Source organism: Mustela erminea, chromosome 5, assembly GCF_009829155.1.
Source record: "Mustela erminea isolate mMusErm1 chromosome 5, mMusErm1.Pri, whole genome shotgun sequence".
NCBI classification, from domain to species: Eukaryota; Metazoa; Chordata; class Mammalia; order Carnivora; family Mustelidae; genus Mustela; species Mustela erminea.
The window spans coordinates 24,267,218-24,323,336 of record NC_045618.1 but is presented as its reverse complement, the minus strand read 5'-3'; the positions used below and the strand labels follow the sequence as shown (position 1 = coordinate 24,323,336).

General features: G+C 34.7%; 1 long non-coding RNA gene and 2 other non-coding genes across 4 annotated transcripts; all 3 read right to left on the bottom strand.

Annotated features, from left to right (window-relative positions):
* Positions 1-11,266: 11,266 nt before the first annotated feature.
* On the bottom strand, positions 11,267-54,946 carry LOC116590486. 2 transcript variants are annotated; one of them, XR_004285628.1, is made up of 10 exons: positions 54,482-54,946; positions 51,808-52,452; positions 51,067-51,218; positions 34,925-35,054; positions 33,477-33,588; positions 32,174-32,321; positions 29,947-31,048; positions 13,943-14,071; positions 13,046-13,083; positions 11,267-12,329 (listed from the first exon to the last, which is right to left on the bottom strand). It is a non-coding gene; the product is annotated as an uncharacterized LOC116590486 (long non-coding RNA). The 2 variants fall into 2 exon arrangements; XR_004285627.1 differs by lacking the exon at positions 54,482-54,946 and having other exon boundaries at positions 51,808-52,901.
* Positions 49,111-49,177, bottom strand: LOC116592259. The gene has a single exon (XR_004286422.1). It is a non-coding gene; the product is annotated as a small nucleolar RNA SNORD64 (small nucleolar RNA).
* Positions 52,196-52,268, bottom strand: LOC116592264. Its single transcript, XR_004286427.1, has one exon. It is a non-coding gene; the product is annotated as a small nucleolar RNA SNORD107 (small nucleolar RNA).
* Positions 54,947-56,119: the final 1,173 nt, after the last annotated feature.

Here is a 56,119-nt window from a genome sequence, read left to right as displayed (position 1 = left end):
TATTCCCTAAAAAATATTCTCAAGGAGCTGCCTCATACTGGGTCTTGATAAATTTAACTTTCCTAGCCCTTTAAGTGAATAATTCATCAAAATCTCATTCATCCACACACTAAATAAGAAGTTAGTCAACACAATTACAAAATTACATTATCTGCTACATACTAGGCTCTGTAAGGTAACAGAAGGTTAAAAATGAATAGGAAAACATCCCTGTCAAGAGGAGCTCATTATTTCTAGTCTGCTAAGACACATAAACAAACCCAAATCTGGCAACTGAAATGTTAGAGGCATGATATAAATTAAATGGTGGTAATTCAGACCAGTCAGATAAAAATTTCCAAGGTCATTCCTGAAACATTAGGGAATGACAATGTATAGTAAATTTCTGAAAAGTATTACAGATTCAATTAAGAAAGATCACTTTCCATATTCTTATCTTCTCCTTGACCTTAGAGGTGTCATTTATATTTACTACCCTACAGAACTAGTATTTAAAATGTACTTTCAGCACACTTTAACCTTGTCCTTATAAATCTTTCTGTCAAAATTCTTCCTTCTATACATTTTGTCTTGCTTCACTCACTTGATTCCTAGCATCATCCTTTCTTCATGACTTTTTCATTTGTACATGATTAGGCTGTTGGTTTTTCTTTTCCTTGTCTCCTCACCTGCTCCTTTCCTCAAAAGCCTTTGCTCAACGTATCACAAAAAACAGATCTCCGGAACTACAAAGCAGTTTTGCCATAATGAAATATTCTACTGTGTTCAATAGATGTAAAATCAGATCAATACAATACAAGTGGGAACTCAATGGATAAAGTTGCACAAAGATTGTTATTTTTTATTTTTAAATTTTATTTTATTTTTTGGTGTTCCAAAATTCATTATTAATGCACAATGTTTATTACTGGAAGACTGAGTAGTTGTAATGAAGACAACCAATTATATCCTGTATGCATATGATGTGTAATACTGAAGGGGATCTCAAATTGTACAACTGAGATTATCTTCATTTTATTATGATTCATGCAAGAAACTCAGAAGACATCAGCATGTTTCTATGCCAGGTTGACACTGCTAACAATATTACAAAGCGAATTGTGGACTCCGATGGCTCCTTTGATTAAAAGCAGTACCTATCCTCCCCTACCACACAGGACTTTAACTTAAAGTCAATGACATTCTCTTTATTTGAAAATTAAATATGCCTTTCAATGCCATATGAAGGCCAACTGCTATCTCATTTTTTTTAATGCATTCATTTCCCTTCAGGCACAATGAAATCCTTTGAATTTCACACAGTGACTCAAGCCATACTTGACAAACTCTTTTAATAAATTCTCATTTACTCAATACATATCGAATTCTAGTGGTGGCACAGTCTTAGGGTGAATATATTCCTACTCCTACCTATACACCATCTATACGTGTCAGCCTTTCAAATTGCCATAAATAAGAGCCTGTACTGATTCATTCAATGTAGTAACTTAGTCCCCAGCCTATACCCTGTGCCCTGGCCTGAGCCCTATTTCTACATTAAAAGTCAAAATCTTAACCCATGGGTATCATATGAATATAAAACTGGCAAAACAGATCTCTTTCTTACCATGCATTTTGAGAAAATCAACTCTGCCTAGCATAGTAAATGGTATTCCCATTTACACATTTAGTGAGGCGTGATCACAACTATCTTATTTAAATCCCATTCTTGTTTCACCCAAGACCATTCAATACTTTATCAAGTAGGACTGACAATACTTTCAAAATGCATAAAAAATCACATTATTTCTAAATATTTCCATATCATCAACCTAGTACAACACCTTTCATATGACTTCTGAAATAACCATGTGCCTTGCCTTCTTATTTCAAGTTTTGATATATTGTTATTATTTTATTCACAGTAATCTTTATCTTACATAACTTGTTTATATAAAACAGAAAACTTAAGGATGGTAGAAGTCAAAATTTGGAAATTTAAAACAAATGAAGTAGTTGGCATGGAAATTGTGAATAAAATACAGCCATTGAACAGAACAGTAATTCATGCCCCAACACTCTATGAAAACATGCTACCTTAGGAAATGTTGAATGTATCCAGCAAGGCTGACATTCAGAATGGAAAAGAGATAAAGAGCTTCCAAGACCAGCAAAGTTTAAAAGATTATGTGACCACCAAGCCAGCACTACAAGAAATATTAAGGGGGATTCAAAAAAATAAGAAAGAACCCAAGAGTCACACAGAACAGAAATTTACAGAGACAGTCTACAGAAACAAGGACTTCACAAGAAACATGATGACAATAAAGACTTTTCTTTAATAATCACTCTCAGTGTGAACAGCCTAAATGCTCCCATAAAAATGCTGAGATGTTGCAGACTGGACAAAATGACAGGACCCATCCATATGCTGTCTACAAGACACATATGGAACCTAAAGATACATCCAGACTTAAAGTGAAGGGATGGAGAACTATCTTTTATGCCAAACAGCCTCAAGAGAAAGCTGCAGTAGCGATTCTCATATCAGATAAATTAGATTTAAAGCTAAAGACTGTAGTCAGAGATATAGAAGGACATTACATTATTCTTATAGGGTCTATCCACAAAGATCTAACAAGTAATTATTTATACCCCCAACATGGGAGCAGCCAACTGCTAATACATAACACAACTACATAACCCAACTGCTAATCAAAATAAAGAGTCATATTGATATGAATACATTAACTCTAGGGAATCTTAACGAGCCACTCTCAGCGGTAGACAGGTCATCAAAGCAGAAAATCAACAAAGGAAAAATAGCTTTGAATGACCCACTGGACCAGACGGACCTCATAGATATTTACAGAACAACTAAAACAACCAAATATTCATTCTTCTCAAGCACACATGGAACGTTCTCCAGAATAGACCACATACTGGGTCATGAATCGGGACTCAACTTATACCAAAAGACTGAGATTATTCCCTGCATATTCTCAGACCACAACACTTTGAAACTAGAACTCAACCACAAGAAAATGTTTGGGAGGAATTCAAACACCTGGAAGCTAAAGACCACCCTGCTTAAGAATGTTCACATCAACCAGGAAATCAAAGAAGAACTTAAATAATTCATGGAAACCAATGAGAATGAAGACACATTGGTCCAAAACCTATGGGTATGGTAAAGGCGGTCCTAAGCGGGAAATACATAGCCATCCAAGTCTCACTCAAAAAAACTGAAAAATCCCAAATACACAAACTCTCTTTACACCTCAAAGAACTGGAAAATCAACAACAAACTAAACCAATCCCATGCACAAAAAGGGACATAATTAAGATTAGAGCAGAGATCAAGGAGTTAGAAACCAGAGATAAAGTGAACACATCAATAAAACTACAGGCTTTTTCTCTGAAAGAATTAATAAGGCCAATAAACCACTGGCCAAACTAATCCAAAAGAAAAGAAAGAGGACCCAAATTAATAAAATTATGAATGAGAAGAGAGAGATGAAAACTAATACCCAGGAAATAGAAACAATTGTCAGAAATTATTATCAACCATTATATGCCAATAAGTTAAGGAACCTAGAAGAAATGGATGCATTCCTGGAAACATATAAACTTTCAAGTCTGAAACTGGAAGAAATGATATGAATAGACCAATATCTAGTAATGAGATTGAAGCGTTGATCAAAAAACTCCCCCAAAACAAGTGTCTAGAACCTGATGGACAACCTGGGGAATTCTACCAAACATTCAAAGAAGAAATAATGCCTATTCTACCGAAGATGTTTCAAAAAAAACAGAAGGAAAACTTCCAGACTCTTTCTATGAAGCCAGCAATACCATGATCCCAAAACCAGGCAAAGAACCTGTCAAAAAGGAGAATTTCAGACCAATATCCCTGATGAATATGAATGCCAGGATTCTCAACAAGATCCTAGCTAACATGATTTAACAGTACATTGAAAAGATTATACACCATGACCAAGTGGATTTATCCCTGGGTTGCAAGGGTGGTTCAACATTTGCAAATCAATCAATGTGACAGAACAAATAAATAAGAGAAGAGAGAAGAAACACATGGTCCTCTCAATTGATGTAGAAAAAGCATTTGACAAAATATAGTTATCCTTTCCTGATTAAAACTCTTCAGAGTATAGGTATAAAGGGAACAATCCTCAGCTTCATAAAATCATCTATGAAAAACCCACAGCAAGTATCACTCTCAATGAGGAAAAGCTGAGAGCCTTACCATTGAGAGCAGGAACACAGCAAGGATGCCCATTCTCATCACTGTTGTTCAACATAAGAAGTCCAAGCAACAGCAATCAGACAACAAGAAGAAATAAAAGTTTTCAAATTGTCAAAGAAGTCAACCTTCTCTCTTTGCAGATGAAATGATACCTTATGTGGAAAGCCAAAAGACTCCACCCCCAAATTACTAGAACTCATAGAGCAATTCTTTAATGTGGCAGGACAGAAAATCAGGGCACAGAAATCATTTATTTTCTTATACACTAACAATGAAAATATAGAAAGGGAAATTAAAGAATCAATTCCATTTACTATAGCACAAAGAACCATAATACAACTTGGACTAAACTTAACCAAAGAGGTAAAGGATGAGTACTCAAGGAACTGAAGAACACTCATGAAAGAAATTGAAGAAGACACAAAAACATGGAAAAACATTCCATGCTCAGGAATCGGAAGAATAAACATTGTTAAAATGTCTATACTAGAGATTATGCGGAGTGAAATAAGTCAAGCAGAGAGAGTCAAGTATCATATGGTTTCACTTATTTGTGGAGCATAACAAATAGCATGGAGGACATGGGGAGTTAGAGAGGAGAAGGGAGTTGGGGGAAATTGGAAGGGGGAGGTGAATCACGAGAGACTATGGACTCTGAAAAATAATCTGAGGGGTTTGAAGTGGTGGAGGGTGGGAGGTTGAGGGAACCAGCTGGGTATTAGAGAGGGCACGGATTGCATGGAACATTGGGTGTGGTGCAAAAATAATGAATACTGATAGGCTGAAAATTTTTAAAAAATGTCTGTACTACCCAGAGCAATCTATACTTTCAATGCCATCCTGATCCAAATTCCACCGGCATTTTTCAAAGTGCTGGAACAAACTATCCTAAAATTTGTATGGAACCAGAAGACTCCAAATCTCTACAGAAATGTTGAAAAAGAAAAACAAAGCTGGGGGTATCATGCTGCCTAAATACAAACTTTATTACAAAGCTATAATTATCAAGACAGCATGGTACTGACACAAAAACAGACAAATAGACCAGCAGAACAGAGTAGAGAGTCCAGATATGGACCCTCAAATCTATAGTCAAATATGTCTTAAACAAAGCAGGGGGAAAATATCCAGTGGAAACAAAGACAGTCTCTTCAATAAATGGCGCTGGGAAAATTGGACAGCTATGTACAGAAGAATGAAACTTGACCATACTCTTAGACCATACACAAAGATAAACTTGAAATGGATGAAAGACTTCAACATGAAACAGGAATCCATCAAAATCCTAGAGAACATAGGCAGTAGCCTCTTGGACATTGACCTCACCAACTTCTTTCAAGACATCTCCAAAGGCAAAAGAAACAAAAGCAAAAATCAAGATAAAAAGCTTCTGCACAGCAAAGGAAACAGTCAACAAAACCAAGAAGCAACCCATGGAATGGGAGAAGATATTCACAGGTAACACTACAAAGGGCTGATATCCAAGATCTATAAAGAACTCCTCAAACTCAACACCCAAAAACCAGATAATCACGCCGAAAAACAGGAAGAAGACATGAACAGACATTCTCCAATGAAGACATACAAATGGCTATCAAACACAGGAAAAAATGTTCATCATCATTAGCCATCAGGGAAATTCAAATCAAAACCATATGAGATACCACCTTACACCAGTTACAATGACCAAAATTAACAGGACAGGACACAACAAATGTTGGAGAGGATGTGAAGAAAGGGGAGCACTCTTACACTATTTGTGCGAATGCAAGCTGGTGCAACCACTTTGGAAAACAGTGTGGAAATCCCTTAAGAAATTAAAAACAGAACTACCCTATGACCCTGCAATTGCACTACTGGGTATTTACCGCAAAGTTACAGATGTAGTGAAAAGAAGGGCCATCTGTACCTCAATGTTCATAGCAGCAATGGCCACAATAGCCAAACTGTGGAAAGAACCAAGATGCCCTTCACCAGATGAATGGAAACAGAAGAAGTCGTCCATATATACAATGAAATACTACTCAGCTATCAGAAATGATGAATTTCCAACACTTGCATCAACATGGATGGGACTAGATGAGATTGTGCTGAGTGACATAAGTCAAGCAGAGGAAGTCAATTATCATAGGGTTTCACTTACTTGTGAAACATGAGGAATAACATGGAGCACATTAGGAGAAGGAAAGGAAAAGTGAGTTGGGGGAAATCGGGAGTTGGGAGAGGAACCATGAAAGACTGTGGACTCTGAGAAACAAACAGAGGGTTTTGGAGAGGAGGTAAGTGGGGGGTTTGGGTGAGTTTATTGGTGGGCATTAAAGAAGGTACATATTGCATGGGGCACTGGGTATTGTACATAAACAGTTAATCTTGGAACACTGAAAAATTAATCAATTAATTAAGAAAATGCTAAATGAGAAATTATGGGATGGAAGATTTCTTTGGTCTATAATTTTTGAAGATAAATGATGTATCATATTTAGAATTTACTTTGCGTAAATTTAAATCAAGAGTATATGTGACCATTACATAATCTCATATGATGAACTATGTAGAAAAATATAAAGCAAATTATTATTTCACACTGTCAAAACTGTAGTATTTTTAACCAATTGCACAGTTTTTCCTTGGAACTAACTGCACTTTCTATCCTATTAAACTAATTACCAGAAAAGCCACAGGCCTGGACTTTTGTGCAAACAATTTATCAAAGTAACAAAAATCAAGAGACATAAGGAGAGAAGAGTAGCTACTGCTTCTTTCCAGTCACTTCACATTGCTCCCTCTGGGTGGAAAAGGCTTCACCCTGTTTGGAGACTTTATAGTAATCACTAGGCCTCTCTTTAAGGGGAATTCAGTGTTCTGAGGCCAACCATGTGTTTACTCTCATTTGCATTCTTATTTCAAATTCATAGGCTGCTACCTTGAAAATGCCTTGTTAGATGAAAAGACCCAGCTACATTGCCCCCTTGCACTCTACTCCAGGGTAAGGACATATGGATTCCATTTAGGACTGAAATTTGAGAGGCTGAGTTTTCTTTGGTACTACTCTACTACTACTCTACTCTTCCTGTATTAAAAAGTTTTTGGCAGCACAGTTTCTTTCTTTTTTTTTTTTAAGATTTTATTTTTTATTTATGACAGAGAGATCACAAGTAGGCAGAGAGGCAGGAAGAGACAGAGGTGGAAGCAGGCTCCCTGCTGAGCAGAGAGCCCGATTCAGGGCTAGATCCCAGGACTCTGGGATCATGACTGAGCTGAAGGCAGAGGCTTTAACCCACTGAGCCACCCAGGTGCCCCCACAGCACAGTTTCTATTATCATCTCAGAGAATAATTAAATAGTAACATGCTCTCCTGTTGTGATCGATTTATTTTTTAAAACTCACTACACATCATGGAAATTATAAGGGTTTGCTAGATTGAGGTTCAATTTATGACTCTGGTACTAAAACTGCTCTTACTCACAGCAATACCAAAACAATAATCTGATACACTGGCCTTATAAAAGAGAGGAGAATATGTTTTAGCCAGGCAGATTTCAAATTTTCTAAGATATACTTATTATGCTATATATGAAAGTAGCAATATTTATATTAATACAGTAACAATACTCTTGGGACACTGGTTGCCTCCTTATACTGTTTTGCCCGTTACATGAGAAATTTCTTCACTGGTTATTTATTTAAAAATTTGCATATTCATTTAGTTGATATTTCACACGTTTTCAATCATAAATTTTGGCCTTAGTTCTGTTTTCTCCTTTATGTATTTTATGAGACCATTTGCTGAGCCTCTGCTAACAAGCTTTTCACTAAAGACAGTACACAGTTTGATATGGGATGTGGGGAGTATTCAGATTCCATTTTGATCCAAAGCCTTGGGCCATATCCATGCCTCTATAAATATATTGCATTTAGTTTACAATTTATAACTTGGTATGATGTTTCTACTCATATCAGAGGACCTGCACTTCAGCAACACCAACCCTGCCTTTGAAAATCATATTCATATGACTAAAAACATTTCATTAAATCAACCAAGTCATTTTTGAAAACTTAAAACATCTTTATTCTGGAAACCTTCTTTTAAATAGCATGAAATTTATGATTGTGAGTAGACTTCTTAAAATTCCCCTGTCACAGACAGCACAGAACAGAATTTAGGGATATACAGGTTTTAGCAAACATAACCACAGCATTGTCTGTATCATCTGCACAGGCAGCACTACAGAAGGATGGGGAAATAATGAGTTATAGCATGAATAAAAGCTCAGAAAGCTGAGGGTACATCTTCAAATAGAACCTCAAATAAAGTTCATTCACCATCAATCTCAGACTCCGTAAAAGGTTATGGCAACTTAAAAAAAAAATGACAACAAAGGAGAAAAACTATTGATTTACATCTACACATAATATCAGATGCATCTGAACCAACTCCACTGCCCTGCCTCACAGTCAGTTCAAATTAAAAAAAAAAAAAACAAAAAAACAAAAAACACTGTTGAACACCCTGCCGATAATGATACTACCATCACATTTCCTTGCTGGAACTTATTGCTAAAAACCATGCTCTTCTCAGGCACCTGGGTGGTGCAACTGGTGAAGTGTCTGCATTCAGCTCAGGTCATGATCCTCAGGTCCAGGGATGGAGCCAGCATCAGGTTCCCCCTACTCTGCAGGAAGCCTGCTTATCCTTCTCCCTCTGCCTGCCACTCCCCCTGCTCATTATCTCTCTGTCAAATAAATAAAAACTTTCAACAACAAAACAGTAATATACTCTTCTCTGTGATGTGAATGCATTTCATTAACCATGCCTAAAAAAGTTCTACCTACCACCTGCATTTCAGACCATAGTTTAGAGATGAGCTTCACCAAATCCTTTAATTAACTCATTCCCTTCTTTGTCCTGTGGATCACAATCTCATTTTTTCACTACATATTTTCAATAAACATTTTGTTGAAAATTTTCCAAAAGCCATTACACACAAATTCCTCCTGTGAGAATAAGATACACAACCAATAAAAGATTTTGAAAAATCACCAATGATTCTACCTAAGAATCACCTGTAACTGTTAAAACTACTAGCATAAAAGTTTGATGATAAATAGGAAATTTACATAGATTCCCTACAGAATATTTACTAATTACAAAGGAATGTTAACTGTAAAGTGGATAAATCTAGTGGACATCAACTGAAACAAATGATCAAAATTAATGTCATTAATAACAGGAAAAGAGGTATAATTTTCCACCTATTGTGAATCACTGAATTGGACAGACAGAAGTATGAAATATGCTTGACAAAATTGTAGAACCTAAACCTATTCAGGAGGAAACAAAAAAATTCAAATTTGAGGGACCTATTAAAAAACCATTAGCCAATACTTTTTAAAGAATATTGATGTCATCAAAACACAAAAATGAATGAGAAACTGCTCTAGATTAAGTGAGACTAAAGAAACATGACACTTGATTGAACACAATATAGAATCTTTTTTCCAGGTCCTGAAGGATGAAAGAAATTGCCATAAAGAACAGTATTAGAACTGGTGAAATCTAATAGCAGACTATATATTAATGTAATATGTTGGTACTATTAATAAATTTCCTGATTTAAAAAACTGTACCAGAGTTAAGAGGATTTGCAGGCTCTCAGAAAGTCGATTCTGAGACATTTTAGGATATAATGACATAAAATCTCTACCTTACTTACGAATACTTAATAAAGTAAGAATAACATAAGGTGGGGGAGAGAGAGAAGAGACAGAAAAAATGAGGGAAGGAGGAAGAGCAGGGAAGTAAGAAAATAAAGAACAAACAATGTAGAAAGAAAGTTTGGGTAAGAGCATCTGAAAGGGATCTCTATGATTCTTGCAACTCTAAATCTAAAATTATTTCAAACTTAAAAAGTATAAAAAAAATACTACTGGTATAAGGTATGCTTAAGACAGTATGCTTATGTAATGGGGATCCTGGGTGGCCAGTTGTTTAAATGTCTGCCTTCAGCTCAGGTCATGATCCCAGCATCCTGGGATCTAGCCCTGTGTCAAGCTCCCTGTATAGTTGGGTGCATGCTTTTCCCTAGGCCTGTCACTTCCCCTTCTTGTGCACTCTCTCTCTCTGACAAATAAATAAAATCTTGAAAAAAAAGAAGCTTATATACCTCCAAGAACCCCTCCACCAAGAAAAGGTCAATGGTTTCTACCTCTAAACAAACAGGATGACTCTTGTGATTGGAGGAAATATTTTTATTTCTTTCTTAAATAAAAACCATAACATTTATGGTCTTTATTTTAATCCATGGCCAACCGGTTACTGTTTAAGAATTAAGTTAAAAATATGATTTTCACCTATTAGATTGGTTGAAAACTTAATAGATTGATAATATATATCCTATATAAGTTTTTATGAAAATTAGCACAGCCACTACACCATAGCTATGTGCTGGCAATTTCACAGTATCTACTTAAATTAAAAGTGAGCAGAGCTGATGATTCCACAATGCCACAATTAGAAATATATCTTACAGAAATGGAAGCCCAAGTGTTTTAATATTATAGATATATACATATATATGTACATATATATATATAAAATTATATACATTAAAACATTTTATGTAGCAGCAAAAATAAATTAATCTGCATTTCCCAAGATAGAAAAATGGATAAACCCGTTATATCTACTTTATAACCAATGAAATGTTTGTAGGTATACTTCATTTACTGGTTTAGAAATATGTACACAATATATTAAAAAAAATATATAATTGCAAAACCATAATGACATCATATTTATAAAATATGTTCCAGATAAACTTCTATATAAGCTTAGAAATGTTATACACCACTAGCACAACTGATTAACTCTTGACACACTTAAGTAATAGGAATCATGAGAGACTGTGGACTCTGAAAAACAATCTGAGGGGTTTGAAGTGGTGGGGGGGTGGGAGGTTGGGGTACCAGGTGGGGGGTATTATAGAGGGCACGGACTGCATGGAGCACTGGGTGTGGTGAAAAAATAATGAATACTGTTATGCTGAAAATAAATAAATTAATAAAAAAAACTCCAAAAAAAAGAAGAAGTAGGAATGAAAGAGGATGAATGACCACATTTTGTTCTAAATTGTTTAATAACCAATTCATCCCTTATGGCCCTGATTCAATGTACTAGGGGTCAAACTTGTCTATTGAGACAGGCTGGGCAATGCACTTAGTAGTTCTCTGATGACAGTGTAGTTTATGCTCCAGAAAACTCAGTTAAAACTTCCAAAAAACACAGCCATTTATATTAAGCCCATTTTGGTTAAACAGAAAACAAATGAAAATCAGAATAATGTGAATGAAAGTAAAATATCTTCATGGCTTGGGTTTTTTGGTCCAGTTCCAGTGATGGCAATAAAATGATAGAACTGTGTGTTCTACAGTCTGGATCTTCCTTACATAGCTGGAATTGTGATAGCATCTGAGTCTTAAATTAGGGTGCTAAGGAAAACATCAACTATAATCAGGCTCAGATCCTGTTCTAGAGGGAGACCTAGTAGGTGCCATAAGAAGTCAAACTATAAATGGTCTATTTGCATGTAACACAAATGTTTTAAAAGGATCTATTTTGGGGACCTCTCTAAAAACTGTGGGCTCATGATTCAAATGAGAAATAAAGTATTTTACAAATAGTATCCAAACTGGCCTATGGCAGGCTTGTGACAAAGCCTGATTAGAATGCTTTAGTGTGACCAAGATGTCCATAGGATTGCATTAATTATATATACCACACATAAATCTTATTCCCGCTTCTAATGGAAAAACATAGAGGGGGAAAAAAAATCAATGAGGTAAACAACAATAGAGGAAAGCATAAGATATATTCAGAGAACAAAAAAGTACTTAACATTCTGGGCAATTACTTGCCAAAAAGAAGATCACTTCTATTCCTGGTGGTACATATATAAAACTTGTGCCTTTTGAGATATAAAGATGCAATGAGCTTCCAAAAGTGGAAATAATGACAGGAAATAGGTGATGCTGTGCATGGTACCACTGCAGAAGGTATTGATGGTCCTCTTGTACATATGTTCAACACCTGGGATAGTGCAGAGGGTTGATTACAAATGGAAAAAAACAAGTTATCACAAAGCCATGCATCAGGACAGATGGATATCACCCTTCCAGTCAAGTATTCTACTGTATCCATGAAAAACAATTCCTATGAGCCAGATACTAAGTATCTTCCAACTACAAAAACCAGATATATTTACAGTAGGAAAATGACAAAAACATAGTTTTACTTCCTCAGCCCATTTACTGTGATTTAAGTACCAATATTGTATTCCAAATTATTTTCATGTCATTTACACACCCATACATCCATTCTTTGAACAACCATTTCTAGTGTTATCTTCACAGTGTTAATTCATATACCAGTCAAAGGTTAAAAAATAAAAGATAATGGTACAAGAAAATACTAATAATCTGCCCTGTAAATTTCATAGGAATCTTTCCAAAAACCAAACCCCATTATCACAGTACCCACATTATCTATTCTTCCTGCTTTCCCAGAAGTTTATTGTGCTGCTTTGATAGCTCTAACTAGAAGAAAACTTCTACATCCTTAAGTGTTGCTTACATACAATTGAGAATACTAAAACTTTAAGTTAAACTATAACCTCAAAATAATCATGTAGGTCCTATGAGGTTTGATGAAAAAGAAATTTACTGTCAAATAACTCAAAAACTTAACTATCAATATAGCCAAAAAAGATCTCTTAAAGATCAGAATATACACCTCAGTGTCCTTACCTGTAGACAGTTTCTTTGATCCTTGCTTATGAAACATGCTAGAAAAGGAAAGGAAATGAAAAAGGAAAAAGGAAAAAGGGAAGGGGAAGGGAAAGGGGAAAGAAAGGAAAAGAAAAGAAGGGAAAGGGAAGGGAAGAAAAGGAAAGGAAAGGAAAGGAGAGGAGGAAGGAAGGAAGAAAGGGAAGGAAGGAAGGCGGGCAGGCAAGGAATGAAGAAAGAACAGAGAAAGGGAGGAAGGAGGGGAAAGAGAGAAGCTTGAAAATAATTGAAAAATATCTTCATTCATCAAATGAAAGGGTGCTAAGGATCTAACTTCTTAACATTAATAATAGAATAGAATGTTCCTCAACTCCTGTCTATCTACCTTACCTAAACACTGATAATATTACCAATACACTAAATTATTCATCTGGAAAAGTATTTTAGCTTTCTGCTATCATTAAGACCCACATTATTTGCAGCAAATTGTACTTCCTAATGGCTTTTCTTTCTAGTGCCTTTTTATCCTCTTTTCACTTTATTCCTCACCTGCCTGACTTCCTTGTCTCCATTTATCCATCCATCACTAATGCATGTACTTCAAAACATTTAATATTTAAATGAATTTAACATTTACTGAGTGTACCGACAGAGATTATAGTCTCTGCACAACATCACATTTTATGATGAGTATATTAAAAGTAGTAAATCAAAATCTACACAATCTATGTATCAACACTGCATCAAAATTTAATGCCTTTTTAAATCTATTCCATTCCATCTAATTGGCAATCACTCCACAATTTGATAAACCTATGATTTTCTGGAATTCATATATGGTTTGGAACCTTAAAATATTACCAATTTATTCCACATCAAAAAACAAACAAATAATACACCAGTGTTAGTGATTCTTACCAGTACTTTTGAAGAACGAAGTCCACAGAAATGAGAAATAAGTACAAGAATTTGGATTGATATAGAAATGTCAGATATTGAAGCATCTAAAATGTCTCAGTTCTTAAGCTGGTAACACCTCAGTTAAAACTGTGGAAAATATGGGAAAATTGTCATATACCATGATTAACATAAAATACTGATGGTAAAGTTGACTCTTGGATCAATCTCTTAAGAGTCCCCCAATTATTAAAATATAAAATGGAATCATAGAAAACAACTCTCATATTTTCACTATAGTTGGTTTTTGGTTTCTTTTTGTTTTGTTTGGTACTTTAAAAATACGACTATCACAATACATTGAGAGCGCAATCACTAAATTTTTGTAAAAAATTGTAAAAAAACAAATTAGCCTATATCCCTCAACAGTTGCTCCATTTTTTAATTCAAATTTAGATACGTCATTTTATGATATTAGTCTATTCTTCCAGTAACAAAATTCCTATAACATCCCTTCTTGAATTAAACCATCTATGCATCCATATATCTATTAATCCACCCTGAAAGAATCAATGATATTATCACACTCACACAAACCATTTACGTATGCATTGATCCTTACATTCATCATTACTATAGCCAGCCATATGTGCACCTATGAATCTAAACACCCATTTATTTGCAGATGATGCCTGCATCCAACAATCCATTCTGGAAACCACTTAGATTCTAACATCTATCTATCTAAACAACTATACCTTCACTGAACATTAAGTCCACCAATCCATATATACCTCCGTCTTTCTGAAACATTAATTCTTTATTCTTGCATTAACAATCCACTTAATATTCTAGTTTTAATTCATTCTTTCAGTCATTCAATTCTGCACTGATTCATCCATTGTTGTACCCTCAGTTACTTAAAGCAATAGTTCATTATATCTACTTTCACAGCTGACTTTTAAAGTATCCCATCTTACATTCCTTCATCCACTAATTTTTATTTTATTTGTGTATTTATTTGATAGAGACACAGTGAGAGAGAGGGAACACAAGCAGGGGGAGTAGGAGAGGGAGAAGCGGGCTTCCTGCTGAGCAGGGAGACTGATGCAAGGCTCAATCCCAGGACCCTAAAGATCATGACCTAAGCTTAGGGCAGAGCCTTTAACCCACTGAGCCACCTAGGCGCCCCTAGATATTATTTATTTGACAGAGAGAGATCACAAATAGGCAGAGAGGAGGAGGCATGTTCCCTGACAAGCAGAGAGCCTGATGCGGAACTCAATCCAAGGACAATGAGATCATGACCTGAGCCAAAGGCAGAGGCTTAACCCACTGAGCCACCCAGGCACCCGCCATGACATAATCTGACTAAGTTTTACTACCCAAGGAACTAAAAAATGCATGAGTGTTTAAGACTTAAAATGAATTTTAGGCACAACTCTCTATAAATTGAAAAGTTCTGTACCTCCCTTGGAGGATATTTCCTACATTGCTTTCTTAAAGGCTCTTTCTCTCTGACAAATAAAATCTTTAAAAAAATGAATACTTTAAAAAAAAAAGGAAGTTCCTATGTCTGTTTATCAAGAGTAGGCAAAGTGAGATCTAACACGCACATCAGTGGAAATCACCTCCTGATAAGAGCACACAACTGAGAAATACTGGACTTTGAGCTAGATGAATCTTTTTTTGTTTGTTCCCAATGAGAAGGACACACAATTTTATGTGTAAATACAAAGTAAACTCATTATCTGAAGTCTGAGAGGTGTCCTATGTTAGATATTACTATTGATTCATGTTCTTTCTACTCTCCCTTTGAAGACATGGGAGAAATAGTTTGTAAATCCTCTAAGTTTACAGACGTGTATATGATTCATTTTACCCAAAACAAAATCTAAAATATTATTTCTCAAGTTATGTAATTTTCCAAACATCTCCAAGTGACAATAAACTCTTATGTTGTGATCACCGTGACATGAGAGAATCATGGTCTTTCTGGTATTTGGCCTATCAGTGACTGTCATTGAACCCAGGACAAATAACAAATTCTTGTTGCAACAGTCTTTAAGAATACATCCTCGTAATTTAACATAACTGAAATTTATGAATTAACCTTTCCTGAATCAGTCTACCCATATATTCTTTCAGGGATATATCCATCAAATCATTCATCCTTATAACCATCTATTCATCTGTTCATTTCACATTATCAGTGTATATCCACATGTTTCTTATCCATACTCCCTTCCACTCTCACATCAGAGCTGAGAGTAGTAAATAGGTCCTAAATTATTTGCTTAAAATGTGCATCAAATCAGTCTGACCACAGGATTAACCTCAAATGACATCTCTACTTTATAATCTTTGCAAAGTTATGATAAGAACTGGGTGCTGTATATAAGTGTTCAATCACTATATAGTATACCTGAAATTAGTATTACACTGTATGTTAGCTGGAACTTAAATAAAAATCAAAATCAGTAAGTCAAAATAAAATAAAATGAAATTTTTCCATAGAACCTCAGGTACTTCTATTATGACTTTGCAGTATTGGCCAAACGCTTCAAGAGCTACCATAAATCATTATGAGGGATTGGGGTAAATGAGAGTGGGAGATGAAGCAAGAGAAACTGGATGCTGAGAAACAAACTGAGGGTTTTGGAGGAGAAGAGGGTGGAGGGAATGGTTGAGCCTGGTGGTGAGTATTGAGGAGGGCACATATTGAATAGAGCACTGGGTGTGAGGCATCAACAATGAATCTTAGAACACTGAAAAAAATAAGATAAAATTAAGGTGTTTAAAAAAATCATTCTGAGGGAAAACAAAAGGAGAGAAGAGCTCAGGATTTTGGAAATATTCATTATCCCCAGTACCAAAAAAAAAAAAAATGCTGTCTTTATATTTACACTTTTTTTTTTTAATCTTCAGCATAACAGTATTATTTTTGCACAACTTTTAAAGAAATACCAAATCTTTTCTTTAGAATACTAACAAAACCACCAATAGCTTGAATTCTTACCTAAATCAAAATGTATCCAATCCTTTTATTTCTAACTTATTCCATTAAAACAGCATTTATTTTGTAGGACATTGAATATAAGAATTAGCTGTTTCTAAAATTCTGTAAATAGAATTTACAAATTCTATTTAATTCTTACAAAAGACCTGAACTGTTTTCAGATACTACCCAGGCAACAGGAACAAAGAACATTCAAATAGTTGTGATGATAAAATCATTGTTTTGGACCACCTGCATGGCTTGGTTGGTTAAGTGGCTGTCTTTAGCTTGGGTCATGATCCCAGAGTCCCTGGATGGAGCTCTGAGTCAAGCTCCTGAATAAACCTTGGAGTCTCCTCCTCCCTCTGTCCTTTCCTCCCTACTCCCTCACACAAGTGCACACACTCTCTCTCAAATAAATAAGTAAAATCTTTCTTATAAGCCATCATTTTATAATCATCACTTCCTACATCCCGACACTTGTATCTTATTTATACTTATATCCCAAAAATTATTCCATAGTACCTTATATGTACTTACCAAGCAATTTTAAGATTACATATTACTACAAGATGTATAATGAATTTGCCACAAATTAAATAAATTCACTAAATACTCAATCCCTATCCATGTAAGTTTTACGTTCTACACTACCACTATCAAATGGTTTTACCAGATTCCCCTCCCTTCAGCTTGCTGAAAGAGAGTGTTGTCAAATATCTGGACTTACTGGAAATCTAATAGCTGAGACATTTATTATATCCTGTTTGTATTGTTAATTATAATTATACTTAGTATAAACAAATCCAAGGATACTTCCATATCAATTTTTACTCCTTCCATGTCTATTTAGTCATAGGTGCCTGGGCTGCTCAGTTGGTTAAGCAACTGCCTTCAGCTCAGGCCATGACCCCAGCATCACGGGATCGAGTCCCACACTGGGCTCCCAGCTCTGCAGGGAATCTGCTTCTCCTTCTGACCTTCTACCCTCTCATGCTTTCACTCTTCCCCACTCTCTCTCAAATAAATACATAAAATATTAAAAAAAAAATAAATGAGGGGGCGCCTGGGTGGCTCAGTTGGTTGGACGACTGCCTTCGGCTCAGGTCATGATCCTGGAGTCCCAGGATTGAGTCCCGCATCGGGCTCCCAGCTCTTTGGGGAGTCTGCTTCTCCCTCTGATCTTCTCCTCGCTCATGTTCTCTCTCACTGTCTCTCTCTCAAATAAATAAATAAAATCTTTTATAAATAAATAAATAAATAAATAAGTAAATGAGTAAATATGGGGTAGTTTTCTACCCCATATTAGGATCTATCTGTATTAGAAAGATTTCAGCATTCTTATATTACATATCCTTTCTTAATTATCATTTGGTGTTTGCTTTGCCTATTATTTTATTTTAACATTATGAAATTCATCACTTCTTTTAACAATTCTAGAATTTTAATAATAAGGATTTAAATATCCTTCACTCCTAGCTTAAGAAAATCAGCATGTTCTGTAATTCTGTAATTTCCTCAGTTTAATTTAAACCTCTGAGTCACGTAAAATCCATCCTGCTCTATACTGGAAGAAATGCATCAAACTTCATTTTTCTGTATGTGGCTAACAACTCCCTCCAGTGATGGCAGGTAATTCTATTGCACTTTCTATGTCCTAATGAACCTGTAAAGTTCTTGATTTTCTGTACTATTGCATTACTGTGCATTCATGTGTAATACATTTCTTCTTTTGATGTTCAATCTTAAGATAAACTTGGTGGCAGTTATCACTGCCAATTTTAAGACCTCAACTCTCAATATTCTATCATTTGCAGTAATAGATATAAGGAACAGATCTATTGAGAACAAGATTCTTCTGTGACATATTTATTGCAGATATAAATATCTGGGGGCCCCTGGGTGGCTCAAGGGGTTGAAGACTTTGCCTTCGGCTCAGGTCATGATCTCGGGGTCCTGGGATCGAGCCCGCATCTGGCTCTCTGCTTAGCAGGGAGCCTGCTTCCTCCTCTCTCTCTCTCTGCATGCCTCCCTGCCTACTTATGATCTCTGTCTCTCAAATAAATAAAATCTTTAAAAATAAATGAATAAATAAATATCCAAATCACTCTAGAGGAAACAGACAGCCTGTATTTATATATGTTCTTATAAATATAATGCTATCCTTAGCCTAGAAGAGCCTTTTATTTGAAATACAGACCTATTCCAAATTTCCTTAATACTTCTGTCTTCTGTTTCACCTTAATATCAATAAATATTGCTTAAATGATTACCAGACATGTGATTATTTAATAGAGCAGAAGATGAAAAGAAAACAATAATCGAAGAAATCATACTGTTAACTTTTCTAGAAGCTAACAAGGTCATCATTATTTTACTCATATGTGCAATTTAAGAAAAAAAAAAAAAACAAAGGAGGGGATAAACAGAAAAAAAAATGTCTTAAACCTAGAGAATCGTTGGTTACCAGAGGGATGGTGGGTAGGAGGATGGTGAAATAGCTGAAGGCAATTAAGAGGACACTTATTGGGATGAGCAATGAGTAATATATAGAATTACTGAATCACCATATTGTGCACCTGAAACTGGTATAATACTGCATGTTAACTACACTTGAATAAAAAATTACACTTAAAAGCTAACCAAAGGCAACTTATGAATACACCTGAAAATTTTTTACTTTCCCCTATTCATCACTTATCTGCATTAGAAATTGTTTCCCATGAAGAAATGACTAGGTCTTCCTGAACTTTTTCCTAATCAAAATCTTTCATGCATTTTCTGTCCATGAAGACCAGATATATGAGATGAAAAGCACATTCAGTGTAGAATATTATGTGACTTGTACTCTGAAAGAAATCTGAGAAGGTGCTATCAACCATAACTAAAAGAAATTAAACAGTCCTTTCTGGGTGCCACTTGATAAAACATATGGACCACAGAAAAACACAAAGTGACAAAATAAGATCCTCTACTATCCTTAAGAACTAGTTTTCAGAAAATAATTCAACAAATTGCCACTGCAAAAATGGTATTGGATTAACTAACAGCCAACACATTTACTTGATTCTCATACATTTTATTAATTTTTATTTGCTAATGCCCTCCCTTTTCTTAAACATATGAAAATATTCATGCAACCTACAATCTTCCAGTAACATATGATGTATTGCCCTTTATACTGAGTTTATGATGAACATTGCCTACAATCTTTAAGAACATAAAACTAGGGGTGCGTGGGTGGCTCAGTGGGTTAAAGCCTCTGCCTTCGCTCAGGTCATGATCCCAGAGTACTGGGATCGAGCCCCATATCAGGCTCTCTGCTCAGCAGGGAGCCTGCTTCCTTTCCTCTCTCTGCCTGCCTTTCTGCCTACTTGTGATCTCTGTCAAATGCATAAATAAAAAATCTTTAAAGAGTTAATATTTATTCTTCTCAAACTATTCAAAAAAAAAATAGAAAAGAAGCAAAACTGCCAAATTCCTTCTCCATGGACAGCATCATCCTGGTAACAAACTAGACAAAGACCCCACTAAAAAAGAGAACTACAGGCCAATTACCCTGATGAACATGAATGCAAAAATTCTCAATAAAACAGTAGCAAAACAAACCCAACAATAAATTAAAACAAAAAATAATTCACCACAATCACATGGGATATATCCTTGGGATGCAATGTTGGTCCAAAATTTATAAATCAATCAATCTGATAAATCTACACTGACAAAACAGAAGAACCATATGATCATTTCAATAGATGTAGAAAAATGATTTGACCAAGTAAAACATCCATTCATGCTAAAAAACAACCTTCAACAAAGTAGGTTTAGAGGAAACATACCTCAATATAATAAAAGCTATACAGGAAAAACCCAAAGCTAATACCTTCGTCAGTAAAAACAACTTTTCTTCTACAGTCAGGAACTAGAGAGGGTTACTCACTGTCACATGTTATTTACCATAGTACTAGAAGTCCTAGCAACAGCAAAAAACCAAAAGGAATCCAAAGTGGAAAGAAAGGCAAATACTTTTCACTCTTTGCAGATGACTTGATATTCTATATTGAAAACTCAATTGACACCACCAAAAACCTGCTAGAACTGATGCACAAACTCAAATAGTCGAGTCACAGTATACAAAAATCAAAGTACAGAAATCTGTTGCTTTTCTCTATGTCATTAATGAAGCAGTAGTAAGAGAAATTAAGAAATCAATCCCATTTAGAACTTCACCAAAGACCACATAACTAGAAATAAAGCTAACCAAAGAGGTGAGAGACTATTCACAGAAAACTATAATATATTGATGAAAGAAACTGATGAAAACATAAAGAAATGGAAAATCATTCAACACTCATGAATTGGAAGAACAAATATTGTTAAAATGCATACAGTATCCAAAGCCATGTACTCACTTACTGCCATCCCTATCAAAATACCACTCATATTAGAGCATGTTGGTGGCTCGATGGGGTAAGCCTCTGCCTTTGGCTCAGGTCATGATCTCAGGGTCCCGGGATTGAGTCCCGCATCAGGCTCTCTGCTCAGCACGGGAGCCTGCTTCTCCTTCTCTCTCTGCCTACTTCTGATCTCTCTCTCTCTCTCTCTATCAAATAAATAAGAAATCTTTTTTTTAAAGATTTTATTTATTTATTTGACAGAGAACACAAGTAGGCAGAGAGGCAGGCAGAGAGAGGAGGAAGCAGGCTCCCTGCTGAGCAGAGAGCCCGATGCGGGACTCGATCCCAGGACCCTGAGATCATGACCTGAGCCGAAGGCAGTGGCTTAACCCACTGAGCCACCCAGGCGCCCATAAATAAGAAATCTTAAAAAAATAATACTACCTGTATTTTTCACAGAGCTAGAATAAATATCGTATAATTTGTATCAAAGCACAAAAAGACCCTGAATTGACAAAGCAACTTTGCAAAAAGAAAGCAAAGCTGGAGGCATCACAATTCTACATCTCAGGTTACACTGCAAAGCTCTAGTAATCAAAAGGTTGTGGTGTTAGCACAAAAATGGACACATAGAAAAGTGGAACTAAAAAGAAAATAAACCCACAGCTATATGATTAATTAATCAACAAAGCAGGAAATAATATCCAATGGCAAAAAAAGTCTCTTCAATAAATATAATGGGGGAAACCGTAGACAGCAACACACAAAAGAATGAAACTGGACAACTTTCTTACATTGTACACAAAAATAAATTCAAAATGGATGAAATCCCTTAATGTGAGACCTCAAACAATAAAAATTCTAGAGAACACAGGCAATAAATCTGCTGATATCAGCTGAAGCAACTGTTTTTCTAGGAAAGTCTCCTGAGGCAAGGGAAACAAAAGAAAGAATAAACTAACATTAAAATAAACACATTAAAACACATTTAAATAAACACATTAAAATAAAACAACACATTAAAATAAAAAGCTTCTCAGGTGCCTATGGGGCTCAGTTGGTTAAGCCTCCAACTACTAATTTTGCCTTAAGTCATGGTCTCAGGGACATCAGATCTGTGCTGAGCATGGACCCTGCTTAAGATTCTCTCTCTCACCCTCTCTATTTCCCTTCCACTCACTCTAACTCTCCTGCTCTAAAAACAATAAAATATTAAAAAAAAAGAAAGCTTCCATACAGTAAAGGAAATAATCAACAAACTAATGAGCAACTTAACGAATGGAAAAAGATATTTGCAAATGACACATCTGATGAAGAATTCATTATCCTAAATATATAGTCATATAACTAAACACTCAAAAATCATAATAAATAGCAAAGATATGAACAGACATTTCTCTAAAAAAGACATACAGATGGCCAAAGAACACATGAAAAGATGCTTTTCACTCATCATCAGGATAATGCAAATCAAAATTACAATAATGCATCACCTCACACGGGTCACAATGGCTAAAATAAACAACATAAGAAGCAGCAGGGTTGGGGAAGATATGGGGAAAACAGAAAATTCTTGACCTTTTGGTGAAATGCAAAGTGGTGCAGACACTCTGGAAAACAGTATGAAGATTCCTCAAGAAGTTAAAAAATAGGGGTCCTTGGGAGGCTCAGTTGTTAAGCATCTGCCTTTGGCTCAGGTCATGATCCCAGGGTACTGAATTGGGCTTCCTGCTCAGTGGGAAGTCTGCTTCTCCCTCTCTGACTCCCCCTGCTTATGTTCCCTTTCTGGAAGGCTGTCTGTCATATAAATGAAATACAAAAAAAAATTTAAATTAAAAAAATAGAACTACCTTATGACCTATGAATCACATACTGTAAATTTACCTAAATATTACAAAAGCACTAACTAAAAGTAGTATATCCACCCCTAAGTTTATTGCAGCATTATTTACAACAGGCAGGTTATGTAAGCAGCCATGTGTCCACTGACTGATGAATGGATACTTAACTATACAGTGTGTTTGTGTTTATATCATATATATGACAGAATGTTACTAAGTTATAAAAAATAATCAAACTGTCATTTGCAACCACACAGATTGAGGTTGAGAGTACTGTATTAATTGAAATAAGTCAGTCATAAAAAGACAAATACCATATTCTTTCACTCGTAGGTGGAAGGTGGAATTTAAGAAACAAACTAGCAAACAGAAAAAAGAGAGAAACCAAAACTCTTAACTCTAGAGAAAAAAAAAACCAATGGTTATTATAAATGATGTGGGGGGGATAGGAATTGAGTGCACGTGTGATGAATGCTAGGGGATACCTGGAATTCTTGAATCACTATATGGATACTTGAAACTAATTTAACACTGTACCTTAACTATACAGGAATCCAAATTTAAAAATTCTTATGTTCAGGCCCCTGGGTAGCTCAGTGGTTAAGTGTCTGCCTTTAGCTCAGGTCATCATCCCAGAGCCCTGGAATTGAGTCCCAAATCAGGATCCCTGCTGAGTGGGAAACTTCTCCCTCTGCTTCTCCCTCTCCCACACTTCCTGTTGGTGTTTCCTCTCTCGCTATGTCCCTGTCAAGTAAATAAAATGAAATCTTTAAAAAAAATAAAAATTTGTACTGTTCTTATAGTAAATGAATTATATTGTACTACCACAGAAAATATTCCTGCAATAAATAACCAATGAGGGGCACCAGGATGACTCGATCATTAAGCATCTGCCTTCAGCTCAGGTCCTAATCTCAGTCTCCTTCTCAGCAAAAAGCTTGCTTTTCCCTCTCCCACTCCCCCTGATTGTGTTTTTTCTCCCTCTCTCCCCCCCTCTCTCAAATAAATTAATATATAAATAAAATGTTTTCAAAAAACGTTGTCAAAAAATGACAAAAGAATTAATAAATCCAATATGGTATGTCATTTACACCTAGCTATCATAACAAATGGAGGACATTATAGCCTATGACAAGGATGTCATATACTAGTTGAATAATCTAGGAATATAATAGTTTCAAAAGGCAAGTATCCTGATATTTTCCAAATATAAATAGAACAGATTATTTTTATAAGGAATTACACATTAACAAGCCACGTGGAATGGAATGCATCATTATTCAAGTGCTGATTTGAATGTAACTATTTTAAAAACACATTACATATGAATAGTATTTTTTTAAATATTTTATTTTATTTGACAGAGATCAAGTAGGCAGAGAGAGAGTGGGAAGCAGCCTCCCTGCCAATGCAGAGATTCAGGGCTCAATACCAGAAGGCAGAGGCTTTAACATACTGAGCCACCCGGACATCCCTGAATAGTATTTTTTTATCTAGAAATACCTCAAAGTACTTTATATCCCCCTGTGATACACTATAATGATTTTACTATATATTCTTCACCAGGTAGCATAATGATCATCCTTTAGAAGTAATGGGACCCCCAAATGAGGAAATCCAACAAAATACATTGACAAGACATTATAAAAGCGATGTAAGCCTTAATTATTATTTCTAGGATAAGACATGAGAAAATCTAAGTACATATTCACCTTCTATTTTCGACATAGTTAAGAAATGATCATGAAACATTGACAGAATGGTCAAATATTCAACATGAAAAGAAACAAGAAGAAAATTGAGGTTAGGACACCAATAGCAAGTCATATTAATAAGACTAAGATGGTCCCTATTAGAGATAGAGATACAAACCTATAACAATAGTGAACCTGTCACAATTACTTATAGTGCTTTGTACATAGGAGACTCCTCTTTCCATGTACCCGTCATGTATTTAAAAGTCTGAGCTATACTTTTGCTATGGTCTAACACAGATATATATATCTAAGGTATACTATATATACATATACATATATATACATATATATATTCTATATATAGATGTCTATATTCTATATACAATATAACAATGTATATAATATTCTATATATAGTCTATATAATTCTGTAATGTTTATAGATAGTTACATAGGTATGTGCCAGAGAATACAGGAAAGAGACAGAGAATACCTCAAGGTAGAAATAACATGTGTATTAGTCATAACAATGAAATTAATACACTAGAAATAGTGGATAAAATCAATAGGAATATAAAAGAAACAGAAATATTAAGTTCCTGTCTTAAGTCTTCACTTCCGAATGAAATGAATTACAAAATATCAAGTATCTTTAACATATTTAACACATGAAACAAAAAAGCAAGAGAAAATGTCCTATATTAAAAGAGAGAAAAAGATTTAATATAAAGACTAGATTACTATAAATAACCAAATATAAGATAAAAATGGCCTAGATAAAAATGCACGGTCCCAGCTTGGATCCAGATTTTCCAATTCTTATGGTATCTTGGGACCCACTCACACATTTACATGAGAATTTATTTTTAAACTCATTAAGGGATTCTACTTAATAACACAATAATAGACATATTATATTATAGTTATTTAAAATTCTCTTCTAATTGCATGCAGAAAATTCAACATTGAAATTTCTTGGAATTTGTAACTTTCAAAATATGGCAAAATATTGAAAATTATTCATTTTAGTTGCTCAGTATGTTTAAGTTCATTATTATGATTTTATATATATATATATATATGTATGTAATTTTTTCTTCCAAGATCGTATCTATTTTATGAACAGAGAGAGAGAGAACAGGAGCAGATGCAATAGCAGGCAGAGGTAGAAGGAGACACAAAGAGAGCACAAGCAGGCAAGTGGTAGGGAGAGGGAGAGGGAGCAGCAGGCTCTCTGCTGAGCAGGAGCCAGCCCAATGGAGGACTGAATCCCAGAACCCTTGGATCATGACCTAAGCTGAAGGCAGAAGGTTAACCAACTGAGCCACCCAGCTGCCCCTGAATATGAAAAATTTTTATAATAAAAACAACCCAAACTTCAAAGAGTTCAACATGATAATACCCATGACTCCTAGCAAATTCCTTAGATATATACCCAAAGGAAATGAAAACAGGGACTCAAGACATTTTCACACTAATATTCCTATCAGCATTATTCAAAGTGGACAACCAGAAGCCGAACTATTATCTAAGTGTTAAAAAAAAAAAAAACTAGTAAAACTGGACATATATATACTTTGGAATATTACTGGGCCACAACAATAAATAAAGTTCTGAGGCATAACTTATTTCCTAACTACCATTCCCTATAAGGAACCAGGTATCCTCAGAGAAATTACTGTTCCCATACCTAGAATAAGAGAAAAAATAAACCCGGATACTGTTAGATGGCCAGAAAGTATATGGTCCCCAGAAAAGGACATATGGATCCAGAAGCCAAATTAAGACAGAGGCCAACTAAAGAGAGACCGGACTTGCCAAATGAGGGAAAATTTGATTCAAGAGTAATGAATTTAACCCGAATGACGAGTGAGAAATGTCCATGTGTCCACACTGAATTGAATAATCCAAACTTAAATGGGGGACAAGGAATAACTCTTAATTATAGTACAAAATTTCAATTCTAATTAATAAAATGTAGGACTGACAAATTTTTAAAAATCGAAATTTGCATTTTCAACATAGTATGTCATCTTAGAGGAGTGAAAGTTTGACTTTTTCTTTGCCGATTTGGATGTAACTGTTTTTGTTGTCCGATTCCTGAGGTTAGAACTTCCAATACCGTGATGAACAATAGTGGTGAATGTGGACATCCCTGTTGTGTTCCTGACCTCAGGAGAAAAACTCTGTTTTTTCCACTGAGGATGGTAATTGCATAGATCATGGAATTTAACTATATGGCTTTTGTGATAATGAGGTATGATCCCTCTATCCCTACACTATAGAGTTTTAATCAAGAGAAGATGCTGTATTGTGTCAAATGCTTTTTCTGCAACTATTAAGAGGATTATAGGGTTCTTGTTCTTTCTTTTATCAATGTGGTTTATCACATTGACTAATTTGGAGATGTTGAACCACCCTTGAAGCCCCGGAATAAAACCCACGTGGTTGTGGAGAATAATCCTTTTAAGATACTGTTAGGTCCTCTTAGCCAATTACTTATCAGATAAAGGGCTAGTATCTAAAACCTATAAAGAACTTCTCAAACTTGGGGCACATGGGTGGCTCAGTGCGGTAAAGCCTGCCTTCAGCTCAGCTCATGATCCTGGTGTATTGGGATTGAGCCCTCTATGGGGCTCTCTGCTCTGCGGTAGCCTGCTTCCTCTTCTCTGCCTGTCTCTCCGCCTACTTGTGATCTCTTTGTCTGTCAAATAAATAGATTAAAATCTTTTAAAAAAAACTTATCAGGGGCACCTGGGTGGCTCAGTGGGTTAAAGCCTCTGCTTTTGGCTCAGGTCATGATCCTAGAGTCCTGGGTTCGAGCCCTGAGTAGGGCTCTCTGCTCTGCTCAGCAGGGAGCCTGCTTCCTCCTCTCTCTCTGCCTGCTTCTCTGCCTACTTGTGATCTCCCTGTGTCAAATAAATAAAATCCTAAAAGTAAAAAACTTATCAAACTCAACACCCAAAACAAAAAAATCCAGTCAAGAAATGGGCAGAAGACATGAACAGACATTTTTCCAAAGAAGATATATAAATGGCCAACATGAAAAAAAATGCCCAGCATCCCTCTGCATCAGGGAAATACAAATCCAAACCACAAGGAGATACCACCTCCCACCACAATGGCTAAAATTAACAAGTCAGAAAGTGATAGATGTTCCCAATGATGGGGAGAAAAGGGTTCCTACTGTTGATGAGAATGCAAGATGTTGCAGCTACTCTGGAAAACAGTATGGATGTGCCTCAAAAAGTTAAAAATAGAACTATGACCCAGCAATGGGACTATTAGGACTATTAGGTATTTATCCAATTGATACAAACAGAGAGATTTGAAAGTACACCAACACTGCAATGTTTATAGTAACAATGTCCACAAAATCCAAAACATGGAAAGAGCCCAAATGTCCATCAACAAGTAAACAGATAAAGATGTGGTACATATACACAATGGAACATTATTCAGCCATAATAAAAATTAAAATTTCATGATTGGCAACAATGTGGATGTAACTAAAAAGTGCTATGCTAAGCCAAGTAAAAGTCAAAGAAACACAAATATCATGATTTCACTTGTATGTGTAACTTAAGAAATAAAACATGATCATAGAGGAAGTTAGGGAAAATTAAAATAAGATAAAATCATGGTGTGAGACAAACTCTAAGAGACTCTTAACTCTAAGAGATTAACTGAGTGTTGCTGGAGGGGAGTTGGGTAGGGGAATGGGGTACCTGGGTGATGGGCATTAAGGAGGGCACAAGATGTAATGAGCACTGGGTATTACATGTAATTGACAAACCACTAAATTCTACCTCTGAAACTAAAAGGAAAAAAAGTGTTTTGTCAAAAGAAATCACAATTTGTCAAACACCATTGTGTATTAATTATTACAAGCAATGATAGTCTAAAATTTGCAGATAAGTATAACAGTATTTATAGTACCTTCTCCAACATACTTGCTACGTAACACTGTAATCAAAGTTACATCACTAGTCACAAGGCGTATCAGCATTATGTGATCTCTAGTGATGATCTGAGAAGGGAGTAGCATTTCTGTAGTAATCTTATGCACAACCTCAATTTCAATGACAAAAATCACACAAACCCATATGGAGTTATGTTAATAAATATTCTGTAGACTCTTCAAAAACATCAACATTGTGAAAATAAAAGAAAACTGGGCATCTGCCCCAAGCAAAGTGGCATTAAGGAGACTATGACAACTATCTGCAGTGCAGGATTCCACTTTCAGTCATGGATTATAAAAATATCAGTTAACAGGACTATACCAATTTCCTAGTATAGGTAACTGTGTAACACATATGAAAGATGTTAATACAAGAGGAAGGTAGAGAACAATATACATTTTTGTAAGCTGAAAGTTATTTGAAAATAAAAATTAAAAAATTATTGCTAATACTTCTGGTTTTCAGTTGATAAAAAATAATACTACAAATATATTGATAGAACAGGTAAACCAAATACAAAAACCTGACAAAAGCAGAATATAAGCTATTTATTTAGGATATTTTCAGAAATTGCAAAGAAAAATTCTAACAATAGGGAAATATTTACGGATACATATGCACAACAAATAGACATCCACGTTCATACATACACAAAGTATAGCTCAAGAATGTTCAGTTTTAGGAAGTTACTTTTTAGCATTATCAATAATTATAATGGCATGTGTGATCACCTATAATCACCTATAATATGTGACAAATACAAAGCATTTTATTAAACTGTCAACAAATTTTGCATAAATGCCCAGGATAGGAAAGTTACCTAAAATGACCCATAAGTAAATGAACCTTAAAATAGTAAGACTAATATTCACTGTCAAATAAGCGAGAGCTGTTTCTGCTTCCATATTTCTATAAGAACCATGAATTAGGAAAGAAAGGCAAAATTCTGAAATTTTAATGAAATGTCACTAGGAGAGTAAACAAAAATGGCTCTTTATGAAAATAAACTAGTAGTACTATTCCTGTAACTACATTAACAAAACTATGAAATGACTGGGAATGAATTAAAAAAACCACACCAGCAGTTTCCCAACAATTTGATTAAAAAAAAAAAAAAGACAGACATACCTTGCAGATTGATAGGAAGACTCACTTTTAAAGACATCTATTCTCTCCTAATCTATTAAATTTGGTGCAATGAAATTAAAACTGCATTTTTTTCCAACTTGCAAAGTAATTTTAAGCATCAATTGAGAGAAAAAAATGCGACTATAGAAAGACAATATTCTGAAAAAAAAAAGAGAAATGAGATAGATCTCAATGGAATAGACAAAATCATCAGTAACTTTAAAGTATCAAAAGACAGTAAGGCAAACACATAGAGATGCAGATGATTCTATGTGGGAATTTCTAAGTAACTATGGTAGCATTTAGCTAAGTGATAATTGCTTAAATCAAGGTAAATAATTTGACTGGGTAATGGTTTAAAACCACAGTAACAATTAACAGAAAAAATGAAATGACAGAGTGACAAAAAACAGAATACAAAGAATGCATGAGAGTGATGGACACATATCTGAATAAAAACACAGAACTCAAAAGGCATAAAGCAGAGCATTATATTTGAAAACACAACTTTTGTACAACCAAAACATCACAATAAAATGGTGATGAGAACATACAGTATGAAATTTGCAATGCATGACAAATGGTTAACATACTAACATACTTAAGTCATAAATCATCTTAGAAACCATTACAAAAACACTAATATTCTGAGGGAAATGAAAAAAACAACAGAGGAAAATGAAAAAATAAGTGACTAATAAGTTTTAAGGATATATGAAGATGACTGAACTGAACAGTTTAAGAGAATAAAAGCAGTTTTTTGTAACACCACATTGTCAAAGATTAAAACTCCGAAATGTAATGTTTGTACTATTTAAGATCATACTGAACCTCTCTGGGTAATAACATCTCCACCATTCAAGCTCCTGAGATTTAGTCCAATGTCAATTATGAAAACAGTCAACATGCCTGGTTACAATTCCCTCCAATGACACTCTAGTAATTTTCAAACTTGAGTTTTCCCAGTCCATTTTTTTCTGATCTGCGAGGAGTATCCACTCCAACACATGAAACAGAAGTCTCCATACATTATTAAGACTGTTTTTTGGATTTGAAGATGGTGGCAGAAGCAATAGCATCAGTTTTTCTGTTTAGTCACCACCTGAGAGACACATTGGGGAATGGTTAAAAATCAGAAACATACTTTTATGTAATTATCACTAGGAGCTAATAAAATTATGTACAATGAAATGCAACATCCATTAAATTGTGAAGAAAAAAACAGATGGATAAAAATTACTTTTGGAATTTTCTAATAAGGCTGGAGATGGTAACTACACTCACTGTGTTGACCATTACATAATGCACAGAATTATCTATTCACTATCACTATTCACTACTGATACATGTGAAGCTGATGTTAACATTGTCAACTTAAAAAAGCCAATTACTGGTATTCTTTCTTCTCATACCTTTCTAGTTCTCATGTTATGTTTCTTTTCAGCTATGTATTTGAAGGATTGCCTATATCCCTAGATTGTTCATTCACATACATAATTATTTGACATAATCTACATGCATTTCTGTACACAGGGTAACAACGCCAAAAAATTCCCAAAAAAATAACAAATGGACCTCAATACGTTTGGTGAGAATAATGGTATCTGTAAGATATAGAGATAATGGCACTTAGATCTTAAATCCTTAGGTCTAACTTAGATCTAACTTAGAAATAAATCCTTCAATTTAGATCCTAACCCATTATTCTAGCTATCAAAAAACTGTTGAGTAGACACTTCCTCCAAGAAGTCTTAACCCTAACCCAGAATAACCTTAAAGGTGAAGACGTTAATCATAAAGTATTTTTTTCTTAGTATTAATCATTACTAAATAGAAGATAAAGGACTTCTTCGAGGAAGTACATTATGTAACCTGAATAGACCTCAGTTCCCACTAGCTATCACCATAAATTCATTAATCTTAGTAAAAGCATAATATTGGGACACGTGGGTGGCTCAGTTAGTTAAGCGGCTGCCTTTGGCTCAGGTCATGATTCCAGCATCCTGGGATTGATTCCAGCATTCTGGGATTGAGTCCCGCATCGGGCTCCTTGCTCGGCAGGGAGCCTGCTTCTCCTTCTCCCTCTGCCTACCACTCTGTCTGCCTGTGTTCGCGCTCTCTAACAAATAAATAAATTTTTAAAAAATAAAAAATAAAAGCATAATATTAGCTCCTGTCTAACCAAAGTGTCCCTTCCTGAATCAAATGAGCACTTATCTGTTCTTACAGTAATTTCTCCAAGGGGTATTTGTGGAAACAGAGATCAGAGATGAAGAAACGTTGAATGAATACTGCCAGTGAGAGGTCTGATGATACCAATTCTTGGAATTACAAACCAGGAGGGCGGAAGTGTGTTTTCATGAAACTATCACCTCCTGATAGGAAAAAAAAGAAACACAGTAAGATAAGGTATAGAACATTCTTATAGAATAGCGAAAGCAGCAGGTTAAGTGGATACTCATCTTAAACTTTTTTATAACTCCTTAAATTCTTAGAAACAATTCATCATTATGATTAATGATGATTAATCCCATAGTTGATGCAACTCTTCAGCATCGGCCATTACTTTACCCATACTTTTAAGTTTTTAAATTCCAGTTACATACACTGAATGTACTAGTTTCAGATGTACAATTTAGTGATTCAACACGTTCATACAATAACCCTTGCTCTTCACAAGTGCCATCCTTAATCCCCATCACCTATTTTCTCCATGCCTCCTACTTACTTGCCTCTGATAACCATCAGTTTGTTCTCTGTAGTTAAGAATGTTTCTTGGTTTGCCTCGGCCTTTTTCATTCCTTTGCTAGTTTGTTTCTTAAATTCCACATGCATGAAATATATGGTATTTGTCTTTCTTTACTGACAACTATATGACTGCAATCCACCTCACTGCAAATGGCAAAGTCTCATTGTTATTTTATGGCTGAATAACATTCCATTGTTTATTTATCACTTCTTTCTTATCCATTCACCAGCTGATGGACACTTAGTCTATTAACATAGTTTGGCTATTACAGACAACACTTTTATAAACACTGGGGTGTATGCATCCCTTTCAATTAGTATTTTTGTATTCTATAGGTAAATGCCTCATGATTCAATAGGTATTATTATATTTTTAACTTTCTGAGGAACTTCCACATGCTTCCACAGTGACTGAACCAGTTGGCATTCCCACCAACAGTGCAAGAGGTTTCCCCTTTATTTGGTTTCCATGAACTATACTATAAAATTTACCTGCAAAAATTCTGTCCAACTAATGAACAATTGCTCATTACCTTTATAATATTATGTCATGATATATCATTATAAATAAGGTCATTAATTGAAAGAATACACAAATAATCTCCTACATTCTACATCTAATCCACATCTCTAATTCAGCAAAAATTATCTTTGGAAAGAATTGGTTTTCTCACCAATTCTCAGACACCATTCAATATTCCAAAGTCTGCCCCAGTGATATTTTCCTGAGTCTTGCCAAAGCCTTGTAATAAAACACTACTTATTGGTCCAGAACTTCTTACCTATTGTTCCCAGTTAACACTTTTACATTAAAGAAGTCCATAGCATGAGGGATATTCCTGATGTCAGTTGTCCTCAGGTTATCTATAAATCTCTTCTTTTCATCATGTACTTCTGATAAGTAAGGATACAATATAGACAGTTACAAGTGAGACACAAGTACACACAAGTTAGGAGGACTACAAAATTATCAGGTGTAATGAAGGGAGATAAATAAGCAGTTAATAGCACAGTAACTTTTTAAAAATTTTCTCACCTTATCAGTGAAATTTTAACACAAATTTATTGAAATGTTTCTCATGTTTATTCTGAATAATATTAAAAAATGTGAAATTCTACTTGAAAACCTCTGGAAGACTGTCACTAGCACAAAAGAAAGTGATGAAACCATTCTCTAATTACTCCCATTAATTAAGAGTAACTTCCAACTTATTCCAATAACCTCTCCCTCAAACAACGTGATCTAGAGAGTAACCACAAATACAGCAGTGAATTATGAAAATTTACCCTAATGAGCAGAAACTTCTCCAATATAGACCTACAAATGGCTAGCAGACATATGAAAAAATGTTCATCATTATTAGCCATCAGGGAAATTCAAATCAAAACCACACTGAGATACCTCCTTACACCAGTTACAATGGCAAAGATTAACAAGACAGGAAATGACAAATGTTGGAGAGGATGTGGATAAAGGGGAACTCTCTTACACTGTTGATGGGAATGCAAGCTGGTGCAGCCAATTCAGACAACAGTGTGGAGATTACTCAAAAAATTAAAAATAGAGCTACTCTATGACCCTGACATTGCACTCCTGGGTATTTACCCCAAAGATACAGATGTAGTGAAAAGAAGGGCCATATATACCCCAGTGTTCACAGCAGCAATGGCCACAATAGCCAAACTGTGCCAAGAGCTAAGATGGCTTTCAACAGATGAATGGATACAGAAGATGTGGTCCATATATACAATGGAATATTACTCAGCCGTCAGAAAGGCTGAATACCGAAAATTTTATCACCACAGTTGGGACTGGAGGAGATTATGCTGACTGATATAGAAGTCAAGCAGAGAAAGTCAATTATTATAGGGTTTCACTTACTTGTGGAACTTGAGGAATAACGTGGAGAACATTAGGAGAAGGAAAGGAAAAATAAATTGTGGGAATCAGCAGGGGAGATGAACCATGAGAGACTGTGGACTCTGAGAAACAAACTGAGGTTTTCAGAGTGTAGCAGGGAGGGAAGAAGTGTGTGCCTGGTGGTGAGTATTAAGGAGAAGGAGAGCATGTATTGCATGGAGCACCGGGTGTTACAAGCTATGAACAGTGGAACACTATATAAAAACTAATGATGTAATGTTGTAGTGACTAATATAATACAATAAAAATTTCAGTTAATTTTAATCATTCATGTGTTTGTAAACCCAAATACAATTTTTTAGCACCTACCTCATATCCCATCTTCTCCCATATTCTTTTCGTGTATCCCACAATACTGTTTCAGTGTATAAAACTCTGCTGTACTAGTCTCTAAATCACACGTTCTTCATGATCACTCACAAACTATTCATAATGGCCACTGGGAATACAAAATTCGATATAACAGCCCAATACTCTCAAGATGTCAACAGGCAAGGATACAGAAAGGCACAAGTTGGTTTTATCTTTTAAATCCCCTTTTGTTGTTTAAATGTTCCTTTTGAAGTATCTTCACAATTTCAAATGCCAAAAGCAGAAGCAGCCCTTCCATTCCCAACTCTCTATACAGTAATGTAAAATTTTTGCCATATGATCTTCTAGACAACTTTCTATTCAACAATTCATATATTTCAGATTGTCAAGTAGCAATATACAGATTAACAATGTTTTACCATTTAACTTAAACATGTACAAAAATCTTATAAAAAATGCTTAAATAATCACCATTATATTAACTCTGATGATTAAGCGTTACTTAACTCTATAAATCATGGCAGAATAATTAGATCCCTTGGGAATAGTAAACATTAACACTTTTGTCAGAACAGCTAGAAGCACATGGATACACCTCTGTAAACATACTACTGATGTTTGTTTGAAAAATAACATAATTAAAAATATTCACTTAAAACACCGTTCATATCAGAGTATCCTCCAGTGTTTAAATTATATTCATATGATGAATAAGATATAACCATTATGATCTTTTAGGGATATATTATTTCAGATGGTCCAATTACTTAATACTTAATATATAACATATTTTCTTCTTTGTAAATTTGAGACTTTGGAATAGATAAAATCCCAACAACAAGTTATACCACTTCAAATGTTTACATACTTTAATTTCAACTATTATCGCCAAACTGCTGTTCAAAAAATATATTTATATTTTCATTTATATTCTTTCCTTCTTAGAAGACTACCAAGATGTAACACTTTTTACATTTGTTTGACTATGCATAACATACAAATATAACTACACACTAGATATTTTTGATAAGTTCTTCGAATAATAATAAAATATTCATAATTAAAGTAATTATTTTCATTTAGATGTATATATACATGGTAACAGAAAACATACACAAGAGCTAACCATTTTATATTAAAAATAATGTACATTTAGATATATCATGAAGTGGAATTATAGAAATGTTTAAGCTTAGATTTGAAATATTTCCATAAATTTCAAAAAAAATAAAATGCAAAGCAATATGGTAATAAATGAGAAAGAGAATAATATCAGGTTTATACTCCTAAAACTAGTTTTACTGTATACAGGTGCTTAACATTTATATTATGCATGTGTATGTATATATACATATAAATTTGCCATAATAGATCTATATAACACAGTAAAATAACAATTACTTAGCAATAAAAGTATCATTTAACTATGAACAGACCTGTGATTTTAAACAATTCCCTTTCTCATGCCTTCCTTTTTCTAAGGATAACATACATTCTGAGTATTTTTATTTTTTTTAAGATTTTACTTATTTATTTGACAGAGAGAGAAATCACAAGTAGGCAGAGAGGCAGGCAGAGAGAGTGGGGGAAGCAGCTTCCCCGCTGAGCAGAGAGCCTGATGAGATGCTGGGCTCAATCCCAGGGCCCTGAGATCGGGACATGAGCTAAAGGCAGAGGCTTAATCCACTGAGCCACCCAGGCGCCCCTTGTTTGTTTTTTAAGTATAAAAGTTAATCTTTTCTTCTATATGAGAAGCTAACAATCTGAAGAAAAAGGAAGCAGTCTGAGGATTTGATGATCTATCTATCCCTCTGCCCAAAAACCTACCTAACAATAATCAAATGTTATATAACCTTAAAAGAACAATTATTACTTATTACACTGAGAAAATATTTATAAAAAAAATTTATGGTACTTGACAATGTAATATTTATAAATGTATACATTGTGAAATTTCATGTCTGGAAAAACTAGGTATTTATAAATAATATAGTCATCTGCTATTTACAAAGTTGTCTTGAATGCTGTCATACTGTCCAGTTAAATACAAAACTGAATAGTTCTAAGACAGGGAATAAAATTTCTTATGTCGCATATTTTCTATGATTAAATACATAATGCCCTTTCAACAATATACCTATAAAATTATGACTTTGGATTCTTAATGTTTAATAAATACAAGGACTAAACAGTGATTAAAATGTAAAATTTTCTCTGAGAGAATTCGAGTGGTAGTACACCCTTCTAACTTTCTCCCTCCCCTAACAACTCCATAAACAGATACCAAAATATGTATAGCTCAAGAAACCTAAAATTGTGTTAGTTGCAATGCTATTATAATATTTGATAACGACTATGAAATTTTACAATGAATTATTTACAAAATTATACTTTGTGAGACTCTACACATCTAGAAAGACTAGATGTTAAAAAGTAAAAAAAAAAATCTGTATCTGCCCATTATTTACAAAGTTGTCTTGAATACTGTCATGCAACCAAAGGAACACATACAGAACTGTATATTGTTCCATGAGGTAGTATAAAAATCTCCTTAAGAAAGTCATTTATATATCCAATCTAAATAACAACAATAAAACAAATATGGGAGAGGGATGAATAGGTGGAGCATAGAGAATTTTTAGGACAAACAAAATAGTCTGTATAATACCATGAAGATGCAGGGCATTATACATTTGTCCAAACTCACAAAATGTAGAACACCAAGAGTTAGCCATAACAAAACATGGACCTTGGCTTATAATGATTATGTCAATGAATATTCGTCAGTATTAACAGATGTACCAGTCTGGTAAGGGATGTTGATAATGGGGGGTTATTATGCTTGTGCAGAATGGTTAATGATGGAGATTATGCAAGTGTTGGGCTGGGGCTATTTGGCAAATCTTTGTACCTTGCCCTCAATTTTGCTGTGAACCGAAATCTGCTATAAAAAATAGTCTTAACATAAAAATAAGATGTATATATATCAGGAAAATCCTAATAAAATAGATCACAATACATTCAGAAACATCAAATGAATTTACATGGTGTAAGTTTAATGGCACACTATTTTACTATAAGAGTGGAAAAAAGTACAATCTATTTCTCCTCTTAACAACCAAATAAATAGATAAATGTTTTACAGCTCTAAGAGCCTATACATAAATGATCAATTTCTTTGCTATGCTGATTTTAAAAGACAATAATCCTAACACATTTACAATGAAAACATTTAGATTATACTGTGATACTCAATACATCTAGAAATATTACATCTTTAAAAATAAATATTTCACTTGCTCATTATTTACAAAGTTGTCCTATTGCCACACAACAGATATACACAGAATTTTCTAATTTAGATTCTACAAAATGTTCTTTAGCAAAATTAATTTCATCAAGAACCTCAGTACATATGAGAAAATAAGATATACCTGCATGTCCCTTAAACTGGCAGAAATATTTTTATATAAAATGGGTACAATTTAATTACTGCAGTCTAACTTTTCTTCTAAATAAAACTGGAGACAAAAAACTTTTGACCACTCTGTCCTCTCTGACTGTATACATTCTTGTGCATGTGTATAAGCACACTAATGTTAACAAAAATAGGACTCAAAATCCTTTAACTCAATTTTTAAATAATCTGTCTTTAAAAATATCAACAATCCATGCAATTCTACACAAAAGTAACAGTATCAAAAGAAAACTGTTTCTTCCACTATCATATTTATCAGCAATTCTCTGTACTTCCTTAGTCAAATGTTATAAAGTAGCCACTATAAATACCACTCTTTAACAAACCAAAAAGCTACCCATACAGAATTCTTAGAATAATGTGAAAATGCTAACCATGTCAAACTTACATTTTATCAATAGCATGACTGCAACATATATGAGATGTTCACCATCTTTTTAAACCAAAAAGAATAGTTAACAATCAAAAAATCATACATTATAGATGAGATTGGAAAACATTCACCCCTCCACCCATATCCCTCACAACAAACGACTGAACATGCAGAGAATCTAATTACTATACTGATTTTTAAAAGTATGATATTTAAAAGTATGTCTGGCAGCAATGGTTATATATCTAAAAATAACAAGTGTTTTATAAATAATTACATACACAGCATTCTAGACATTATACTTAACAACAGAAGGTTATTTTATCATGTCTACAAGCATTTAATAAAGTATGTGTTCTAATTTTAGGTGAAATATATTCAAATATAGAACAGCCAATATCTGAACATCTATAAAATTATGGTATTAAAAAAAATCTGATCACATGTGCATAACTACTTAGTAACAACCCAACAGACACCAGGTGAAAACACAGAAGTGGTCTTGTAACAGTTCTGTTTTTGCCCTAGTTGTTCAACATTAATAGGTTTGCTATGCACGTGTATGCATGCTGTGTGTTTATGTGTGGAGAAGTTATTTCTATATAGCTAGAAATTAAGATGTTATATAAGTTAGTGAAAGGTTTCCCTGCACTGTTCTCAACATTTAACATCCAAAATTTTTATTGAAATAAGAAATTATTCAAGTTTCACATTTAAAAATATGAATGACAGTTTCTGTACTTTAACAAAAATTGTTGAAAAATATCTCAGTAACACAAAGAGAGAGAAAAAGAGAGAGGCAAACCAAGAAAAGACTCTTTTAAAGAAATAGTGTTACCAGAGACGGAAGGTGGGTGAGGGCATAGATTAACTAAGTGATGTGGATTAAGGAGTGCACTTGTGATGAGGACTAGGTGTTGTATGAAGTGCTGAAGTACACTTATTGTACACCTGAAATTATTACTATGCTGTATGTTAACTATCTGAAATTTAAATAAAAGCTTCATAAAATACACAAATATTTTAAAAAAATCAAAATCAAGCTTAACTCATGAAGATGCTCACTCTATCTACACTCAATGTTTCTACCTCTAATGTTTCAATGAAAATATATTTCTAAAATTATTGACAGAAATTATATATCTAGCAATGTTTTCGAAAATGACACTGATCTTCCATATGCAAAAAAAAAAAATAGTAATACAATCTCCAGCACCAAATACATCCTAAACAGACATGGTATAGTGATTCAACTTGCCAAAATAAAATGTCTCTCAGATTTGTATTCAAAAAATAAGTGCCTATCAGCAAATCTTATGCAGATGTTCTGAAACAAAAACTAGCACTGGTCTATTGACTTAGCTAGCAATCTAACAATATATTCAGCAACTAAAGCTCAAACTGCAAGTCACTTTATCACTCTCCTTTATGAACCACAAAATGACTTGAAGAACAGACTAAACCTGAGTGATAACGTTTCTTTGCTATGATTTTTAATAAACACTTATTTTATAGATCTGTTTACTATACAGCTGTGTGTATATTACACAGGTGTACATGAAAGAAACCCTGTAAAATCAAGGATTAAAAGTTTAAAGCAAAAACTATTATATATCCTAACTATTTCACACAGAACAATGTAACAAAATCCCATGAACTTCACCTGCCTAACCTGCCTAAGTATTTACTAAGAGATAATCTGAAAACTGTTACAGTAATTTTTCACTCTATTTATAATTAATATATTTACAAAACATGCTGATATAATAGTTCCTTGGCTTCAATAAAACGTAGTAACTGTGTCTATTATATACACATTATATAAAATATTTCTTGGATCATCCCATCCTTTAATGACCATAGGTTTGATAGATAATTGTGAACATCCCCCATAAAAACTTACAATCACCTACACCTATATCATTAGATGTAAATATATTAAAACAAGAACAATTTGGTTATTATTAAATGTGGAATTCCACTGACATGAAAACTTTTCTAACCTGTTACATTTAATCACATGTAGGATTTATCTAGTAACTGTATTTTCTGTTGATATAAACAGAAAATAAACATCTCAAAACCATGAACAGAGTCAGACCAATAGATATGACATTTCCACCATGATGAACCTTACATAAAACAATGAGATATTATACTAGACACTACACATTTACCACAACCTAAAAATTGAGACTAAATATCTGAAGAGGCTAGATATAATATCACTTTTGGGAAATAAAAATGTCTGTCCTGTAATATTTACAGTTAGGTCTATACATGTAAAAAATTAGATGTTAAGAAGTTACATTATATATAACACTGTAATAAAATATGTAACATTATCAACTGAAAAGGAATTAACTTTTGGAATTGAGAGGCAATTCCACAATTCCATTTTGTTACTGGTTAAAAGAGTAACAAAAACACACACCAGTTTAACATTATAGTATTAGTAAAATACATGTAAAATTCCCAACATCTGAACATGGAGTAAAGCCTGGCTGATCCAGAACTGTCTCTGTACATATGCATACTCATATAGCCCTCAAAAATTTCTTATTCTCTATCTTCTAAATTCTGCTTTTATTTGTTTAAAACAAACAAGGCAATCTAGAAACTCCTCTCTGTAATCCAACGAAACTAGATTCGAACAATTTTGATGACCAAATGTCAGCCATCACCGTTCTTAAAAGGGTGTTTTAACAGTACTTTTTTTCTATTATATACAGAGAAATAAAAATTCCATTATATCCTGGTCCATCAAACATGCATAGAGACTGGCCTCTTATGCAGCAATTCCATCATGAGAATTAAATCCTGTACCATACAAATATTAACATAAAGAGCATTTAGAGGATAACATCCACAGCCATATATAGCAGCCTTAAAAAAATTTCTTATTATGACCACTGCATACAGAATAATCCCTACCCCAACCCCCAAAAAAGCCACAGCAATCCCATCATAGGATATTAAATATCCATCATTCAGAGGTAACTTCTATTTCTATAGTCATGTTACTAAAAAATATTTCTTCTACATATGTTAGCAACTACCTTCTTAGAAATCACAGTGCCTTAAGGTCACAAAGCAATTATATTTGGTTATTTCATATACAACAGTCTCAAAATGCACATAAATAATTAGTGCCTTACATTTTTTCCTGATTAATATAGTAAACGCTCCCATGCCCATTTCCTCTTTGCTTTACATAAGCACTTGAACAATCAATATAGAATTCAGTACATCTTAACAAAATGGCCCATTTCTTTCTAAAATATTTTCCAGAAGGCAGTTTTACCAAACTTGCTTTTATAAACTTCCCTAGGAAACCTCTATGATCACAGCAACCATTTTTGAAAGTACCTAAAAACAATAGATTTGTTTATAAATGTAGGCCTCTGCATTTCAGCATTAGATTCCAAAAAAGGTTAAACAAAGTACAAATAAAATACATAGAAAATTACTACATGTGTAATTTCATTCCCTTTACCACCAAATATCTAATGAACAGTTCATGCATATTCATCATTTACTGAGTTCTTTATATTTCCATTTCAATACCATTACCCAATCACAATTTTTATAAGTATTTAGATAAATTCTTAAGCTATCTATATCCAATAAAATAGTTAATAGATGAGGTTCCTAGCTCTTTTAAAATGGCAGGCAGTGGAAGAAAAGAAAAAAAGAAAACTACTACTTGTGTTTATCACATATGCAATCAATGTCACATATGCAAGGCTCTCACTGGTAAATATTTCGATGGCAAGTTGATACTCCATAAAAAGCAAAATATTGAGATTTTTTTCCAAATTCAAAGACTATCAATGAAATATCAATATTTGAAGGGCAAGATGAATTTCAGGACTGTGTGCATCTTTATTTGTCTGTGATTATTTGTAGTTGATGAAGCTTCTAGATTAATTCATGATGTATTGTCCTTCCCCTTCTTTTCATATTTTCCTAGAAGGCTGGCATAAATGTACTTGAGATTGTCCACACTAGACCAATACTATTAAGTGTCATCCACTTGAAATAATTTTCAATTCAGTAGACACCTTCACACACTTGCATTTTGGGGAATAATTTGGAATGAGAGATGCTGTGCTGATCATGTTGGACAATGAAATAGAGCAGAAGATCTAGACTGTCTCTACAGGAAGGTCCTAGTCAGTGACCCTTAAATCAACATCAGATTTAGACTTCCATAGCAGTCCATAAGTAAAATTGCACAGGATACCCCAGAATAACTTGAGAACTACAATTTTATCAATGCAGAGGCACTCAAACTATCCTTCCCTGTCCAATTTAATGGAAAAAAAGGTTTGCACATTATCCTCTATCATTCTGGATTTTAATCACATTGTTTCTTGCTGCAAAAATTTCTCCAGATTCTTATCAGGGGCATCTTATTCAGGGAGTGAAAGTAGAACTTCCAGTTCTGTCAGAGTCAAAAGATGCTCTAAATATTATCAATTTATATAATCTTTGTCCTCTTCTCTGATTATTGCTTATTTCTATCACTCTTGAAACATGTCAACTGCAGATTTTTGAAGCAACATGGTGATATTTGTCATTATCTTTCCAAAAGACTGCTCTGGCAGACAGATGAATTAGAGAATCTGAAGCTAGAAGTAAGGGGATCAATTAGAAGTTTTAATACAGATAAAAGACAGCAGTAACAACAAAACTAATCTAGAAGGCAGCTCCAGAACAACCATCTAATGGAATTTATACAGCATCTACTGTCCAATAAGTTTTCTAAGCTTCCGGATGAAATACTTGTCCTTGTTTCTTAGCCTCCATTCACATCCATGAATGAGAGCCACTTCCTAACCTAGCTGGCATCACCTTTTTATGTCTATGTAAAATTGATAAACAAATATATCATATGATAATATCTAAAGGATGTTTATGAGTGATTTTCAGACATTTCATTTTACTTGCCAATACTTTCTTCTTTGAATTATCTGTACATGTTTTTGTCATTTTGAATACAATCATTCCAAGTCTTTAAGAGTTGTACAAATGTTTATGTACATTACAAAAACCAAGAAAATAAATAACTGATATATTTTGCCAACTGAAATGATGACACATTTTCACATGTTTTTATGTGCCCAATTACTCTATTACCTACTAACAAGTCATATACTAAAAAACAATGCTCTCTTGATTTCTAAGAGATATGCACAAAGGGCTAAGTTCAACAGAATGCAGACTTTTTAAAATATTTAAACTTGGAAGATTTATTCTCCTTTGAGTTGTACTGAAACAGGAAGAAATATCCAATAAGAGAAGACAACCTTAAGGAACATCATTTTCCATTTCCACCAAGGTCACAAATTAAAATGTGGCACTCTCTAAATGACAGAATGGGCAAGTTGATTTTAAGATAATAAATGGACTCATAACTCTATGGTCAAATAAACTTTGAGAATGCAGGAAAAAAAAGATCTAGTGGAAAAAAGCCTCTTCAATACATGGTGCTGGAAAAATTGGACAGCTATATATAGAAGAATGAAACTCAACTATTTTCTTACACCATACACAGAAACAAACTTGAAATGGATAAAAGACCTCCCCATTAGGCAGGAATCTATCAAAATCCTGGAGAACATAGAGGAGAACTTCAACATCAGCCACAGCAACTTCTTTCTAGACATGTCTCCAAAGACAAAGGAAACAAAAGCAAAAATGAACTTCTGGGACGTCATCTAGATTAAAACCTTCTGCACAGCAAAGGAAACAGTCAACAAAACCAGGAGGCAACCCAAGGAATGGGAGAAGATATTCATAAATGACACTACAGATGAAGGACTGATACCCAAGATCTATAAAGAACTCCTCAACCTAAACACCCAAAAGAGATAATCATGTCAAAAATGGGCAGAAGTCATGAACAGCTTCACTAATGAAGACATACTAATAGCTAGTAGACATATGAAAAATTGTTCATCATCATTAGCCATCAGGGAAATTCAAATCAAAACCACACCAAGATACCACCTTACACCAGTTAGAACAGAAAAAATAAACAGGGCAGGAAATGAGAAATGTTGCAGAGGATATTGAGAAAGAAGAACTCTCTTACACTGCTAGTGTGAATGCAAGTTGGTGCAGCCACTTTGGGAAACAGTGTGCAGATTCCTCAAAAAATTAAAAATAGAGCTACCTTATGACCTGGCAATTGCACTACTGGGTACTTACCCCAAAGATACAGACATTTGAAAAAAGGGCCATATGTACCACAATGTTCATAGCAACAACGGCCACACTAGTCAAACTGTGCCAAGAGCCAAGATGCCCTTCAACAGATGAATGGATAAAGAAGACATGGTCCATAAATACAATGGAGTATTACGCCTCCACCAGAAAGGATGAATACCCAACTTTTGCATCAACATGGATAGGACTGGAGGGGATTATGCTGAGTGACAGAAGTCAAGCAGAGAAAATCAAGTATCTTAGGGTTTCACTTATTCATGGAGCATATGGAATAACATGGAGGACATTAGGAAAAAGAAAGGAAAAGTGAATTGGGGGAAATCAGCAGGGGATACAAACCCTAAGAGACTGTGATTTCTGAGAAATAAACTGAGTGATTTGGAAGGGAGGGGGTTGGGAGGATGGGTTAGCGTAGTGTAGGTATTAAGGAGGGCACATACTGCACAGATCACTGGGTGTGGTGCATATATAATGAATCTTGAGACACTGAAAAAATAGAACAAAATTTTTAAAAAAGATATTATCACTTAATTTGTGCATAATAATATGTCCACATTTCATGACTCAAAAAAATTATAAAGAATGAGAAATCTGAGTTTTAAACTGAAGCCAAGTTTTGTCTATACATAAAGAAAATTTCTTGTGCCATTTGCTCATTTATGTATTAATTCCACCAATACCTGTGTTAGTATCAATATAAAAAAATTGCTACCTTTCCAAACTCCTACAAGATTCCAATTATTAATGTTCTGTTCTCCTTATAAGGGAAGGGTTAAATCTATGGCTTCATGCAATGATTTTAATGAATCTTCCATATTGTAACCTTAGACATACAAATATTGTTTGGTAAGTCACGGCTTTTATGCATTATTTCTCCACTGTGACTTCACCAATCTTAGAGGAAAAGAATATTTCTATTCTTACTTTGATAACATTTAAGGCCATGAGTCATTTAGTTGAGAAAACACCCCATCTGGGATGCCTGGGTGGCTCAGTCAGTTAAGTGTCTGCCTTTGGCTCAGTTCATGATCCCAGTGTCCTGGGATCCAATCTCCCACTGGGCTCCCTGCTTAGCAGAACTCTGCTTCTCCTTGTGCCTGAGCTCTGTGCTCATTCTGTCTCTCTTGGTCTCTGACAAATAAACAAAAGCTTGAAAAAAAAGAGAGGGATAAAATACCCCATCTATCTAAAATACAAAGCCATTGTCTAGAGAAGCTCACCAAAGCAGATTATACATTATACAAAACATAAGTAAGAAAAATACAATGTGCAAAATGTTCTGCCATGGGGCTCCTGAGTGGCTCAATGGATTAAGCGTCAGGCTTTGGCTCAAGTCATGATCTCAGGGTCATGGGATCGAGCCCCCCATCGGGCTCTCTGCTTAGCTGGGAGCCTTCTGCCCCCCCCTTTTCCTGCCTTTGTGCCTACTTTTGATCCCTCTCTCTCTGTCAAATAAATTTTTCAAAAAATCTAAAAAAATTTCTGCCGTTCTTCAAAAATAAGAAAACCAGTTTCACTGCAATAATTTATTTTCAGAAGTCGTAAGTTATAATATTAAAAAATCCTGTGTAATTTATTTTACTTACTCCAAGCCACAGAAAACAAGTCCCCTCATTTCAATTGTGGGTTCCTTATTTCCTATAGCCTGGGGGAATGTCTCTGATTTGACCTACATCTATATTCTCCAGACTTTATATCCTAGTGAAATCCTTGGCTAATTTTCATTGTGTCTAAGTAGAAGTAGACAGTCCATTTTAACATAATTCCCATTAAGAAGCACTATTAGAAAACAGCCCTAGATTTTAATAACCATATAGAGCCACCAGAGTATTTACAGCCAAGCTATAGCACAGTGGTTGAAATTTCCCCAGAAAACAAACTCAATCCCAATATCAACACCCAGAAATCCATTAGTATTGCCAGTTTCTGGCCTACTTAAGATGATCCCCAAGTGGCTGCTTAAAACAAAACAAGGGCACCTGGCTGTCTTAGTCATTAGAGTGTGCAACTCCTGATTTGGGGGGATAACTGTTAAGTCTGAGCTTCATACTGGGTGTAGAGATTACCTGAAAATAAAATCTTAAAAAAATGCCCAAATGCAAAGTAATTCAAATTATGATGTTGTGTGATTAACAGAACACAAACCAGATAAATCTTGTCCCAGAAGTAGAATTATTATACAGAACTTACCATGTCCTGGAAATCACACAATTCACTGAGATTATGTCTACTTAAAAAAAAATTATGTTTGTTTGGGTTTTTTTTTAGATTTTTGTTTACTGATCATCTTACCAAATTAAAATTTTACATTTTACATTTGTATAGTTAGGTGAAAATTTGTATAGTTAATTCACTATCAAAAAGAAATACGGGGCGCCTGGGTGGCTCAGTGCATTAAACCCTATGCTTTCACCTCTGGTCATGATCCCAGGGTCCTGGGATTGAGTCGGACATCAGGCTCTCTGCTTAGCGTGGAGCCTGCTTCCTTCTTTCTCTCTGCCTGCTTCTCCTTTCTACTTGTGATCTGTCAAATAAATAAATAAAATCATAAAAAAAGAAATTTACTTCTTCAAATGATGTACATAATTTAAATGTATACTATTTGTTCTCTGAAGAAAATCCAACTGTTTTCTACATGTGGTACTAAAATCAGCATCTGTCAGCTTCTCAGACCTAGACCTACTGCTGATCCAGAATCCCTCACTCAAACTACACAAGCCCTCCTCGTAATTCATTTTGTAAATTTTTTAAAGATTTTCATGTATTTATTTGAGGTACAGTGAGTAAGTATGCACATGCTGCAGAGGGGTGTGGGAGGCAGAGGGAGAAGTGGACTCCCTGCTGAGCAGGAAGCCTGACTTGAGTCAGGGCTTGATCCTGGGACCCTGGGATGATGACTTGAGCCAAAAGCAGACAATAGGCAGACAACACAAGAGTGTGGTTATTTGCAGGCACCCAGGTGGCACAATCAGAACACTGAAAGTAACCAAACAAAATATGAGGTTATGAATATTCTAAAATTTCTGGCAGGGAAACAAGGACTTAAGAGAAATATCTGTGAAAAGACTTACCCTCCCTGCTCCTTTAAAAAAAAAAAGGAATGTAATTTTTCTGAACCTAAAAAGCTTTTCCCTATAAAATACCACTTGTCATAGTATCAATACCCATGTTATTTACACACACACACACACACACACACACACACACACACACTCCCCACATACTCCTTAAAAAAATTAAGATAGCTATTTAAGAATTATATCCAGGTATATTCAACTATCCATAGTACATTTCTATAAAGGCTTTTCCCAATTACCTGTTTAATTATTACTCAATTCCCTCATAACTAAAATAAGCAAATCAGAAGGATCTATCATAGAATGCCAATCACAGATAACAAAAGGTCCATTACTCACTCAAGTAAACATAAATAACAAAGAATAATGGGAGATTAAGGTCCTGATTCAAAAGAAAACGTATGGTACTTAGCAAATCAGTTCCTCTCTAGGGCTCAATATTAACAACTACGAAATGTCACCTTCATCGCCTTAAATCACAGTCCAAACTTCTACATCTCCATTTAGGACTTAATAAAGATGCAGAAAATAGTAGTTTAGTAAGAGAATTAGAGTAATCCACCTGATGTATCTTTACATTCTGCTTAATGTGTAACTCTAATTTCAAACTCATTTCAAACCAAGGAGTATCTCAACAACAAACTAGAAATTTCTTACTCATATGTTAACTGGAGCTGCCTCATAGTTTGGGGACATGCTCTTGGGAAACAGATGTAAAGGTCGAACTGAATGATGATAGTAATATAAAAAAAAACCAGCAAAATATCTACCATATCATTACTCACTTGAAATTCCTAATAAAAAAGATCAGATATACAAATGTTACAAACATAGAAGACATTCTATAAAAGGAAACTGCAGTAGTGGAATTTAGGATTCACTTCACTTTACATCTCTGGGAAAACCTACACTTCCATATTCCCTAACCTGCACAATATTGCTGCAATACCTTATGAAATTTACAGGCTAAGAACTTACGGTCAGGATATGTGTGTCCCAAGTAGTTGGACTAACTAAGGCTGTACTTCAGAGTAATCATGTTCAGCCTCATTTCATCATGCTCAGTTTCCATAACTCATCACAAACCCAGTTAATGTCTTTTCCAACAACTACTACAACTCTGTAAAGGAACTGATATCTGCAGACAGTATATCTCTACTAATGCAAAATCTTCTAGCTTAGGAAAACAAATGATCGTCTTCCTGTAACGAGGTAAGTTAAATGCCAGCAATATCATTCAACTGACACAGAATAAAGGTAAAAATATGGGAAAAAAATTAAAAGACAGCAATGTGACATAATAACATTAAGATCTTTGCTGTCTTAGAACTAAATATAATAGTTTATAATCTGCTTCTACAAGCAAATCACCTAACAAATTTAAAAAAATGAAATATTCGAATATATTCAGGATCTAGATTACATTGAAAACACCTACAAAAATATTTGAGTTAAATTAGAATCCATGTCAATGGTCAAATAAAATTAAGGAAAATCAAATAAATAAAACACAAAGTCCAACAAGTCCACTGATACATGGTGTTGAGGATTCTGAAGGAGGTCTAACATTTCTAATACAAAGAACACAGTGAGATGATAATACAATCGAAATTACCATGGGACGAAGAGAGCACACACTACCTTTCCTGATACAGATCTCCTAATAGACAATAAATTATTCCTATCAAGAACTGTACTTTTTGGGGCGCCTGGGTGGCTCAGTGGGTTAAGCCGCTGCCTTCGGCTCAGGTCATGATCTCAGAGTCCTGGGATCGAGTCCCGCATCGGGCTCTCTGCTCAGCGGAGAGCCTGCTTCCCTCTCTCTCTCTCTCTGCCTGCCTCTCCATCTACTTGTGATTTCTCTCTGTCAAATAAATAAATAAAATCTAAAAAAAAAAAAAAGAACTGTACTTTTTAACTTTCTTTCTTTGTTGGGTTAAATATGTGATGGACGATTAATGAGTGTACCAGGTATTATATAGAAGTGTACTATATGTTAACCAACTACCATTTAAATAAAAACTTTTTTTTAAAATAGAAAAAAAAAGTAACTAGGGGTACAAATAAACTTTATATAAGAACAGATATTACCATTTACATTGAAATGGATGGAATTGGAGAGTATTATGCTAAGCGAAATAAGTCAATCTGACAAAGACAATTATCATATGGTTTCACTCACCAAGTGGAATATAAGAAAAACTGCAGAGGATCATAGTAGAAGGGAGGGAAACTGGACTGGAACTTATCAAAGGAGGAGAAAAACCAAGAGAGGCTCAAATTAACTACAGTAAACAAACTGGGGTTTTATGGAGGGGACATGGGCAGGGGAATGTAACTGAGTGCTGAGCATTAAGGAGGGCATGTGATGTGATGAACACTGGGTATTATACGGAACTGATGAATTACTGAACTCTACCTCTGAAACTGATGATGTACTATAGCTTGTCTAATTAAATTTAACTTAAACATATGGGAACAGACAGTCCAATGATTGCAGATGTACAAATATCTCACCCATGGGTCAATGTGTTACCCTTGTTAACAGTAAATCTAATACAAATGATTCATAATCATCAAATATCTGGCTGGTCTTTGAGGCTTTTTATTACATCTTGGCTATCTCACCTCATTTTTAAATTATTTTTCCCACCAAAGAAAATTAATCCAGTCCAGTCTTCTACTAACCAATTCTATTCTACATTAGAACTTCCTAAATTAGAGGCAAAAAAAAACCATTGATGTTAGCAACATGGACTCCAGAGCAAAACTGAGGTGACACTGAATGCAGAAGACCCATTGGGACTTTTTTTTTTTTTTTTTTGGTCTGCACCCCTGCCAACAGGGGATACCAGGGGCAAACGGCACATCACTTTTAATACAAGGAAAGTCCCTTGAGTTTTCCTCATCTATCATTTAAGTCGAATGAAGTAAACTGCAGCCAACACCCAGCTGCTTCCCTTCACATTCTACTCACTTTTGGCATAGATGGACTTGCTGCATTTAACACCTGAAGTCATTAATCAACATTCACATCTAAAACAAATATATCCTTGGAACTGGATTTCAAAAACTGCTCTCCTATTGGTCCTTCATCATCTCAATTAAGCAGGAGAGATCCTCTCACCCCTGTAAAATCAAACAGAATTTTCTTATTTCTACTCTTTGACCAAAAATGACTCTGAGGAGAGCCTACTTCCTCCTCTCTCTCTGCCTGCCTCTCTGCCTACTTGTTATCTCTGTCTGTCAAATAAATAAATAAAATCTTAAAAAGAATACGGAGCTAGTTATTAGTTAGGCATAGATTCTAATCACAGACATTCCACTACATGGAAGGAACTATAATAAATCTTAAGAACTTGCACCCTAATATTTCTTTAAAAATTGGTAATGCTGACACATTTTTTAATTATTTTTATTAACATATAATGTATTACTTGCCCCAGGGGTGCAGGTCTATGAATTGTCAGGCTTACACACTTCACAGTTCTCACCATATCACATACCCTTCCCAATGTCCATAACCCAAACTCCCTCTCCATAACCCCCATCCCCCCAGCAACCTTCAGTTTGTTTTGTGAGATTAAGAGTCTCTTATGGTTTGTCTCCCTCCATGTGATAGGGTCTATGCCCACTGATCACTGCAGACAACTGAAGAAAAACAAAACCAAAATAAATAGTCTTCAAACACCAGTGGTGTCCATGTAAGGACACTTACCATACTCACTGCATTTTATAATACATGTTCCACAAATATGAGTTCCCCTCTTTCCTGGACATCACTAATTCTGGCATTCTATGTTTTATCGAAGAGGTGGTCGTCTCCCTTTGACATGTCCTTGCTTCCATCTCAGCATGTGTGTGTACCTTCTGGGATTTAAGGATGAGTTTCCTTTTTTGCTTTCAACAGCATACATGTTTAAAAAGAAGGGAAAAATAATGAGCTCAGAATATCTTATGAAAACTTAAAAAAATATGTCTGAAGAATTGGCAATGTATACTGCCAATTTACACCTGACATTTCTAAGTATTCAAAGTTCCACAGTAAGTCAAAATATCTGTTGAAAATAATGTTCTACGAAAAGTCTACTGAGGCACATTGACTAGATTTCAGAGTGTCATTTAAGCTCAAGTTTTGAAATCATTATGTTCAGACAAGGTCCTTTGTCATCATGAACCTAGCCAAGGCCTCTATAATACACTATAACTTTTCTTTACAAGGTTATTTTACCTGGAATGATTTTTGTTTGTCCTAAGTGCAGCTAACACCATTTTCAGCTTCCTTCTGATACTACTGGGTAGGATCCAGTGACATGTCAGAAAACTGAGTGGTTAAATTCTCTCCTCGTTTCAGAGTCATCAACTATGTGGGCAAAAAGACCTTATTAAGACCAAAAAAACTGTAATACAAAAAAAAAATGATTAGAATATGACCCCAAAGAAATAAAAAATTAAATTAAATTTTTAAAAAATGTATCTTGCTTTACTTATTTACTATAATTCAAATATTGAGCTTTATTATATGAATGGCCAGTCGCAGGGAACTGGAATGTAAAGATGAGTAAGAATCTGGCAATGTATTATCAATTGGATAACATGTATTTGAAAACTTCATATAATCTCACAGAGGGTGTAACTGACTACTGGCTGAAATCAATTAAGTTTTATTGGAAATGAACACAATAAATTGTTTTCCTGATCACTGAAATCAGATTATGTAAGTTCCAGACAAGTATTATTATTATCACATAACTCTGTAAGTTAGTTTCTACTACGTTATTATTATAATGCAAGTTAAGATCTACAAGAAATAAAACACCGGTTAGGTTTACAAAAATTACAAGACTTCGGGGCGCCTGGGTGGCTCAGTGGGTTGGGCTGCTGCCTTCGGCTCGGGTCATGATTTCAGGGTCCAGGGATCGAGTCCCGCATCGGGCTCTCTGCTCAGTGGGGGGCCTGCTTCCCTTCCTCTCTCTCTCTCTGCCTCTATGCCTACTTGTGATCTCTCTCTGTCAAATAAATAAATAAAATCTTTAAAAAAAATTACAGGACTTCTGGGCAACCCCCTTGGGTCCCCTCCCTCCTTAGGAGCTTTGTATTACCATTTGTTATCACTCAATAAACCTTGTATTGTTGCCCAAAAAGAAAAAAAAAAAAAGACTTCTGGTATCACCTGCATGTGAATTCTGAAAAAGTTAAACTCACTGAAACAGACTATAATGGTGGTTGCCTGGGGCTTATGAGGTGTGTAAAATGGAGATGCTGATCAAAGGGTATAGAATTTTAATTATAAAATGATTAAGTTCAAAGGATCTAATACACAGCATGGGAGCTATAGTTAACAGTATTATAATATTCGAAATTTGCCAAGAGTAAATCTTAAATGTTCTCATCACAAGAATAAAAAATGGAAGGGGCACCCAGGTGACTCAGTGGGTTAAAGCCTTTGCCTTCAGCTCAGGTCATGACCTCAGGCTCCTGGGATCGAGCCCCCAATTGGGCTCTCTGCTCAGCAGGAAGCTTGCTTTGTCCCACTCTCTCTTTCTCTCTGCCTGCCTCTCTGCCTACTTGTGATCTCTGTCAAATAAATAAAATTTTAAAAAAAAGAAAAAAATGGAACTATGCAACGTGATGGATGTGTTAAATAACCTTGTTGTAGAAATCTTTTCACAATAGAGGTGTATAGTAAATCATCATGTATCATACCTAAAAATTACATAGCATAATTTATCAATTATATATTGATAAAGCTGAAGAAAATTACAAGACTTATAAAATTTTACATGACTGAAGAGTAATGAGTGTATGAGCACAAGAAGCCACATCATTTTTATATGAAGTCCAGTGTACCTATCATATAAACACAAATACCACAAATAACTCAAAATCATGAAGATTTAAGGTAACATTAACTATTAAATCCCAGAATTCTATTTAAAATTATTATTTAAACCACAATGAAAAATCTGTACTGATGTGCTATGTGTATATATTTATGAAATTACTGTTAATAAATATGACCAGGAAATCAAGAAGTCATTGCCCAACTGTCCTTTAGATATAATGTGTAATTCATGTGAATACAGAATGGGATAAAACCATACGGGACAAGTATTATTGCCATGAATGTTTGAAAACTCTTATGTCATTATGTGTTTACAACGGAACTCTGTAGCAGCTCAGATCTAGCAATCCATAACAAAAGATCCACATTCATCTTACACTCCACATGCAGTTACAGGAGTATCTGTACCAAGTATCTTTTTCAATATGTGTTCCCACAATCAAGGTTATCAAACAATTAGAGAAGTTCTAGGAAAAGAATATTACCACCAAATCAAAACACCATTAGAAGTAAGCATCTTGCAGAATCTAGAGTTCTTGTCACTTACCTCTGCCTTGCAAAAGTAGCCATCAACTTTACTTAAGGAAATATGAGAGAACAGGTTTTCTTTGAATATGATTCACAACCACTCATGCCAAAATCTAAGGATCATCCACATTAGCAGGTCTATGCAAGTAGGAAAGTTTTCCTTTCAAAACAGGAAAAAGTACCATAAATTATTCAAAAGTTGGTCCAGAAAGGCCATCTGCATAGAAAACAATGCTCTTTGCATATCACACACACAATTTTAAGAAGTTCTAAGTCATATATATCAGTCAATTTTATCTTAACAGAATTGCTTTGCCTTCAGAGATCCAGATCCATCAAGTATTTTGCCTGGTGCTCTAGTAACCAAGAAGTTCCACTGTAACAATTACAATCTCTAAAGTATTATACCTGCCTTATATAAACTAACTAAACAGAGGTGGACCTGGCTACTTTACGTTCCCTTCCTAATAGTGGCCATCAGTATTAAAAACTACTTTGGGAGAGACCATACAGATTTGGTGACAACAACTGCAGTAACTTTAAGGGCCCCTTTTCCTTGGGAGACTATTAGTTGAAAGGCCATGATTTAAAAGATGGAAATTGAAGGAGCACCTGGCTATCTCACTCAGTAGAGCATATGACTCTTGCTCTCAGGGCTATGAGCTGGAGCTCCACTTTGGGTGCAGAGATTATTTAAAAAATATATCTTTAAAAAAATTAAAACTAAAAGATGGAAATGGTGATATACACACATTTTTTTGTAAAATCAATGGAAAAGACATGATCGATCTACCTAAGTTTGAAGTTACTGAGGAATTAAAATCATCTTTAACTCATATTTTATAAGCCACAATTAAAATCGATAAGGACTGATTCATTGCCCAGTTGAAAGCTTAGCAGTAAAACCTAAAAAATTCTACTATTTCCCTTTTAAAAGTGAGTTCACCATTGTTGCATAACCATCGCAAACTAGACCCAGATATCTGGGCATCCCTCAGCTATTTAACTGGAAGATATTTCCCATTCCGCTAAACATTTCCAGTACACCGCTAAGTGATGTGATTGGATAATTTGTACTCAAGAGTTATCAACTAATAACACAACTTATCCCAAATAATGAACTCTCCCTGGTTCCCAGTACCCAGCCTTTTCCATTCATTTAAAAAAATTGTAAGTAAGGGGCGTCTGGGTGGCTCAGTTGGTTAAGCGACTGCCTTCTGCTCAGGTCATAATCCTGGAATCCTGGGATGGAGTCCCACATTAGGTTCCCTGCTAGGCAGGGATTCTGCTTCTTCCTTTGACCTCTCCCCTTTCCTGCTCTCTCTCTCTCTCATTCTCTCTCTCTGAAAAGAAATAAAATCTTTAAAAATAATAAACTAAGTAAAAAAAATGTATAAGTAAATACTTACTGGTAGACAGTGATGATTATTCCAGTATTGTATCATCTATTCTGATCACACAAGGCCCAAGGGCACTGTAAAAGCTCATCACCTGATACAAACTTCCATGAAAAGGAGTATCTCCAATTCCAAATGCTTTGATTTAATGAACAAAGTTTGTTTCAGTACCAGTTTCTTTCCATAGGTGGCCTTACATGGCCTTTCATCCCACCCTTCCTTCCTTTTGGGTATGTATGACATAGCAAAGAGAAAGATTC